Here is a 72,089-nt window from a genome sequence, read left to right as displayed (position 1 = left end):
TAATTGGCGATAATTTTGGGAGAGAGGTTGGTATGAACTTGACCATTCTTCAGGAAGAGTTAGCTCACTAAATCCAATCTGGAGTGGAGTTGCATTGCCAGGGGCGACTACAACTCCTTCTTTGAGTGCTCGTTTGTGTAGTTTAGAATTTATAGGGGGCATGCTTGATGTGACAAAACGGATACAGATTGTGGTATGAAGTTGAGCTATCTGGGTATTAGGAGCAAAGTTAAACCCATGGAATTGAATAAAGGCTTGTAGGAATTCATTAATGTAAGGGTATGTCAATGAGACCTGATAGCGAGGAATCACTAATGACCATGCATCATTCAAATCATTAGCTATAGAATCAAGGACAGAAGTTAAGCATGAAGTATTTAGTCTAAGTCACACCAGACGATTGGTTTCAAACTTTATAAGCCCAATATGAATGTATTTAAATCCATTTTCAAGACCCAACTCTACATCTTCCTTATGGATCAAAGGAACTTGGTATCAGAGCCAAACCAAGGTAGAGGTAGAAAGGGTTACCTGTTGTAGACGAAAGCTGAAGGTCGCACATCTTGATAAGTCCCTGTTGAAGACCAGTTGAGGTTGTGTTTTAGGCATGAAGGCTTTAGACCACAAATTGCAAAGTATTCTTGTGATTTTTCAGGTGTCTCTTACTTTCTCTCTTTGGATTATATGGATTCTAGGAAAAATTATTTGTTTTCTGAATCACGTAAAGAAGCACATGAGAAAAATATTTCAAAATCAACATAACTTTGTTGAGTTTAAAAGTTAATAATGTTGGTAGTGTCACACATATTTTGAAATTTAAATCCAATCTAAGTATGAGCTAGACCATCTAGGATAACTTAGTTCTTTTCATATTCAACCCTCTTAGTGTTACAAAGGTGATAGACATTTTCCTCCCATGGTGGTTTTGGAATTTACCAGTTATGCCTAGTTTAACTATGGAGATCAGGAGAGATTGTTCTTTTGTTGAAAATGTTCATTTTCTTTTTTACATTACTCAAAACAAAGTCTACATACTTCTAGTTTTCAATATTTAGGTTGATCAACTCCTTAATATAATATTTTAGTTTCCTTTTACCTTTTAATTCTTTATCACCACACTATTCAATAATAATTAAATTTTGATATAATAATATATTTACTCTACAAAATGATCTCCTATTATATCTCATAATGGTCTAGCCAAGGCTCCTCATCCTTATGCCATCCCCACTTCATTTGAAGATGGTTTTGGCTAGAGTGACAAGCAATTTTAGGAAACTTGTTGTCTACCATGTTATTTAACTTCTTCTTATACATATGATATTGATGCCATGCTTTCACTGAGAGAATCATATGCTTCTATGAAGAGGATATGATATTAAGGTGCATTTCCTTAGATCTCAACATAAACAAAATAACTTACTATAACAATAATTGAAAGTTTTGTAAATTGTAACAATCACAAAAATTGGTATTACACCATTTAATAGTTTTAGATACGAAGCTTTAGAATGGTGCCATCACCTAGACTTACTATTATAAATCAATCTAGATAGGATACTTGCCATAATATCTAGATATATTTAAAATGTAGGTTAATAAAAATATCAATCATTGATTATTATTAATGACATTATATAACTTTATATGTGATTTTTTTTTGTAAAATTTATTACTCTTTATGTAATCCTTGATCAACTTAACTTTAAATTAATATAAAACAATAAATAATACTAATAGACATAAACTTGTTTGCTATAATTTATATTTTACAAATTTAAATATAATATGAGTCTTATATAAAATTTTATCTTGTCCATTATAAAATGGTACCAACCTCCTGATATAATAAAATATGGTATGTAACATGAACACAATTACTAATAGTAGTACCAAAAATAAAAATAGTTATTGGTATAATTCTGTCATTAAATAAATTTTATGAACAATTTAAAATTGTGCCAACCTTCTACTAGAATAGTAACTCAACACATAATGTGGTATTTACTGTATCAAATTATAGTTAAATTGGTCAATGATGCTAACATATAGAATATATTTGTCATCAAATAATATTAATCAACTTTTAAATACGAACCATGAATAATATTAGAAGAAATAATCTAAGTCCAAGATTAAGACGATAAAAAATTATTTATAAAAGTTTATATAAATTTGTTTTATAACTTTATCATGATAATTTTATCACAACATATGGTGGAATTGTGGACCAAATGATAAATAATATTAATGGAGTCCCCAATAATAAGCAGATATTGAATATTCTCTCAGGGATATGCTTTACAGAAGGCCACATGCCTTTGCTTGATTAGTAGTTTATTTCCAAGGCCTTAAGAAAATTAGATTTCTAGTTGATCAATAGGGTGAAAAATCATCCCCTCCCCCCGTTTATTTAATTATTATATAATTAAATTAAATCAAACAATTAGTTGGTTAGTTATTTAGTAATAATTTGTTAATTTATAAATTAGTTATTATTAATAGTTAATAATAATTATTATTAGTAAATTACAAATATTACTAATTAATTTAATAATAAAAATTATTTTTAACAATAACTTATTTTATTCATTAAGGCATGATATGTTTTCTTTTGCAAGTTTATGTAAATTTATGTTATATAGTTTATTATGATAAATTTAAACACAAAAATAGTGAATATATCCATTCAAAGTAGAGAATTAAGATTTTTTATAGTTCCTCATTTTGGAAAAACTCAATCTAGTTAAAGTAAAAAAATTCTAGATCCACTATATACTTTCAATTTTAATGAAATATGTGTTAGAAAGTTTACTTAGAGTTTAGAAATACCTTATTAGAAGTTAGCTAGAGCTTAGAAGCTCTTCACATGTGTTGTGAAGAGATACATATGATAAATTTTGACTAAAGGAAATAAGGGGTATAATAAGATCAATGTATAGCACCTACTCAAATCACCAAGAACATACCCAAACCATCAAGATGACACACTTCTATGAGCAAAATTATGAAACACCATGGAACAACTCATATTAAAACTTACAACCAAAGCATCAAGAGTTAGAACAAAGTGTTTAAGTGAACACAATAAAAATAGTACACATTAGACATAATATCATATACACATGGATCATACATATCCAACTAAATGTGGTAGCTAAAGGAATCTCTTCCTACACCTAGTGTCATAGATGGTTAAGGCAAGATGTGATCAAACCAATGATACATACATGAATTACATATAGATTTGTATACCTTAGATGGAAAATGATCAATGTGACAGGAATCGTAGGGGTTGTGATGACTATCTGTTAATTTTAGTTAACAATGGTATGTTTTATGCTTAGCACAATTACTTCAATGTTCCTTAAGCAGCCCAATAACAATTTCAATTTAGATTTTTAGTAACAATCACATAACAGTAAAAATAGATAGAACATAAAAAAATATGTAAAAGACAAGCCAAGACAAGAGGACACCAGATTTGGTGGATGCCAAGGAAAAACTCCAATGTTGGGAAAACCCTTTGATCAATTCTTTTTATTATTATATCAAAAGTTCAATAGAGAGAGAGTACAAAAGTCAAATTGACTTGCCCAATTCAAAGTCAAAACAACCCTGTCAAACTTCAGCCCTAACCAAAAAGTCAATGTTGGTCAAATTGGAAATAAATCATCCTCAAAATAGCTCGATCTTCACCAATCAAACTCGACCTGGTCAGGAGGTCAAAATCAGCCTAAAATAGCTCGGTCAAACTCGGTAAAAGGAGAGAGAAAAACGGTTATAAGTTTTTGCAAACAAATTGCAGTTAACCATGATAACAACCAATCCAAATGTTGATAAAGGCAATAGAACATCCCTTGAATCTCATAATAAATGGGGGCCTCTACACATGAGGTGATCCTTTAATTGCATCTCATGTATATGGAAAAGCTATTAGATGTTATTAAGAAGAGGAAGGTCATTATGATTAGTTTCAACTCGATGCAAATGTAGACCCCCTTTGAAAGCACCAAGGGGGATCTGAAGGACAACATCCGGTGCTCTTGTGCGTATGTGGTTAAACAAAAAGTCCCCCTTTCATTTGCATGAAGTGTTCTTGGTACAAATCCATATTAGAGTCGAGACCCTAAAAAGATGAAGTCTAAGTACATTGAATGTATTGTCTATAAATAACCTCTTTAAAAACCTAACACAAACATACATTAATGTCATTTACATTGGAGTTGGTGTAAATCACTTGAATTATGTTACAACTTTAATCACTCCCCCACAAAAATGTGTCATACTTCCTTGTTAATGATGCTTCAACCCTATTGGAGAAAAACCTCACAATGTAAAAGGAATTTAAAGATTATGTAACTTTAATAGTGCCCAACATTCACCCCCTAGCTCACCACTCATGGCTAATTTAAGGCTATTTCAAGCATTGTTGTGGATAATATCATTTTATTTTCTCTTATGTATATTATTCTACTTTAACACAAATGAGTTTAGCAGTTAAGGACTTAAGATTTAGGGGATTTCGGTGTCAGTGGTTAAGGGGTTAGCAGTTAAGGGTGTTTGGGTGGTGAAGGGTTAGGGGTTAAGGGTCTCAGGTTAAGATGATAAGGAGTTATGGCTTAGGAGCTAGTTCATGGATTATAGGTTCGGGGTTACTAGTGTCTTAAGATTTAATGAGTCAAGGAGTTTATGGGTTATGAGTTGTGAGTGTAGGGGTTAAGGGATTATGGATTGGGGGTTAAGGGGATAGGGAATTTAGTGGTTATGGGTTAAGGGCTTATGGTTTGTGATAATTGGACTCCTAATCCTCTTATCACCACTTTTGGGGGTTCCCCTATGAATTGCTCTTGCTACCTTCCCTCTAGGTCCCCTAGACCCTATGAAATTAAGTCCTAAGCCCCCTTCTCATTCTCTAATGCTAGGATTATAGATCTTAGTAAACCATGATTTTACCTCCGACTTCTACCCTCCATGCTACCCTTGTGTCCCCTTTCCCCGTTCAATACACCATAACATAACCCCCCGCCACAACCTTTTTGGTCATGCCATTCCACTTTCCCTAATGTTATGAATCCCCAAATTTGGTCCCAATGCTCCTAAAGCTACACGCTTGGGCCCCCTTGGCTAAGGGATTAAACACATTAGGGTTTATGGGATGTGATAAGGGAGCCCCTAATCCCCTTATCACAACTAGAAATAGGTTCATGAACACCATAGCCAAGAATAAGAAAATTGGCATTTGTATCACATGGTGTAAAGGAGAAGGACATAGGTGAAGAGTACTCCATTTAGAAAAATAAAAAAGCACGTTTATGTCCTCTTTCTAGAGAAGAGGAGATATCTTGTGACAAAAAGCCCAAATTGCCAACAAAGGAAGACTCGAGTAAGGGTTTACTTCTTTCACATGTTGAGAGACATTCATGTATTTTAAGGTTTTTTTTTATTGTTGAGTTCACATATTTGGAAGCACAGTTGCAGAAGTGAAAATATGATGGTATTAAGAAGAGGAAGGTCATTATTATTAGTTTCAACTCGACACGAATGTAAACTCACTTTGAATGCACCAAGGGGGATCTGAAGGGCAACATCCAGTGCTCTAGTTATGTGTATGTGGTTAAACAAAAAGTCCCCCTTTCATTTGCATGAAGTGTTCCTGGTACAAATCCATGTTAGAGTCGAGACCTTAAAAAGATGAAGTCTAAGTTCATTGAATGTATTGTCTATAAATAACCTCTCTAACAACCTGACACAAACATACATTGATGTCATTTACATTGGAGTTGGTGTAAATCACTTGAATTGTGTTACAACTTGAATCGCTCCCCCACAAAAATGTGTTATACTTCCTCGTTAATGATGTTTCAACCCTATTGGAGAAAAACCTCACAATGTAAAAGGAATTTATAGATGATGTTACTTTAATAGTGCCCCATATTCACCCCCTAGCTCACCACTCATGGCTAATTTAAGTCTATTTCAAACATTGATGTGGATAATATCATTTTATTTTATGAGTTTAGCGGTTAAGGACTTAAGATTTAGGGGATTTCAGTAGTGGTTAATGGGTTAGTAGTTAAGGTGTTTAGGTGGTCAAGGGTTAGGGGTTAAGGGTCACAGGTTAAGATGATAAGGAGTTATGGCTTAGGAGTTGGTTCATGGATTATAAGTTAGGGGTTACTAGTGTCTTAAGATTTAATGAATCAAGGGGTTTATGGGTTACGAGTTGTGAGTGTAGGGGTTAAGGGATTATGGATTGGGGGTTAAGGGGATAGGGAATTTAGTGGTTATGGGTTAAGGGCTTATGGTTTGTGATAATTGGACTCCTAATGCTGTTATCACCACTTTTGGGGGTTCCCTTATCAATTTCTCTTGCTACCTTCCCTCTAGGTCCCCTAGACCCTATGAAATTAAGTCCTAAGCCCTTTCTCATTCTCCAATATAGGATTATAGATCTTCGTAAACCATGTTGTTGCCTCTGATGGACTTCTACCATCCACGATACCCTTGTGTCCCCTTGCCCTGTTCAATAGACCATAACATACCCCCCCACAACCCTTTTGGTCATGCCATTCCACTTTTCCTAATGTTATGAACCCCGAAATTTGGTCCCAATGCCCCTACAACTACACCCTTGGCCCCCCTTGGCTAAGGGATTAAACACATTAGGGGTTATGGGATGTGATAAGGGAGCCCCTAATCCCATTATCACAACTAGAAATAGGTTCATGAACACCATAGCCAAGAATAAGAAAATTGGCATTTGTATCACATGGTGTAAAGGAGAAGGACATAGGTGAAGAGTACTCCATTTATAAAGATAAAAAAGCTCGTTTATGTCCTCTCGCCAATCCACCTCTGCACAATCAAAACCAGTTAAAAGCACATGCATGATAATTCTAACAACTTATTCAAAAATACAAAAAGATGTTTTTTTCATATGTTAATGTAGAAATAGCTTAGACACATGCATTTTACCTTCCTAGGAGTCAATGGCATCTCTTTTAGTAGCTTGCATCCTCTTTCTTGCATCAGTAGGGCTAGCTGGTAAAATTAGGGTTTTCTAGGGTTTACATTTCCTTTCAGCTTGCCAGTTTCTTTCTGCAAGTAGATTAGCCTTCTTTGAGTTAGCTTTTGTCCATTAGTTAAAAAGCTTCTTCTAAGAGCTCATAGAAGTTGGCTTAAGCTCCTAGCGGACTTGTGCCAGCTGACCAAGTGACAGCTGCGGCAAGAGCTAGTACTTGTGCATACAGCACCGTCGCTTCCAAGTTTGTTACGAACTACCGGGTTGTTAAAATTAAAGAAGGGAGTCCTGGGGCCCACCACTCTTTTTCGCGCCGTTGTCAGGGAAGCGTCAGAGTATTGGTGATTGCTGCTTTTCTTCTATTTCCCACTACAACCTTCTGCTAAGTAGTTTATTTCATTTCCATTATGCAATTTCATTTCTGTAAAAGTAGATTAGCATTTCCCGCTTTCATAGATTAGCATTTCAATTCTGCAAGTGTAGATTAGCATTTCAATTCCGCAATTTCAATTCTCCAAGCGTAGATTAGCATTTCATTCCTGCAATTTCATTTGAGCAAAATATATTAGTCCTTTCCTGCTTTCATTTCAATTCCGCATTTTCATTTCAGCAAGATAGTTAGTTGCAATTCAATCTATTTTAGTTTTGTAGGTACAAGTAGAAAAAAGCAAAAATCAACCAAAAAGATTTCCTTTCATGCCTTGTAGAAGTAGAGATAATTCAGAAAAATGATTGCACAACACCCCCACTACTTCACACAGCCAACCTTCTCTCTTCTTCGATGGCTGTGATTAAAGAACCCTTAGGTGGATAGCAATACATATTTGAATAACCTCAAGGGAAGAAGAAGAAGAAAACATTCCTCTGGAGCAAATGGCTGCAAACAAAAATGTTGGGAGCAGTACCTTATCCAAAAACGAATTTGCAAATCAGATGGAAGATTTCAAGAGTGATATGAGGCAGTTTCTTGCCATGCAACTAGATACCTTACATATCCAAAGGAAGCAAGAGGAATCCAAGAGGGCTTTGGTCATCTTTTGTCCTAGGTGCACTAGAAAGCATCCTAGGAACGAATATCCAATGCACTCCCTAGAAGTGTGTTTCGTTTGTGAAGAATACCATCCTACGAATCAGTGCCCTTCCTTGCCTGGACTTAAAGCTGCATATCAGAGAGCCAAAGGAGCCACTGAATCACTCTATTAGATGAACCAAAGGAGGCCACATGGACCCATACCCTACCAGGAGGGAATGCAAGGGACATCCCAGACCTATTACGACCTCTATCCAGCCACTTCCATGCCTTCTTGGGGTCCCCCTGCTCATCCTTCCTAGTCCACACCCCCTCCTTGGTCAGATCCATCTCCATATTATGCCCAACCAGATGCTCATTCATTTCACTCTTATGCTCAGCCACAGCCTCAGTGGAATGCACCTCATCAAAGGTGGAGGCCCCAGTACAACTCTCCTCCCACTCCTTTGCCTCCATCACCTACTCAACCGCAACCATCGGCTCCTCCTCCACCAAGGCAGCCCCAAATTCATGCCCAACCACAACCCCATCCACATCCATCTCAAATATACGCCCCCACTCAGCTACCCATACCACCATTTCCAAACCTGTCCATTGGAGTAGCTCAACACAATTGCAATGCTGAGACACAACATGTCCAAATGACTCCTCTTGAGCTCAATGATCTTCAACATAGCTCAGGAAGAGTGTTGCAAAGCAGAGATTATATTGACAACATTGAAGGACCAAAGGCAAAAGAAGATTCAAAAGAGGAGATAAAAGCACCATGGGCTGCACTTGATGAAGAGAAAACATCAAAAGCAGAAATCAAGAAAGCTCCCTCATGGTTACCATCAAACCCTCCATGTAGTCAAGAGAAAAATCAGCACAAAGAGGAAGATGTGAAGGTCATGATAGAAGAAGATATGGAGAATGATCCAGATCAGCAAAAGGACCAAGGATATCAAAGCTATATTGAGACATGGTTCCAGACGGTCACTAAGTTGCAGCAGTACTCTCTTCTTCAACTATGTTTGATCCCTTCAAAGTCAAATTGTTTGGTCTTTGAAATCTGGATAGCTGTCAAAGCATGCATTTCAAGCCTCCACGTCATCTTGTCTCTAATCTCGATGTGCACATGGCTCCATTGAAAGTATTCTTATACTTGAAAAGAATTTTGTTTTTCAAGTAGGGTAGAGTAGAAAAAAGAGAAAAAAATGGAAAAAAGAAAAAAGAAAAAATGGAAAAATGGAAATAAGAGGAAAAATCTAAGGTGAAAACCTCCTCGGAGGCACCTTAGATTGGCTCATTGATTGAAAACCTCCATGAGGCGGTCAATGGGTTGGAAGAAAGAAGAAAAAAGAGAAAAGAAAAAGAGAATAAGATCCCTGGGTGAAAACCTCCCTTGGAGGCACCCAAGGTAGGCAATTAGGGTGAAAACCTCCATGAGGCGCCCTAGTTGTTTTCAAAAAAAAAAGAAAAAAGAAAGCAGGACTAATATTTGTGAAAAATTGCAGGTTGCAGTGAATGATTTGCAGGAAAAGAGGGGCGCGCAAAATGGGGACAGGAGTCCGTACCAGGCTCCAGGACATCCCTTCAGACACTCCCTCCATGGCCACTCACCTCTCCTAGGATTTGGTCACATTCAGGTCAAGATTTGGCTTTCTACAGGAAGTTTCAGGCTTTTCTACAGGAAGTTCCAGGCGTTTCTACAGGAAGTTCTGAAACATCCTGTAGAACCTTCAAACGAACTAAATTCAATTTTAAAAGGGAATCTGATGGTTGGAATCTGTTGGTTAGGCCTGCAAGCACCCCTGTTTCCATGCCTCACCTTTCTCCATCATTTTTTCCACCTCATTGTGCTTCTACAGGAAGTTCTTGTAGAAATTAAAGGAAGCTAGAAATGGATTTCAAAAAGGTAGTCTGGCGAACATGATAGCTTCCTCAAGGGTTCAGAAGTCCTCCTGCAATCTTCAAACTCCTCCTCCATCATCTCCATGCCTGCATCACAGCCTAAGCTCATTTTTTTTACCATGCAAAAACTTGCAGAATGCTTTGAAGAAAAAATACACATAACAGAATTTGTTTTTTCCCTGGCTTGAAAACCATGCATCCATTTGCAAAACTGTTACAGGGGGAGTTGTATACAGACAATGGCAACATGCCTGAGCAATTTCAGCCAATTCTGGTGCACGGTTTCCAAGAAATCAGCCTCCATCACCTTCAGCCATTTTTGCATTTTCTCTATATCCGTGCATCCGTTTCAAAACCTATTTCATGGGGAGATGCACATGGGTGATAGTAGCCTACCCAAGTAGTTTTAGCCGATTCCGATGCACGGTTTCTAAGAAATTGATCTTTGTAATCTTCAGACATTTTCCATTTTTCTCGAAATCTGTGCATCCATTGATCGCAATTTTGCTATGGGAGGTGCATCATGATGATAGGAACATGCTCAGCAAGTTTTAGATCGATCCGATCTATCGTTTGGGAGAAATGGCGAAAACAAGTTTTTGTCCTATGGAAAATCAACATTAGCAGCTTGAGGGTGCAGATCTGAACGTGGAAGCCAGCTCCTGCAGTGTGGATGATCCAGGTGGATATTGGTGGCCACCTGCCAAGTCCACCTGGACCCCCACCATTGTCTTTCTCAGCATTTTCAGTTTCCTTAATTGTAGCACAACTTACTATTTTTAGCAGTTTTTCGGGTCCTGAACTTCCGGAGCCGTTTTGAGGCCCTAAACGACGTTTTTTGGGGAATCCGGGGGCAACACGAGTCCATGGAATGGACTGGTGTTGCCCATTCCAACAATGATAGTGCTCAGATAGATCTTTCTAATGAGCTATTGTACGCGTCAAACGGAGATCATATGCCAAAGTTACGACCCCGGGAAGTTGATGTACCAACTTACCCCCAAACAGAGCCCACAGTTTGGCGTTTCATCTCCTAGGGTTAGGTTTTGGAATGTTAAGGGTTTTTCCATTGTTTCTCAACAATAAATAGGCCTTCGAGCCTCATTGTAACACAGTTCAGAGGCATGTAGCCATCACATCTCTTCTCAGAGATAAGCTACCATCGCCCTAGCTAGTTTATTGCCATTTCTGTTTGTAAGCATATTTCAGTATTTTCCATTAATGAAATGAAGTATTATTTCCGCTGCATCTTTGTGTATATGGTTATCTCTGTAATTTGTTGCGTTCCTGTTTAAATCTGGATCAGTGGTATCAGAGCGGTCTGCTTTTTCTCTGTTTTTCTTTGCATGTCCCCAACAAGGTCGGGATATAAGGAGTTAGGGCTTGAACTGGTTGAACCTTTGCAAGACCAGCCTCGCAAATCCCGACGGCCTCCCATGGCGGACGAGAAGAAAGACGAGGGGGCAGGAGATCCCATCAAAATCTTGCTCGAAGAAGCGCTCGAGCGACAACGGAACGCGATGATGGACAGCTTTGCGCAGATCCTTCAGCGGCTACCCAGAAGCGGCGCATCGGCTTCCAGCAGCTCCTCTGGAAACGCCACACCCTTTAAGGTACAAGTTAATTTTGAAATCCCCATATTCGAGGGTCAGATAGACGCCGATGCCGTAGATAAATGGTTAAATCTGCTAGAGGGTTATTTTTCTGTTCATGAATTTTCGAGTCGGGAAAAGATTGTTTTTGCTCTTCTCAAAGCAGCCCCCCACGTCAAGGACTGGTGGGAAACCTACTGCGAGCAGAAGGATGAAAGTACTGGCTCACTATTTTCAGCCGCACCCACCTGGGATTCGTTCCGGGATGCCATCAAGGAGCAGTACTACCCTGTCGGAAGCTATGAGGATGAATACATAAAGTGGACCACGCTGCGGCAGGGAAGGGACCAAGACGTGCCGGAGTTCACCAATCTTTTCCATACCCTTCGCACAAAGTTGGGTATCAAGGATTCGGAGCAACATTTGATACTCAAATACCGTGGCTGCCTGCACAAGTACATCCAGGAAGAAATACAGTTCCTAAACATCCCCTCGCTCGGCGCAGCATACCGGTATGCCGTCAAGGTCGAGCAGAAGTTTAAACAAAAGAAGCGAGACTTTGGATCTGCGAATCCAAAGCAGGGGAAAGGTGCCCCTAAACCACAGAACAAAGGACAAAGCCAAGGCGGGACAGCCCAAGACAACCAGCCGAAGCTGCAAGCAAAGAGCAACGCCGCGAAGCCGAGAAAGGACACTGGAAAATGGTGCGAGTTCCATAAGAGCTCCACTCACAACACAAGTGAGTGTCGGGCCAAGCAGTCACTGGTGGCTGAGCTAAAGGTTTCAGAATCAGATGCATGTTCCGACTCTGAGTCAGAACCCGATAAGGGGTATGAAAAAGGGAAGCAGATCATTGATGCGGATCCCAGCGCCACTGTTGCTACCGCAAAGATCCAGAAAAATGAACCCGAAGATCCAGAGGAGGAGGAGCGTCTCTTCCACTCCCAGATGTGGGTAAAGGGCTCCCCGATACAGTTCATTGTTGATAGCGGGAGTCAAAAGAACCTCATTTCGGCAGAGGTCGTGAAGCGGTTGGGCTTACCGACCACAGCACATCCACAACCATACACCATTGGGTGGCTTCACCAAGGGCGAGATCTTCGCGTGAGCCAGCAGTGTCGCCTTCCATACAACATCAAGCCCTTCACGGATGAGGTATTGTGTGACATTGCTCCCCTTGAAGTTTGTGATGTATTACTAGGACAACCATACTTGTGGAAGCGACATGCTGTGTATGAATCAAGGCCCCGTGCTGTTATTATTACATTGGGAAATAAGTTGTTCAGGATACCAGAGGTAGCACCACCTGCCGCCATCTCTTTGATTACTGCAAAACAATGCAGTAAGATCATTTCCAAAACCAGGAAATTTGTTTTCCTGATGATACGCCCTCAAGGGAAGAAGAAGACAGTGGCCGCGGCCTCCAAACGGGGTCCCTCTGCACGGCAGCTACAGATGGACAAGATTGTGGAGGAGTACGAAGACATCTTCACCTCCCCGGCAGGGGTTCCTCTGCACTGTCAAGTCAAGCACTCCATCGATCTGACCCCAGGTGCGCCGCTACCCAATGGACCAATTTATCGGCGCTCCGTTCTGGAGAACAATGAAATCAAGAGGCAGATTCAGGAGCTCCTGCAGAAAGGTCACATCCGTCCGAGTTCTTCGCCCTGTGGGAGCCCGATAGTGTTGGTACAGAAGAAGGATGGGACGTGGAGACTCTGTATTGACTATCGGGCGCTGAACAAGATCACTGTCCGTAATAGGTACCCGATCCCGCGGATTGATGACCTCCTAGACCAACTAAAGGGGGCGAAATATTTCAGCAAGATCGATCTGAAGTCAGGATATCACCAGGTACCAATTGAACCCTCAGATGTGTGGAAGACTGCCTTCAAATCCAAGGAGGGCCTCTTCGAATGGTTGGTCATGCCTTTCGGATTGACGAATGCTCCTGCAACCTTTATGAGGCTAATGGATGACATCTTGCGGCCATTCACCAACTCCTTTGTAGTAGTATACTTGGATGACATTCTGATCTTCAGCCAGAGTTGGGAAGAGCACCTCCACCACATCCGACAGGTTCTCCAAACACTGCGGCAACACAAGCTATGTGCCAATTTGGAGAAATGCACTTTTGGCATGACCGAGGTTCAGTATCTGGGATACATCATTGATGAACAGGGGGTGCATGTCGATCCAGCCAAGGTCCAAGTCATTCGGGATTGGCCCTCTCCAACCACTCTAACAGAGCTCCGCAGCTTTCTAGGTCTTGCCAACTTCTACCGCAGGTTTGTGTTGGGATTTTCTCATATTTCTTGGCCCTTGAGTCAAGTCACCAAGGGCGGGGCGAAAGCAAAATTCTTTTGGTCTGAATCTCAACAGAAGGCATTCAGGGAGTTGAAGGATCGCCTCTGCACGGCACCAGTGCTCGCGTTACCAGATTTACAACAACCATTTGAGGTCGAGACAGATGCCTCTGACTATGCTATTGGGGCAGTCCTTACTCAACATGGACATCCAGTGGCATATCACAGTGAAACACTTTCAGACACAGTCCGGAAGTACCCCACTTATGATAAAGAGATGTATTCCATTGTACAGGCCTGCCGACAATGGAAGCATTACATTTTGGGGAAGGAAACGGTCATCCACACAGACCACCGACCTCTGCAGTTCATACAGACCCAAGGGAAATTGCAGAATGATCGCCATCAGAAGTGGTCTACATACCTGCAACAGTTTCACTTGAATATCAAGTATAAAAAGGGCAGCACCAATAATGTTGCAGATTGCCTCAGTCGACCACCGATCATGGCGCTAACCACCGTGCTCAACTCTTGCGGGCACGAGACTTCTGATTGGCCACTTCTCTACAAAAGCGACCCAGAATTCGGCCACACATACCAGACACTCTTGGAGGGTCGGCAGGTTGCAGATTTTCACCTCCAGGATGCCCTATTATGCCACCTCGGTCACCTCTGTGTTCCTTCAAGCGAGCGTGCCAAGATGATTTTGGAAGCACACTACAGTCGGGCTGCTGGGCATTTCGGGGTCGAGAAAACAGTGGCAGTACTGCAAAACTATTTCTATTGGCCGAATCTTCGACAGGATGTTGGGAAGTACATCCGATCATGTACTGCCTGTGCCATTGCCAAACCGACCATTAAGAAGCAAGGCCTCTATACCCCGTTGCCTACCCCTAGTCGACCTTGGGAATCCATCTCCATGGATTACATGTCAGGCCTTCCTTCCACTAAGCATGGAAATGACTGTGTTTTTGTGGTCGTCGACAGGTTCTCAAAGATGGCCATTATGATGGCCTGCAAGAAGAATATCACAGCAGAAGCCACTGCTAAACTCTTCTTTGAACGAGTGTGGGTGCACTTTGGGATCCCACAGTCTATCATCTCAGATCGGGACAGTCGGTTTCTCAGCACCTTTTGGTCCAGTCTCTGGTCAATGCTGGACACCAAACTCACGAAGTCCACAGCCTTCCATCCTCAAACTGATGGCCAGACAGAGGTTGTCAATAGGATGATTGTGCACATTCTGCGCATGTATAACTCAAAGCATCCACGCACATGGGACGAGAGCCTCCCCTACGTTCAGCACAGCTACAACCGAGCTCTTCACAGCTCCACTGGCCATAGCCCTTTTCAGGTGGGTTTGGGATTCCAGCCACTATGCCCCATTGATGTGGCCATGCCACTTGCAGCTACTCACATGAATTCAGCTCATGTCCAGTCCGAAACAGATAAGGCCACCAGCTTCATTGAGCGCATCCAACATATTCGCCAGCAGGTCCATGACATTCTTGAGAAATCAAATGCCAAGTACAAGCAGCGACATGATCAACATCGGGTGCCACACAAGTTTCAGGTGGGCGACAAAGTCTGGTTGCATTTGCAAAAGGAACGCCTTACTGGAGCCTATCGAAAATTGAGACCACTCCGATATGGTCCTTACACCATTACTAAGGCTATGGGAGACAATGCATTTGAGCTCAGCATTCCCCCATTCCTTGGCCTGCACCCAGTATTTAATGTGGACCGCCTTCGGCCATACTTTCCACCATTGCTAGACACATCCGACATTGCAGAACAACTCAAACCCACAGAATTAAATCCAGATTGCATGGAACAAGCTGCAACTGATCGGATCATGGACACACAGATCAAGAACACTCGCCAACAGAATATCCAACTGTATCGAGTTGTCAAAGCGGGCCAACTCCTTCAGCAGGGCAAGTGGCTCACCAGGGAACAAGTTCAGCAGAAGTTTCCTCATCTCATGGAGGAGCTCAACGCAATGGGGACCATTGCTTCCTAAGGGGGGAGGAATGATCCAGGTGGATATTGGTGGCCACCTGCCAAGTCCACCTGGACCCCCACCATTGTCTTTCTCAGCATTTTCAGTTTCCTTAATTGTAGCACAACTTACTATTTTTAGCAGTTTTTCGGGTCCTGAACTTCCGGAGCCGTTTTGAGGCCCTAAACGACGTTTTTTGGGGAATCCGGGGGCAACACGAGTCCATGGAATGGACTGGTGTTGCCCATTCCAACAATGATAGTGCTCGGATAGATCTTTCTAATGAGCTATTGTACGCGTCAAACGGAGATCATATGCCAAAGTTACGACCCCGGGAAGTTGATGTACCAACTTACCCCCAAACGGGGCCCACAGTTTGGCGTTTCATCTCCTAGGGTTAGGTTTTGGAATGTTAAGGGTTTTTCCATTGTTTCTCAACAATAAATAGGCCTTCGAGCCTCATTGTAACACAGTTCAGAGGCATGTAGCCATCACATCTCTTCTCAGAGATAAGCTACCATCGCCCTAGCTAGTTTATTGCCATTTCTGTTTGTAAGCATATTTCAGTATTTTCCATTAATGAAATGAAGTATTATTTCCGCTGCATCTTTGTGTATATGGTTATCTCTGTAATTGGTTGCGTTCCTGTTTAAATCCGGATCAGTGGATCTAACCAGAGGATACCTGCACAAGAAAACAACCATGAATCAGCAGCCAAGCCATCATGCAACCACCGAAACAAATGCATGCAGCAGCAAAAAGCACCTCACAGCAACCATTCGACTTCCAGGTATGTGACTAAAACTTGTTCCTCTATTGCATGAATCTAATTGAAGAACTGCATGAACGAATGGAATGGTGGGATTAAGCCTCGAATCTAGCAAGGTTAACCTAACATTGCCTTCTCTAGCGCTGAGCCGGAAGTCATGCAGTACACGTGGACAGTCGACTCACATGAAAATTAAAACAATCGGGAGTGTTGGCCGTTTAAACCTCAGTGCAATTGATGGAATTGATTACAGGGGGAAAACATACAGTTCATGAAAAACACTACCATCTGCATGTGGCCACGTACACCTGACCGCTTCACTCCCTCACCACAAATCACGAAGCAATTACAAAAATGCTCGGCTGACTCTCACCACCCTCTGTTCAACTGCGGTCACAACTGGAGCACGCATCCACCACGTCCAGATCAGTTAACCAGTGGTCCTCTGCAAGATTCCTGCCTGATTTCTCGATATTTCTGCCATTTTTTTTTTAAATTCCCGCCTATCGGGCTCTACAGGAAGCGCAGTTTAATTCTACAGGAAGTCTTCTATAGGAAACACAAAAAACAACCATGCAGAAAGAAAACCCGGGATTTTCGACGAATTTCAAGTTCCAAACGAGGTAGGATCAGGGAAACTTCATTGTGCATGATTTTTTGGTGCAAAATGGTGAATTGAACACGGAATTAAATTTAAAAAATGAGAGGAAAAGTCTGCCCGCACATTGAAAAAAGGTGAAAAGTCTGCTTGCATATTTTCTGAGTTCTACACAGTCCTTTTTTCCCTTTGCATTCGAAGTTTGGATTCTTCTTTCTCACCTTCTTCTGAAAAGAGAGATGCAACCATAGGAAGTAAGCCTATGTGAAAGAATGAATTTGCAAGACTGTCCACTTTCTAGAAAAAAAACTATGTTATTTGTTCTCTGATCTTTCAAAAAATTTGATTTCTTTTCAAAAACTAAGAAGCAAATTCAAGTTGGAAAAGTTTGAAGAGAGGAAAAATTGGAAGTTGTTGTTGTGAAAAACACAAAAATTCCAGGAGCAATAATAAGTTTACAAGAGGGGCAATGAGCTATCTTTTTAGAAGAAAACACGAGTTTTTGCAAAATTTCTGGCTTCAAGAGAAGAAGAAAACAAACAGTTTTATTTGTTGCATGTTTATGCAAAAGAAGCGATGCAATTCTAGGAAAGAACCAAGCCTGAAGAATGTGAAAAAAACCAATGATGAGGGAGCACAAATCATTCAAGCAGAGGGCAAAACAAAGGAAGAACAGAAAAGAAAAAGACTACAGCAGAGAAGGCAGAAGCTAAACAAGATGAGAAGAAAGCTAAAACAGAGCGTGGGGAAGCAAGCTAATAGAGGCAGAGAAGACAAAAGAAGAGGGAAAAAGGAGGAAGAGCCACATCTAGCCAAGCAGACCAAAATAGTTAAAACAGTTTCTACAGGAAGCATGGAAACCATTTCTATAGGAAGCCAGAAAACAGTCAGCACAGGACTTTCTATAGGAAGCCAGAAAACAGTCAGCACAGGACTTTCTACAGGAAGTCTAGAAACAGAGGAACAAAAAGGGAAAATTGCCTGAGATTTTAGCCAGGGAGGCAGCATCTGTGCTGGCCACCCTAAGCACAACTCCAAAGCAGAAAGGGAAGCGAAAGAGGGAGCCTTCCCTATATATTAAGGCAAGAAGGAGCTTGAGGATAAAGACTGGCAGACCCCAGCCACCGTCAAAAGAACCAATCACGATTGCAGACACCCCAACTACACAAAAGGAGAGGTCTCCCTCCAAGAAATCCATCACCTATGAACGGGGAAGCCCGAAGACATCCACCTGGAGAGAAAGAATGAAAATGTTGGACACAACAATCTCTCTACAGGATGCTGAGACAGTTCTACAAGAAGCTGAGAATTCTCTAGGAAAAGGAGCAGGCACTGGGAAGAAGCAGAGAGAAAATCATGGTTTCATGACTGAGAAGAGGACATCACTTCAGAAGCTTGGCATGACAGGGAAGCCACCAAGGCCATCAAAGATGAGGAGATAGATTGGTTGCTCAGAGGATGAGCAACACTTTCAGTAGGGGGGTGATGATGAGCCCCAAAAATGGATAATTATATGGGTTCATTCAACCTCCTAATTTGACTTAATCCACCATTCTCATTAGTTTATTGCATGTTTTTTATTATATTTATGCTAATAGAGTGAATTGGGTTAGTCATTATGCCAACAAGTCTAATGGGTGCTTTGTGCAGATTTTTAGTCAATTTTGAGACAAAATCAAAGGTTTTAATGAGCACTTGGCAACCAAATTCGTGGGAGAACAAGGGAGAGGATTTGTAGGAAGGTGTCCCCTTCATTTATTGGCCCTTACCTCGAATTCTCCACCATCAGCTCGGATTTCAAGGGCCACCAAATCAATTATCACAAGGGTAGCCGAGTAAGTGCTAGTAAAAGTGTTGTTAACTACAAGTTTTGGCAGTCGAGTTCCTAAAGTTTAGGAGGGCTGTTGGGGTCCTCAATTTGTATAAATAAGAGAGCTTAGGGCCTCATTTCACTTAGTCACTTTGTAGGCAGAAGTTAGCTAGTTTGTACTTAGATTTTTGGTCATTTTTTAGGCACTAGTTTAGCTCTGCATTTCAGCACATTTTCAAGTTTTCCTTGTGGACAGTTTTTGGAATGTAGCTATTATTTTGATCAATAAAGTTGAATCCAGCTTTTCACCAGCTCTAAATCTCTCTTAGGAGGCTGTAGCTCTTGGGGTTGGGCCCATCTCAAGTACCTAGTACCTCCTTTGTTTATCTTTATGTGTTTTTGCTGCATTCTTAGAATAAAATATGCTATTTAGATTTAAATCTTGTTTTGCTGTTTAGGTTTCTTTTGATGATTAAAATGGATTTTCATGTTCAGATTGATTTGATAGGTTAATAACATAGAAGATCCTCAAAAAAGGGCCATCAAGCACCTCTGATTTCACCTCTCCCTCAGTGGGATCAGGAGCTGGGATCAAGGTGACCTTACTGCCACCAAAAACACTATCTTTGCTTCGCCATGCAACCATTAATGTTCGATTTTTATTTGCAGAAGTTGGTTACATGTTTAGATTCTTGATTGATTCATTGCATAGTTAGTATACATGGTTTCAGTGAAAATAAACTTCTGTTCCATTTCTTTGCTGTTATCTAGGTCAGATTAGGTCAAAGTAATTAGCTTCTTGATTTCCCAAGTCTTCGTTTGTCTAATTTGAAAAACAACTTGCAGAGCACCTGTTATCCTTCTTTATCTGCCCATTCTCCATCAATCCCACCTGCTTCATCCTCTGACTTGGATTCTTGCTTCACGTTCGCCATTTGCTCACTTTTCCCTAATTCCCATATTTTCGTGAAACATTGCTTTTCTTATCTTTGAACCAACCCAATCGCCTTAGCCACTCTTCAGCCTCATTCACCAAGTCTTGGACATCCTCACACCCCTAGCTCACCTCCATACCCACTACTTCATCTTTCTTCCTCCATCCATCCTCCAAAATCCCATTTCTAAACACCCTGTAGAAAAATTACAGACATTCTGTAGAAATTCCAGAACATCCTGTAGAACCCCTGCAGACTTCCTATAGAAGCTCACGAATTAGGTTTCTTGATAGCCAAACTCTGTGAAACTCTCTGGAAGGGTGTTAGGAACCCCTTAGGCCCTCTCTGAACCTTCCCGACCTCCTCCAAGCATTTCCGCTCGCAAATCCACCTCTGCACAGTCAAAACCAGTTAAAAGCACATGCATGATAATTCTAACAACTTATTCAAAAATACAAAAAGATGTTTTTTCAGATGTTAATGTAGAAATAGCTTAGACACATGCATTTTACCTTCCTAGAAGTCAATGGCATCTCTTTCAGTAGCTTGCATCCTATTTCTTTCATCAGTAGGACTAGATGGTAAAATTAGGGTTTGCTAGGGTTTACATTTCCTTTCAGCTTGCCAGTTTCTTTCTGCAAGTAGATTAGCCTTGTTTGAGTTAGCTTTCGTCCATCAGTTAAAAAGCTTCTTCTAAGATCTCATAGAAGTTGGCTTAAGCTCTTAGCGGACTTGTGCCAGCTGACCAAGTGACAGCCGCAGCAAGACCTAGTACTTGTGCATACAGCACTGTCACTTCCAAGTTTGTTACGAACTACCGAGTTGATAAAATTAAAGAAGGGAGTCCCAGGAGTTGCAGCATTATTGCTACAATACTAGGGCCCACCAGGCTTCTCAAAAAAATCTATCAAAATCTTCCTCAACCATACAACCTCCTTTCCTACTTCACATGAAACCACATACTCTACTTCAACACTACTCAAAGCAACGTGATCTTGCTTTGTACTCATCCATGAGATCATGGTAGATCCCAAATTAAAGCATCCACTAGTAGTGCTTCTTGCATCGGTCTAGCTGCCGCCCCAATCAGAATTTGTGAAGACAACCGGCTTGACTTCCTTGTTATTTTACTTTAGGCAGTGATGTATTGTGCCACGAAGATATCTCAATATATGCTTGGCAGCTATCCCATGATCATGATGAGTCTCCAACTAAAATTGATTCAGGATATTCACAATAAATCATATGTCCACCCTAGTATTTACTAAATACATCAGAGAACCCACTAAATGAAAATCTGAGGTAGGATCCACAGGACTTGGGCAAGATCCCCTCAACTTCTTGAGATTAGTGATCATAGGAGTAGTCATGGGATTAGAATCGATCATCCTAAATTTTTGTAACAACTTGATGATATAATTTCTTTTCCCAAAATTATATCCCCAAGATTTTGCCAGACTTCCAGACCTAGGTAATAGTGCATCAGCCCTATATCCTTCTTCTCAAATTCATCTACCAACATCTTCTTACATTCTTGTATTCTTCTTTCCACACTAGAAATGAATAGCACACCCACATACAATAGAATAACAACTAGCTTATTATTCACAACCTTGATGTAGAGATTTGGATCAACGAAACTCTTCATGAACCCAATTCTTAGAAGGTATGCATCCATTATTTCATGACATGCCCTAGGATCTTGGTTCAAAACTATAGGTGTTATCGAGAAAACTAGTGTCCATTCAGAGCTGCTAGTCCCACTAAGACGGACAGCTATCTTAGAAACAAACAAGCTAAAGTTACTTGCGTTTTCCTTTATGAGAGATAGATGAGAGAGAAGCAGAGAGTACCAACCTCAGTCTTTCGCTTGGCTCCTTGCTTGTTTCCTCCCTCCTTTGACAGAGCTTCGCCACTCCTTCTTTACTTGTCCCACTTCAAAGAACACCTGTAGAGTTAAAGCAGCATAATACCATCAAAGCATAGAGATCTATAATCATAAACAATATAAGATTAGACATATATTAACCATACAAATGCATATATCAATTCAAGATTCAAAGATATACAAGAATATGGAGGAAAACTCAAATAGCTTTATTGATAGAATTAGTAGAAGAGAGGATTACAACCCATTGGTCTGACTTAGCGCCATCCTCCCAGCATGAAAGCCCTATTCACCTCATGAAAAGCTAGATCACCCAATACTATGATGTTCCACAGAGAAACCAACAGCACTTCCTTACAAGATACAAAATTCCAGCCTCTGGATCTCTAGGATGAGGGATCCATATATAGATGTTTGTAGGTGGGTGAGTCAGCTTCTGGGATTTTGATTAGTGTCATCTCTCTGATAGTTCTTGGTTCCACTTGGAGATTTCATGATCTCTTACTCATCCCTGGGCGAATTCAAAGAGGCAAGTGTCAAATGGGAAGTTTCTAGAAGATTCTCTAGGTTTCCACCTAGCCAACTGCCTCTGCCATTTGTCTGCTCTCTCTCATCGCACCGTACAGAAGGGCTTTTCAGTATGCATCACACTTTTTGCATGTGGCAAGTGAGATGCATCACACCCTTAGCACTGAGCAGTCTGTATGATCCTGTTTTGACCAGTTCTAAGTAGTTTTTTAGGGAGAACTTCTGGGAGATGATGTAATCAGCTGACCTTGCTCCTTTAGGGTATTAAACAACAATTTAGGGGCTTAGAAGCCCTTGGTTTATGGACATATGAGATTGGGGTTGCAGTGCCCAAATATGTCTATAACAATAGGGCCTTCTTGAGTCTACACATGATTATATTTTCAATTTACCTCAAAGCCTTCGAGTTTCTCATTGTATACTTCCTCATCGATGGTCCCATTTAGAAATGTTGTCATCACATCCATTTGATGGATATTCCATCCCATTTTAGCATCCAATGACACCCAATTTCTAATGGTAGTATACCTTGTAGTGCATGCAAAGGTTTCTTGATAATATATGTCTTCCTTTTGAAAGAAACCACTTGCAACAAATTTGGCCTTGTATTTATCTATACTTCCATCAACAACATGTTTGATATTGTAGATCCATTTTGAGGTGACAACCAATTTTTCTTTAGGTCTAGGAATGATTTCCCAAACCTCATTCTTCATGATGGATTGATATTCTTCTTGCACAAATTTCTTCCATACTTGTTGATGATAAAATTCTTCAAATGTAGATGGTCCTTCTTCAATTAGTCTTCTCATATATGAAACATATGCAGAATATCTCTTCGGCCTTTTTCTTTCTCTAAAGGTTCCTTTCGTAGCTCCATGTCCTTCATCATCTACAAGAGTAGATTTTAACAAATTTAGCCTCTTTCTAGCATTCGGTATGACCACAGGTTGAATAGGCTCATTTAGTCCTTCTTCTTCTTCTTCTTCTTCTTCTTGAATTATAGAGGGCTTGTCAGGTTGTACTTCTTCTTCTTCAAATATAGGTAGATATTCATCATCATAATCAATAGGAATATACTTTGATCTTTTGTAGGCTTGATTTTCATCAAATATAATGTCCTTGCTTACTTCAATGTGTCTCCCTTCCTTGATGTAGATTCTATATGATCTTGAGTAGAGACTATAGCCAACGAAGATCCCTTTGATGCTTGTAGAATCCAACTTATTTTCTTTTTCCTTTGGAATGTGGGTGTAGGTTAGACTCCAAAATATTTGGAGATAGTCCACACTTGGCTTCTTCCCTGTGAATTCTTCCTCGGGTGTCATATTTTCAAGAATTCTATGAGGACTTCTATTTTGAATATATATGGTTGTCATTGTTTCTTTTCCCCATAGAAATTTTGGTAAGCCTTGATCAAGGAGCATTGTTCATACACCTTCTTCAATAGTACTATTATTTCTTTCAACCACTCCATTTTGTTCGGGATAGTAGTGAACAATAATATCCCTCTTAATTCCTGCTTCTTTACAAAATTCAATCAATTCTTTAGAAGTGTATTCCACACCATTGTCAGATCTCAAAGTCTTTATTTTCCTTTCGATTAGGGTTTCCACTTCACATCTAAACTCCTTGAATTTTTCAAATATTTCATCATTTTTCTTGAGAAGGTAGAGCCATGTCTTTCTAGAGTGATCATCAATAAATGTTACATAGTAAAGATGACTCCAAGTTATTTTTCAGACATGGGCCCACACACATCATAATGTATAAGGTCTAATATTTATTTATACCTTGTTTCACTATTTTAAAATCATTTTCTTGTATGTTTTCCCAAAGAGCATCCCTTGCAAACTCCTTCATGATATTATTTGATATCAGGGATGACATGAATTGGATGTTTAAGAGTGGGAAATAACTTGTAGTGAAGATGACTATATCTTCTATTCCATAGCTCAACGGCATTGATTTCCATATGAACCAGAGATTGAGTAGGTGGTGCAATGACTCTATACAAGCTTCCTTCATGAACTCCAATAACCCTAGCTTTATCAATACTTGAATATTTTCCCCAAACCAACACCTTTCCATCAAAAAAAGAAACTATATCCCCTTTATCTTCTAAGCAAGAAATTGAAAGCAAATTCTTTTTCAAACCTGGAACATATAGTATGTTATTGAGATGAAATTTTTCTCCATTTGCCATCTTCAAAGATATTGATCCCATGCATCTAAAAACGTAGCTTTTGTTGTCTCCCAATTCCACCACATGAGAAGATGGTTCCTTTGATAAATTTTGTATTTGTTTACTTTCCCCTGTCACTGATCCATTCATTATCATCATTAAGTGATCTTGTAAGTGTAGCTAAGAACCCTTGACTTTTGACCTTGTTGAATAAGTAGTAGACAATATTCTTGATCCATATTCCTATAGAATTGAATCCCATTGTTATCATAGAGGGAGTAATCATCTCCTTCAAGCCAATGAAGTGATATTCAATCTTCTTTGACCTTAGCTCTAATACCATGTTGAGAAATCAATGCTAGTATACCTAGGGTTAGATTTCTCTTTCTTGATAATTACTTGTAAATTATGTTGGCTCCTTTTACTTATTTGTTATATTATCTTTCATGAAGCAATTACCAAATTATGTGTGCATGAACATCACAAAAACATAAGACACAAGAAGTAGGCACTCTGCTAGGGAAACCCCTATCTAAGGGAAAACCCAATCAAAATATCTTCCTTCAATAGTTTTTCTTGAGACTCTTCAACCTAGACACCCACCCAATAAGCAAACCCAAACTGGCAACGGGGCTCGACCTTAAGCCCCCCCACCCAATAAGTAAATTGAAACTTTAGTTGCTTGACCTTAAGGGAGAGGTGTAAGCAGGCTCGACCAACGCCCCCCCACCCAATAAGTAAATTGAACCTTTAGGGTGCGTAAGCATGCTCGACTAATAAGGACCTTTAGGTACTCGTCCAAGAGGGAGAGGAGAGGTTCTCGACCATAAGGTCCATCAGGGGCTCAACTGTTAAGGACCTTTAGGTGCTCGACTGTTAAGGAGAGGAGAGGGAGAGGAGAGGATGCAGAAGCAGGCTCCACCAATGGCCCCCCACCCAATAAGTAAATTGAACCTTTAGGGTGCGTAAGCACGCTCGACTAATAAGGACCTTTAGGTACTCGACCAAGAGGGAGAGGATAGGTGCTCGACCATAAGGACCTTTAGGTGCTCGACCATAAGGGAGAGGGAGAGCAGAGGAAAGACATTGAGGAAAGAGAACTACCATGATGGGTCGTGTGAACCCGGCATCCCAGGCACTATACGTGAGTTCTTTCGGGAACCTTTAGGGCCCTGGACATAGCTGTTAGTAAAACTTCTCATTATGGTATAGCGCTCCTTTCCATACCACATTAGCTAGGACCTGTGCTTAGTAATTCTCTTTATGCTAATCCTGATCATTATTTTATGCTTCATTGGATTGGTGGGTTCTTCATGCTTCATACTTGGGTCTTGCAAGCAAGAAATTCCTCTCCTTATCAGTCGAGCCCCCTGTCGGGTCCTTGCACTACGAAGCGCAAGCCCCTCCGGGACCTTGGCCTTACCTGAGTAGAGCGAAAAAATAAGGGTGAGGAGCGAGAAGCCCACTCACCCGACCATAGAGAGGGTGAGGATCGCCTTTGGGAAAGTTCCGGGCTGGGGTACGGCCGGTGAGTATGCGAACATGAATTTGTAGGTGGAATCCGTAGCGGCATTCTTCTATGTTGGGATACACCTGTCCCTGTCGATCAACCCTTCCCTTTCCTCCGGCACCATATGTTACACCCCGGTCAGTAGCATAAGGCTGAGATACCTCTTCCATACCAGGTCATCCTTTCCTTCTTCGATCCAACCTTCGACCTAGTAGCAACAACATTTCGACTCTAGCAACTTTGACTTGGTATCTTCCGGCATCAACAAACAACAACATCAACTTCGATTTTGACAAAGATACTTCAAGCTCCTAAATTAAACCACACAAGAGAGAGAGAGATCCCAAAGCTTCGATTTTGTCTTTCCCTTCCTTTTTTACCAAACTTGCACTCCTTTTAGCCTCCTTCTTCACCTTCGCACTTTTCTCAGCTTCCAACTTCATATATGAACTATGTGTGAGATGCTCCAAATGAATTCGAACTACCTTGTATATATATCCTCCCAATGAGGTCGAATTACCTTTCTTGAGGATGACTAGGTGTGGAGGTTAGATAATTCATATTTGATTCAAAAATAATTCTTTTTACATCATTTGAAAGCCCAAGAAGGGTCTCATAAAATACACGACGACTCTAATAACTCTTTATTAATCCTAGGAGTACACAATGGGGACTTCGACTAATAAAATGTTGACCCAGGCATGAAACCCTTGCTTTAATAAGTGATTGTAACAATAATAAAAATTATTTTGACAACTACATTTTATGAAGACCGGACCTAGTTACATTTTTCAAGAGTCTTAGGGGTTTTACTCGTGAAAATCACAACTCAAATACAAATTTAAAATGTCATATTTCTTACCCAACCTGAATTGAGACACAAGCATTTGAATATATTTGAGATCCATCATGTGGAACCCATATTCATATGATGAAATTATCACCAAATTCTTCCACCAAATGAAACTATTGACTAATTCACCTCATCCAATTATCAATAGAGTACACAAACAATTTCATCAATGATAACCCACTGGGCCAACCAACCAAACATGCAATCTTCATGAAGCACATTAGAGCAAGGAAAGTTCCCTCACACACCCTCAACCTATGACAATTCATGTCTTTAGGCTCACCTAAACTAAGTGTAAGTCCACTCATCAAACCACCAAACTATTTAATCCCTAGAATATGAGAGTTTTTACCCAAAATGCAAGCAATTCAGCACAATTTGCATCAAGCATTAGGAATAAATATTTGCAGTAAAAAAAAAAGGAAAACAAAAACAAACATTTTCTCCTTTGTATATAGGTGTTGGGATTCCTATTACATGTTAGCATTGTAGTATCCTTATATTATCTTGATTTAGTGACTAAGTTCGTTAGAAATCAACCACCCATTTTTTGCATATGGACATTCGAATCTTAGGAATTCACTTATTTGGAATGTTTCCAATAGCTCACCTAGTTGATATAGGGTAAGATCTAGGGAGTATATAACCCTCCCCATGATGATCAAGGGCCTAAGCTAACCCCCATACTATAATTGTGAGGAAAATGAATATACTGGGGAATATCTTACATCACATTGTTAGATGTTCTATGAAGGCTATACCCCACGTAGTCTTCTTATAAAACCTAATATTCGAGTTGTGAATTCAATCACGAACCCAATATCTAGGATTCCAGTGGCATTTTTCAAAAACTCTCTTCTATAACCTAGTTTATTCAACCATGATATAAGAATCATTATCAAATAACCAAACACATGTAACATCATAATAGACAATATACAACATACATTTAAAACTAAAAAACAATAAATTAAAAACAACTCTGCTTGTCCCCGCTATTGAAGTAGGTAAAGAACACTTTAAGTAGGAAAACAAAAACAAACATTTTCTCCTTTGTATATAGGTGTTGGGATTCCTATTACATGTTAGCATTGTAGTATCCTTATATTATCTTGATTTAGTGACTAAGTTAGTTAGAAATCAACCACCCATTTTCTGCATATGGACTTTCAAATCTTAGGAATTCACTTATTTGGAATATTTCCAATAGCTCACCTAGTTGATACAGGGTGAGATCTAGGGAGTGTATAACATGCATATAACCCTCCCCGTGATGATCAAGGGACTAAGCTAACCCCCATACTATAATTGTGAGGAAAATGAATATACTGGGGAATATCTTACATCACATTGTTAGATGTTCTATGAAGACTATACCCCACGTAGTCTTCTTATAAAACCTAAGATTCGAGTTGTGAATCCAATCACGAACCCAATATCTAGGATTCCAGTGGCATCTTTCAAAAACTCTCTTCTATAATCTAGTTTATTCAACCATGATATTAGAATCATTATCAAATAACCAAACATGTAACATTATAGTAGACAATATACAACATACATTTAAAACTAAAAAACAATAAATTAAAAACAACTCAGCTTGTCCCCGCTATTGAAGCAGGTAAAGAACACTTTAATTCTCTTTCTATTAATGAAATACTTGTAATAATAATAAACAAAAATATCAATTCAACATTTCTTTCTTGTTGCAATTGATGATTTTCCCATCTTGCAACAACCTCAATGATGTCATGAGTACATGATCGGGTCATCAATGAGAGCTACAAAGGCCATAAGAACAAAGGGGAAGAGAAACATTTGATGAAATCATTTCTGAATTCTATTCAAAAGTGAAGAAAAAGAAAAATAAATGATTTACTAGTTATATAACTAGAAACATCACATACCATGTTATGAAAACATATTTTTGATGATAAAATTGATTGAAATAAGTGTTTTATGTTTATGAATAATGAATGAATGGATGGATGAATGGATGTTATAGTTTAATGAAAGATTGCTATATGTTTCTTTATGTAAAAAGCATGTATGTTTCTTTATGAATTTTTTGTTTTGCTAGTGTTTATGCACAAATCCTAATTTGTTGATTTCAACTATTTCCTAGTAGATAGATTGGATACTAGGGAATTGAGAGTGATGTGAGAAGGGGGTGGCGGGGGAGGGAGAAGGTAGGTGGGGTGTAGGAGGGGCCATAAGAGCTTCCACCTTCATGTGGTTAGCCCTATTCATTAGATAACAAATTAGGATTTGATAATATTGCAGAAAACTTCCCTCAATACAACAGAGCAAGAACAAAGTTAATGTTGAGTTCGTGTGTGGCTTCGTCAAATCGAGGGACATTTGCTCCAGGATTTGACTACTCCGATAAATTATTCTAAAAATAAGAGAGGATCTCACTCGGGTATTCATGCACTCGATTCTTTTTAATTAAGATTAATTCATAAAAATGTTTGTTGATTGATTATATTATTTTGATGATTATTTTTCTACCTTTGATCCAGGTGGATGTTGGTGGCCACCCACCTATCCCATTTGGACCCCCACAACTGTCTCTTTCAGTATTTTTAGTTTCCTAAATTGTAGCACAGTTTACTATTTTTAGTAGTTTTTCGGGTCCTGAACTTCCGGAGCCGTTTTGAGGCCCTAAACGACATTTTTTTGGGATTCTGGGGCAACATGGGTCCATGGACCCATGTTGACTCCCAAAGTGGTAGTACTCGGATAGATCTTTCTAACGAGCTATCGTACGCGTCAAACGGAGATCGTATGCCAAAGTTACAACCCCGGGAAATTGATGTACCAATTTACCCAAACGGGGCCCACAATTTGACGTTTCATCTTCTGGGGCTAGGTTTCGGGATGTGAAGGGTTTTCCATTGTTTCTCAACAATAAATAGGCCTTCGAGCCTCATTGTAACACAGTTCGGAACAGTTCAGAGGCATGTAGCCGCACATCTCTTCTCAGAGATAAGCTACCATCGCCCTAGCTGGTTTATTTCCATTTCTGGTTGTAAGCATATTTCGGTATTTTCCATTAATGAAATGAAGCATTATTTCCGCTGCATCTTTGTGTTTATGGTTATTGCATCTCTGTATTTATGGTTATCTCTGTAATCTATTGCGTTCCTGTTTAAATCCGGATCAGTGGTATCAGAGCGGTCTGCTTTTTCTCTGTTTTTCTTTGCATGTCCCCAATGAGGTCAGGATATAAGGAGTTAGGGCTTGAACTGGTCGAACCTTTGCAAGACCAGCCTCGCAAATCCCGACGGCCTCCCATGGCGGATGAGAAGAAAGATGAGGGGGCAGGAGATCCTATCACAATCTTGCTCGAAGAAGCGCTCGAGCGGCAAAGGAACACGATGATGGATAGCTTTGCGCAGATTCTTCAGCGGCTACCCAGAGGCGACGCATCGGCTTCCAACGACGACTCTGGAAATGCCACACCCTTCAAGGTACAAGTTAATTTTGAAATCCCCATATTCGAGGGTCAAATAGACGCAGATGCCGTAGATAAATGGTTAAATCTGCTAGATGGGTATTTTTCTGTTCATGAATTTTCAAGTCGGGAAAAGATTATTTTTGCTCTTCTCAAAGCAGCCCCCCACGTCAAGGACTGGTGGGAAACCTACTGCGAGCAGAAGGATGAAAGTACAGGCTCACTATTTTCAGCCGCACCCACTTGGAATGACTTCCGGGACGCCATCAAGGGGCAGTACTACCCTGTCGGAACCTATGAGGACAAATACATCAAATGGACCACACTGCGGCAGGGACGAGACCAAGATGTGTCGGAGTTCACAAATATTTTTCATACCCTTCGCACACAGTTGGGTATCAAAGATTCTGAGCTGCATCTGGTACTCAAATACCGTGGCTGCCTACACAGATACATCCAGGAAGAGATGGGGTTCTTGAACATCCCCTCACTCAGCACAGCATACCGATACGCTGTCAAAATCGAGCAAAAGTTCAAACAGAAGATGCGAGACTTTGGATCTGCAAATCCGAAGCCCAAAGGACAAAGCCAAGGCAGGGTGACCCAAGACAACCCGTCGAAGTCGCAAGAAAAGAACAACACCATGAAGCCGAAGAAGGACACAGGGAAGTGGTGTGAGTCCCACAAGAGTCCCACTCATAACACAAGTGAGTGTCGGACCAAGCAGTCGCTGGTGGCTGAATTGAAGGCTTCCGAATCAGATGCATGTTCCGATCCTGAGCCAAAACCCGACAAGGGGAATGGCAAAGGGAAGCAGATCATTGATGCGGATCCCAGCGCCACTGTTGCCACCGCCAAGATCCAGAAAGATGAGCCCGAAAATCCAGAGGAAGGGGAGCGTCTTTTCCACTCACAGATGTGGGTGAAGGGTTCGCTGCTACAATTCATTGTCGACAGTGGCAGCCAAAGAACCTCATTTTAGCAGAGGTTGTGAAGCGGTTGGGCCTACCAACTACACCGCACCCGCAGCCGTACAGTATTGGGTGGCTTCACGAAGGACGAGATCTCAAAGTTCGCCAGCAGTGCCGCCTTCCCTACAGCATCAAGCCCTTCACAGATGAGGTATTGTGTGATGTTACACCTCTGGATGTTTGTGATGTATTATTAGGCCAGCCATACTTGTGGAGGCGACATGCTGTGTATGAGTCAAGGCCTCGTGCTGTCATTATTTCTTTGAGTAATTCATTATACAGGATACCGGAGGTAGCCCCACCTACTGCCACATCTTTGATCACTACCAAGAAAGGCAGCAAGCTCATATCACAGACCAGGAAATTCATCTGTCTGGTTCACTCCCAAAGTAAGGGGAAGATCGTTGCTACATCCATGACCCCTACAAAAGGTTCCTCCACACAGTAGCAGCAGAAAAGGGATACGGTCATGACAAAACACAGGAACAACTTCTCCTCACCCACATGGGTACCACACAAGTTTCAGGTGGGCCACGAAGTCTGGTTGCATCGACAGAAAGAACGCATTACCAGAAACCATCAGAAGCTCAGACCACTCCGACATGGTCCTTACAGCAGTACCAAGGCTATGGGGAGCAATGCTTTGGAGCACATCATTCCTCCATTCCTTCGCCTGCACCAAATGTTCAATGTGGACCATCGTCGACCATGCTTCCCACCATCACTGGACACATCAGATATTGCAGGACAAGTTCAGCAGATGGAGGAACTCAACGCAATGGGGACCATTGCTTCCTAAGGGGGGAGGAATGATCCAGGTGGATGTTGGTGGCCACCCACCTATCCCATTTGGACCCCCACAACTGTCTCTTTCAGTCTTTTTAGTTTCCTAAATTGTAGCACAGTTTACTATTTTTAGCAGTTTTTCGGGTCCTAAACTTCCGGAGCCGTTTTGAGGCCCTAAACGACGTTTTTTTGGGATTCTAGGGCAACATGGGTCCATGGACCGATGTTGCCTCCCAAAGTGGTAGTACTCGGATAGATCTTTCTAACGAGCTATCGTACGCGTCAAACGGAGATCGTATGCCAAAGTTACGACCCCGGGAAATTGATGTACCAATTTACCCAAACGGGGCCCACAATTTGGCGTTTCATCTTCTAGGGCTAGGTTTTGGGATGTGAAGGGTTTTCCATTGTTTCTCAACAATAAATAGGCCTTCGAGCCTCATTGTAACACAGTTCGGAACAGTTCAGAGGCATGTAGCCGCACATCTCTTCTCAGAGATAAGCTACCATCGCCCTAGCTGGTTTATTTCCATTTCTGGTTGTAAGCATATTTCGGTATTTTCCATTAATGAAATGAAGCATTATTTCCGCTGCATCTTTGTGTTTATGGTTATTGCATCTCTGTATTTATGGTTATCTTTGTAATCTATTGCGTTCCTGTTTAAATCCGGATCAACCTTCAACTCAATTTATGTGAGTTTTGGGTAGTTTATTCTCAATTTATTTGTTTTCATCCCAAATTCAACATCAAATCAGTTGAAATGGATCTTTACTAGTAAATTTCATGTATGTTATACAAATCAAGTCAAAATTTTATTATTTTTTCATCTAACTTGTTCATATGAGTCTTCTACCTCGATTACCTTCTCTTGTTTGATAGACCTAGTACTTTTTTCTACATTGATATTTCCAGTCATGCTCCTTGTAAAATTACATTTAGGAGACAAACTCACATTGAGAGAATTCCTTCTTTTCTTTAATCTTGGTGTTTTTATTCTTGGCATGACAAATTGACTTTTTATATCTAGAACTTCTTATTGAACATGTGTTCTAGGTTCAACCATAACTACTACAGTTACATGTTCTTGAATTAACATGATGTTATTCCTTCTTTGTATAAGCTATATTTTTCTTCTTTTAGAAGAAAAACATATTTAGGTCTAACTCTAGGGTTTTGGGATTTCTTATCAATCCTTCTAGGCTGCTAGGGTTTATAAACCCTAGACTTCCAATTTTTATCGAACCTTTGTCATATGCAAGTTTTCTTTCTAAAATTGAAATGCCAAAAACCATAAAATCCATATGTGATAAAATTAATCAAGGCATATTAGGGTTTATAGTCCATTATAACTTTTGTGAGGCAACATATCTCAACTAGTTTCATATGCAAGGCATCTTTCAAGGTCCACTTCATCAATACAATGCCCTGCTTCTGAGCAAATTGTAAAGTGCAATGTAACATTTCCAAAAGAAACATAGGTCCCCAAAACTTCAATCCAATGTATAACACTTCAGTTTTCCAAATAATTTTGGCAAAAGTATGAGAATTTCACATAGTTAATCCCTGACATGCTTGATTAGATTTCATGTGCAGTTACCCAAGATACATTTTGATAAAGAGGCTTCTTTTAAGCCTTATCGAGCTATGGATTAGCTACCGCAACAATGAATATTGGTTCAGGCTAGGGTCATTAAATGCCATGCACTTGACATTTTGATATATCACGACAACCATTGATTTGCATTTCTCACTGCCATTGGATCATATCGCTCAATAGAAAGGCATGCATTATAAAAGTCCCATCTTCTCACCCGACATTACAAATTGAACATTGGATGTAATCAGTGTGGGTCTTCAAATCGCATCAGGGGTTAAAATCACATTGAAATGCACGCAAGTTCAAGGGGGATGCACCTTATCAACCATAGGATCGATGGATTTACAACCGCTTGATGATATCAGATTCAAATATGAAAGTGGGTAAATGATGATTAAATGATATGATGGGAGGGGCTAGCCCCACTACTAGGTCGACGTGGTGTCATGCTATTGGGTATCAGGTGCAAAATAATTCCTAAAAAATCACCCCTCGATCGGTCTGATACTTCTTATCAAAACAAGGGATCATGGTTCTATGAATATCAATTTGTTTTATAATACACCATTAACCGTCAAACTTCCAATGAAAAACCCGTCGGATACACAGAGGGGTCTTTGGATTCACCTGTGTATTCTATTAGATATAATGTTGGCCTGTTGGATAAACCGTCATATTTACAACACATTAAGGTCAGAAGGGGTTGTTGGATGTACAATGCGGTCGTCAGATGTATAATAGCAGTGTCGAATTACTACATCAAATTTATGACATAGACATGTTAGAAACCCCTAGTTGAATGCATACCTTGGCCTTTGATTCATTCTCAGATATCCTGTCAGCTATCTGACACCCATTGTAAGATTCTTATCGTTGAATTTGTGTACTTTATAGTAGAAATTTATCTTACATTCGACAAGGAAGAAGTTGGATACTTGACGGAATATTCATCTCATGGTTGTCGTTTATCTAACTAGAGGTTTGTGGATTTCCCATTGACTATCCAATGCCAATTTGTTGGATTCTTATCATCAAATTTGTGGACTATCCGACGAGATGCCGTGGGCTATCCAATGGACTATGTGTTGAATACTCGACAGAATATTTATATCTTGTTCATCGTTTATCCAACTAAAGGAGGTTTTCGGATATCTGATGGCCATTTGTCCAATCAATTATTTGGTCGAGTTGCACTGATGGCCTTGGAAAAAGAGGCCTGTCGAAGTGATTATAGAATTCTATCAAACATATGACATTAGGCCATAAGATTTTAGTGCACTATAGAGTAGTGCTCGGGGATGCATCCTCATGGAACACTAAATTTAAGATGGATTTAAACTATTTGTTTTAGATGTTACCATGAATATATGTACATATATAGTTATTTATTTTTCTTATTACAAACTAAGTACATGTTTACTTTTTTATCTCCATGATCACTTCATAATCAAAACTATATGTTTTTTTTTAGTTCAAGTAGCTTGTTTCCTCTAGAGATGGCTATAGGTTTAATATTTGGCTTGATAAACTGCGACCTAGGGGCATCTAAGCTGTAAAAATAACTCGAGTATCGCACCTGGCCTGGGCCACACCAACCCTTAACATGAATGGATTTTTTCCATGGAGTTTTGAATCAGTGACCTTCACATCACGAAGTGACTTAACCATACACCCCATCACTGTTTATTATATGCCCCGTGGGCCAAAAGTATATGCATCTAATAAATTATCAATATTTTTTTATTTCTATTCAGAAACACAAATTTAAATTTCCCCTAAAGCCCTTTTGTTTATTTTTAACTTTAATATAGGTATTTTTCATTACTTTTTTACTTCCTTTAGAGCACCTCACAATTCGTGCAATAAATATTCTAAGAAATGTTAGAAATTTGTCACACAATAACATCTTTGATATTATCTTTAACTCTACTAACACAACAAAGAGTATCACTCATATTTAACAAGCATGAGAAGAATACTAAGGAAGCTCATCCTAGAGAAACAAGTAGTATAAGGGGTAGAAACTTGTTCCAAGATGATGGAACTTCCCTAAGCAAAGTGAAGTAGAGAGGACAAAAAGGAAAACCCACACATCATAATGGTCTCTCTAGTAAGGGTAAGAAAACCAAGTGAAATCTAGTAAGGGATTCAAAAAATGTGATTAAAATGACCAGAAATAAGCCTAAGGAAGATCAACATATATAAGTAAATAAGGCAATGTATAGAAAAAATCACAAGGTAGATTTTTTTGGGAATCCTCCCAAGGTATGGCTAGAATACAACAAAGGAGAGAAAATGAGGCTCATATTTAGATTCATGGTAGGTATAAAGGAGGTATTCCAAGATTATAAAAATATCCAATATGAACACCAAAAAGGAAAATAGGTGCTAAATTAGGGCATCCATGTAAAGGAATGCTCTACCCTGTAAGTCATGAAATGAAAATAAAGAAGGGTTATTGTCACAACCTAATGGGATCAAACCTAAGGCATAATGAAGAGGGAAACGATGGTCAATAATGCATTAGAAATGGCATGGAAAGATCTACCTCTATATGCCAGGGTCAATAAAATTCACCTAATATCCAGTGGATATAGCAATAAAAATGCCTACCTTTCCTATGAAATCCATCTAGAAAGACTAGACCCATGGTCAAATCCATGTTTTGTATACGTGTGTCCTTGTATAAATCCTCAATGATTGTGAAAAATGTCAACATAGATAGATGAATTACGTAAGTAACATCGCGCTCTCACCATGGGTGTGCCTATGACAAGCCTAGAACATGTGACTAACAAATGCAAATAAATCAATAAGCATGATAAGCATTGAACTAAAACAACCCATTCAAGATAAAAAGCACTCATGTCACATACCAAACCAAAAATAAAATACATATGTATAAGGTACAACATAATCTAATAGGTTATGTTATTTAGTACCCAACCCCAGGCATAAGCCAAGGATCCCTATTAATGTTTATGAACTCATGGGTTGTTGTCAGCATCATATGGCACACCATTTCGAGGCCACACTAAACAAAGTTGAATTGTCACATTCCTAAAGGTTGATGATTCCAGAGGAAAGCCTAGAAATGTATCATTATTAGGAACTGCCCAAGGACATAGAGAGTAAGTAATATGATGAACTATTATAGCTCATTGATGATGCCTATTAATACACAAAGTAGTTACAAGACACTCGCCAATGGGGGGGGGGGTGTTGGATTGGAAAATTCATTGTAAAGTTTTATAAAATCCAAGACTTGACTCGATCCAAGGGTGGAACTTCATTGGATGACTGAGGAAATGGCCCCTGGCTTCATTCAAAATTTTGTTTACCAAGCTCCACCATTTATAATTCAAGAAAAATAGAGGCATTATGACACATATCCTCCCTTGGATTATTAATCAAATAGATGACCTCCACGATGGTTCATTGTGAAGGGAACTTATCATCAAGGAGTCATATGGAATAGTTGGAGTGATGAATTTTGTGGGAAAAATTTTTATAGCTAAAAATTTCATCCTTAAGGTACAACATAGTTCAAAATGACACCCCTTTGGGTCTACTACAGAAGCACCTCAAAATGAGAGCTAGAATGTAAGAGAAAAGCTAGGGATAGTGATATTACATCAAAGTTGAAACTCACTTCTCTTTGTAATAAGCTACAAAACACATTGAGCCTATTTATGAGTTGTGGTGAGAGGAGGAGCCAAGGGAAAGTACCATAGAGGGAACAACATTGTAAGTATTGATTGGTATAATAAAAAGATCATACATTTCCCTAATGCAACATATTTTTTCTATTTTATTGATAATGTATGTATCTATTTTATTATGATGACAATGCCAACTTCATCTGTAAGGATATATATATCGTGGTTGTTTGTTGTTTGTGTGCATGTTACAGGTGCAAGTAGTGAAAATACCAAGACCTTTAGGAGCTTCATCACTGCAAGCACCAACCATCCACCTTCCATGATAAGGTGTACTTATTTCTTCTTCTCCATTTAATTTCATTATTCATTCCTATGCCATATTTTTTATGGGTTGAGTAGATATCAAAAATATTGTATTTCATAGGCCTTGGGTAGGTCTGTGGGTCAAAATTACCCTATTACTATAGAGGAAATTCCATATAAATAGGACTAGCGCTTACAATAGAGAGTCCTAGTGTATCCTTTTTGTGGTATTTTTTTCTCATTTAATTTCTTTTGTTTACTTTTCCTGCTTTTGAGTCATCATTAGGGGTCTTAGAATAATTCATTATGAAAAGTTGTGCTTGAAAAAAACTTCAAAACTAGGTCTAAAACCCTTCAACTCCCCTCTGCAGTCTTGAAAGAGTGTTGTTCGCTTGTTCAACACTATGTATGAGTTGTGACAAAGGATTAAAACTCTCTATTTCCTCTGTTATAAAGCATTAAAACACTCAAAAAGGCGTTTTGCATGGGTTTTCTCTAAAATTTCTCAATTTTTCTTGCACCAGTATTAGCCCAAGGTTAGGCCAACTTTAGATCTAATTCTTTAGTCCTTGTCTCATTCAAAAATTTCTTAAATCCACTTCAAATAAGTGAGTTTGCAATCTTGTATAAAAGTTTTGAATCCTCTTGGGTTTTATTCCCAATGGTGACATTGGAGGTTGGGTGTTTCTGTCAGTCACCATTTTCATGTATCCATGTTTCATTTTTGCCTTATGTTGTGAGTATGTTCTAACATTTGAATCCTTTTCTTTGATGCATTCTTTCTTGTTGTTAGGGTCTTAGGTTTTTGGTGCGTTCCTTTTTTATTCCTTTGGATTTCTCTTTGATTTCCTGCATATTACGATTCTAATATATTAATGTACATAAGAGTGATAATGAGAGAGTTTTGAGGATTGTATTCATATTGCATTGAAAATATATAACTCTTCTATAGATAGTTTTCATTGAAATAAAATATTACTTTTGCATATTTTGCATCTCTTTCCTTGAAGCAATTCAAAAAACCATTGAGTTTCATGCCATATACTCATGACATAAAAAAATAGCCACTAAGAAGCAATTTAATTAAATTTATCAAACAATTTTCATTTCTTTGGCAGCGCACCAACATTAGCTTAGGATTATAGGGCCTTCGAATAGGTTGGTGGGGATGCTCTCCAAGGCCATAAAAACAAAAACTAGAATCTTCAGTTAGTTAGTGTAAATCTAGATACAATTAGACATTGTCTAGGAATCCCTTTTGACACAAGGGTCAAGCATTCTTGGGGATGGTGGAGTGACCGCCCCACTTCATTTGGTCTTGTTGGTGTGGTCTACATACATACCAAGATATTTCTGATGTCCAAAATAAAAGTACTATTTGCCCAAATTTTTTTGAATCCTTGGTAGGCTAGAACAAAAAATATGGGAATGTAGCCTTTAATTTATAACCTTCTTTATCTATATTACAATTTCAAAGTAACTACTCAATAAATAAATACCAATAACATTAATATGATTGTTATATTTACATGCATGGACCAACCATAAGTAGTGCCATAAGTCACATAAGAAAAGAATTAAAACATCTATTAACGATGTATTTACAACTATAAAAGATAAGACATACATGGTAGATTGTTATAGCAAGTAGTTGCAACCATGTCAAACAAAATTCAACAATATTTACTGCTTCTATTTCATATAGAAACTCATCAACAAGAGAGGCGTTGTGTACAAAACAAATGAAACTACAATTAAAAATGTGAAGAAAATAAATAATAACAATAAGACATAGGATGGAAAGATAAGAAATAAATCCTTCATTGAGTATATTTGAAAAATCATTTGGATATAATGATCCCAACTTAACAAATTATAAGTAATATATGACAAGAATATTCTTTGGAAATGACAACGCTTATAACCTTATGAGTCAAATGTAAGTAGTAAAGAACAAAATATAGCCTCAGCCTTGTTGCAGCTAACTCAATAAGATCTTTTGGATGTTGGTATGACTTGCAAAAAATGTTAATTATTAGAGATGACAAATAAACAATAGAGATAATTAAAGTCAAAAGTTAAAGTATACCTTAATAAAAAACACAAAACTTTTAAACCTCCTTTCATTGCTACTATTTAAAAGAAGTCTTATAACAAAATTTTGATGTGTCTCAAAATATCTAAAACAACTTAACAAATTATCCCAAAACTAAAGAAATTAGGCTCATTCATACGATACTCTATGTGAATATTTATCTAGTTTTCCTTCTCCATTTAGATATTTGTAATCAAGTTTTACTTAATAGGGTTATGCAATTGTTTCATGTTTTATTTTCACTGAGATTCATCAATAAAAATGACTCACAAATAGGTGAGAAGGAAAATCATTTTAAAATGGTGGACTCTTAATAAATAGGGGACACATATGACTCAAGAGGGAGGGAGGACCCACTTCCGTAACATTAGCATGCCATCATATTTACATAAAAAAAAAAGATCTTTTAAAGAAACGAAAATCCACATTATTCATGACAACACCTTGTATCTTGTACAAAGTCATGCATCACATTATGGTCACTCATCACAAGATCGACTTTCCCTCAAAGATTCCAAATATATATATATATCAAAATTAGTGAATAGGAACTTTCCATATGAGTTTGATTGTCAAAACAAAACCATCATCAAAACTAACCAAACAACTGTAATTAATACTTAATAGAAGTCCAAAACCTAATCTACAATCCTATAAATTAAAATATGTATGAGAAAATAGTTGAGTTATATGTTGTTTCATAAAAAATATTATAAGTTGCGGCCATTGGTTTCCCTGTAGATGACTCAACAAGGTTTGCATTAGACACAACCTCCTTTTATTTTCCTCCTTCTTCATGAGGTGAAGCTCTGAAAACATCGCCTATGTTTAAGTGTTCAAGATTAGAAGTAGGATTTTCAACATTAGGGCTAATAGAATTTACTGGTAGAGGACAGGGATTAGTTGAATAAAAATGTTTGGGAATTGGATCATCAACAACAACTTTAGTAGCAACAACATCAATATGACTAGGATCAAAAACTGTAATGACAATAGTCACAATATATTTGGTGTTAGGGTTATAGATGCTTCAAATGGGGAATACTGAGCATGGATTTTTGAGGAATGAGAGTGATTAGACATATGGCGAGCAAACTTTGTAACAATTTGTCCCCAACCTTTATCTTCAACCTTTATCCACCCTTTATCACTAAATTTATAGTAATTGAGTGCAATTCTTCAAATTTTACAGCTGAAACAACTCAATCAATATAATTGAGTATGGAAAGATAAGCAAGTTATCATGGCTAGGTTTTTTACGAGGCTTGAGGATTTAAGATCATGAACAAGGGTAATATGTCCAGAAATAGAAGTTGTATCAAAATAAATGAATAAATGAATTGACTGTCGAGCATAAATACCCAAGGAAGAATTGAACCTTAACTTATATGAGGGCTTTCACATTTTGCAGTAAGAGAGAATTACTTTAAAAATGCCCATTCAGAGCTCATTTCCAAAGTCTATTTCATGAAACCTTAAGTCAAAATTAGGGCCTTTTAGTTTACTAAGCTCGATAGCTAATCTTGTGAGGTTTCCAACAAAAAGTTGTTAAAATATGTTGCAGTAAAAAGGGGTTTTATAGATCCAAATAATGTCAATGTAATGGAGAACGAGAAAATATACAATAAACACTAATAGTATAAAAAATGGTTTCGGAATTGATGATGAATCTACAGAGTAACGAATTAAAAAAGAAAAAATAAATAAATAAACAATAAAAATAAAAAATTGATTAATCAACATCCAAGACACATGTTAACTGCGTAATTAACCATAACATATATCAACTTACCTGTACCTTTCATTTCCAAAATTGACACACGACCTTTAGAAACATTCTAGTGGTTTTTCCACAACTTTAACTCAATGATCTCTTTTGGTTATAACTACTGCAATGATGCTTTGGTGAGACAAATAATTGTCGTTTAAAGTTATGGTTTGGTATGGTTATTTATTGTGAACTTGTGTCATGAAAATCATTTGATTCATAATAAAACATTGCAACATGATTAGTTATAGATTAGATTGTTGAGGCTTGATTTGGTTGCAAGTCATCTAGTCATAATTTGCTTGGAATACACTTTGATCCCACTGTTACATAGCTCTGGCCCTGGTTCAGTATACAACATCATATGATTCACATTATGACATGCAAAAGGCACAATATATGGTCGAGGTTTTATTGGTTCAGTATTTCCACGACATATTCCACGACGACATCCCTTGATAGGATTTCGTGGTATATGTTGTATTGGTTGGCACATGACATGAATTTTCAAGCCTGACACATCAGACCAAGGTGGTTTGTATAAGGACTGACACGATGTAACACATATTTGAGCATAAGGTAGGCATGTTATCTTGCCCCTATTTAAAGTTAACTTTATTATAATGCTAGGAGAATAACATTACAAGGTTTAACATATATATCAGTTGGTGGTGCACCAATAGTGTATGGATTGAGACCCTGGTTCGAGTTCTGACGATAGTTAGGCTATATTAATTGTATTTTATATAACATCATTTAATCAAACGTTTAACAAACCAACAACATACATTTAGTAGCGTCGACACCAAAATTTGACCATAATATGGCCATTATGTCTAATGTGCCATAAATAAGGAAAATTGTATAATGGTTATTTTATTATATGGTTTTAAATGTTTGTTTTGATTTTTTGAGTTCATTCATGAGCCAAATTGAAATATAGAAGATGCAAGTGATCAATGTTCAGAGGTGGATGAAAGCCTTGTTGACATATATTTGTTGACCATAATCTATATTGCATGGTTTTGAGGATTTATGAGTAGGTTGTAGTGGTTTTGGATATATGTTGAGAGAAAATTTTGATAAGGAGTTTGTGTGACGAGATCAATGAACTAGTTGGAGAAGGGTATGGACAACAATATGACAGCCAGTGACAGTAATTGATATGATAGTTTGTGGTAATGATTGCAATGAAAAATTGTGGTAGTGATTGGAGTGACAATGTTTGCAGGTTGTGGCAGTGTTTGCAGTGGCAATGTATGCAGGTATTAATAATGGTGAAAGTGTGTGCAGGTTGTGACAATAGTAACAATGATTTCGAGTTTTGACAAATTCATTGAAAAATAATTATTTAAGATGATAGTGGATCCAGTTTGATTTTTCTTTAAAGAGGTCCATAAAAGGTTGAAGTAGGAGGTGGGTGCCTCCTTTAAGTTTGGAGCCTAGAGCAAGTCTAAGCTTTATCATCATTGAGATTGGTGCCTCAATCATGTTATAGCCTAGAGCAGGTTGAAGCTTGCTCATCATCTAAGTTGGTCCTCAATTATGTTTGTATCCTATAGTGAGTTATTGCTTGCATATTTTCGAGGTTGGTGCCTCAATAAGGTTGTATCCTATCGCAAGTAGTAGATTACATATTTTTTTGGATGGGTGCCTCGAGTAGGTTAGTGCCTAATCTATGTAATAAATTGAAGCATAAGAAGAAGAAGAATTTATGGTTTTCTCCTATATGGGTTTCCACGTAAAATCTTGTGTATCTTTGTGATTGATGCGATAGCTTCTTGATGTGTTATTGATGTGATGGTAGCTTCATGATGCATTTTTATTCTAACAACCCTTGGTTGATTTACTATGTAAATAAATAAAAATAATGACCAAGGTCATGGGACATGTATTCCAAGCTGAATATTGGGCACAAAAACATAGTGATGGGGATCACTGGTGATTAATAAATGGCTATGGAAATTAGCAAAGGCATTGGCAAAGTAAAAGTGGAATTTATTGACATTTTTTATGAAAATAATGGAAAATAGGAGAAAACGAAGGTGAAAGGTCACAAAATTGCATGTGAGGAAAAATGAAGGAAAATTAGAGGAAAATGAAGAAAATATAGGCCTTAATGATAAAAAGGCTTATGAGGATCAGTTCATAGTTTTTCACAGTACAAGATTTTATCAGTTTAGTTTTGGAGCTCTCTCTTTATTCTCTCTCTCTTGTACCCTTGCACACTTAAAGAAATCTTAGAGCATTGTTGGAGCATGCTTGGAGCACTCTAGTTTTCATTCAATTTGGTGAAAGAAGGCAAAGGAAAGAAGGAAATCGCAAGAGGACAATGGGATAAACAACTACAACATGATTGCTTTGAACGTATTGAGTTGCATATATGATTTCCTTGCTAGTATCGGCATGCATGGTATATGCATGTGGTTATTTGGTTATGATATATCTTTGGCATAGAGGATTGCCTAGATTGACAATGGATTTTCCTAGCTTTGCCATTTCCTAGATAGCCATGGTGTTGTGGGTTTTTCCACTTGTTCTAGACAAATTGGGTTGAGTTACTAGCCTTGGAGCCTTGGTTGGACAAACGTTTTGGAGCCATGGAAGGTTGTAGGTTGAGTTATTAGTTCCTGGAGCTGTGGTTGGGACAAATGCTCTAGAGCCTTGGACAACTTGGGTAGAGACTGATCTGGTTGGTGTTAGTGATGTCCGACCGTGAGGTGGAATCAAGTTGAGGGTTGAGGTGGTTGGCCTCTGGAAGCCCTAGTTTGGTTTTGTTTGGTTTTGTTTGGTTTATTCCATGAGATCCCACATATACACTTGGGATATGGCATCGAGGTGATTGGCTAAAAGAGAGATTTGGTTCATCCCAATCTATGGTTTGGTGGTATGTGGAAGTCCATGACTTGGTTTGATTTCTCATATGTTAATAAGAGCTCTTTCCTCTTGTATTTTCATAAGTAGTTGTACTTGTTAATATGTGGCTTTGATGGTTGTTTTATCATGATGTACATGATATTCATTTGTTGGTTATATAATGGTTGTATGATGTATATTGGCTATGGATCTTGATGTGTTTTGATTGTTGATGAATGGGTAATGAATGTATGAACTAATAGATGTTATTTCATCTATTATGAGAGGGTACTAGACCTTCTTTATGATTATCAGATAAGTATCAAACCCCTATGTTTAAATATGCATTCATGACCTGTACATTACATGTTTTCCATATGTTTTACGAAATGACTATCATGGTTAGGCTTGGTTAGGTCAAGTTTTTGGTTTATGTTTGGTTGAATGTATTTTTCATCATGAAAGAAATGATTTTGGAAAGTTCACTGAGTTCTAAGTAGTGGTCTGGAGGCTGACCTAGAAATTAGGCTCAGAATTAGGACCGCATTCTCTGAATTGAAATTTTTGGGTTGCAATCGTTGAGATGCAGGCTTATGCATGTGGTTGGAGGCTCCCAATTGTATGAATGCCTTTCTATGGGATTAGTTGAGGGCTCATATCATAAAAAAGGGTGTCCAACTCATATTTTGGGCACCTGGGGTGGTTACTCAGCCTCTGAGTGACCTATAGCCCCTGTATGTGTTGAGTTGTTAGTTTTTCGTGGTTGGCCCCACTCCTTAATGGGACTTAGGATTTCAGGTCATGTCATAGTAGCTCCTCCTCTCATGATTACCTCAGCAGGCCAGTGAAAATGGATAGACATGGGATGGGGGGTTATAGTTATATATGTTGATATGTTGCATATGGTTATGGTTCATTGAAATATGATTGTTTGTTGAAGAAAATTTATGAAATGGTAAAATTGTTCTCACATTGATTCACCGCTTCCCCCCCCCCCCCCCCTGCACCTTCTTAGTGTGATATTTGATCAAACAATATAGACCTCATGAACGTACTATGCAGAACCCAAATTCCATGTTGCAATATTGTATTTGTATCTTGACCTTGTGACTGGTGAATCCCTGTTATTGCACCAAGAATGTTGCAACTCCCAAGGGCTCCTAACTGAGGTTCATATAAACTTTAAGGTGACAACATTATATGCATAGCAGAAAGGATTCCACTCATGCCGCCCTAGTTTATGACATTATATCAAAAAGTTCTCAGAGACCCTTCCTCCTACTGAATTAGAATGAAAACTTGATAAAAGGACAACTCGAAATTTCTTCTAGCTATGAAAATAGAAATTCCATTGACTCAACTTGTAAAAACTTAACTAATCAATTCATGAAAGGACAAAGGCTAACCTACTTGCAAAAATAAAGCTATGTTATCTTGCAGAATTCAACAAATTACCTCATCTACATGCAGAATGGAAACTAACTTATCTTGCATAATTCATCAAGCTACCAATCAGAATTTCATGTACCATCTACCTAGTTCATACTTGCTCATAAATCAATAACCTATTTGTATTATAAAGAAACAAACTCTACTATGTTTTTGCAGTGAAGAAAAGGAAGGTTTGGAGTGGCCTAGGAGCTTTCCCTGATCATAATATCACAGTTGGGGGTCATTATGCATTTATGTTAAGTCAAAATTGCATGGGGATCAAAACTGAAGAAGGAAAATGCTGTTACAGGTTTTCTACAGGCGATTGCTACAAGAGACCTATAATGCTACATGAGGGAATCGAAGTGGTTTTGGAAGGTGAAAACATTGTATTGAGGGTATGCAGAGGTGGATAGTAGTTGAAGAAATTGAAAGGAGGTTGCTTTGTTTGATATTAGGGGAAGGTATGTCTTCTTTATGAGTGAACAAGAAGGAAAAGTAAAGGGGGAAGGCACCATTTGCATACTTTGTTCATGAGATTTGAAGAGGAGGAGGTTGAGAGGACAAATACAACAAAGGAAGGAGAGTACAATAGGTACAATAATAAGGCTATAGGAATGAATTCCAAGGCATATGCAGAGTAGGCTTGCTTGAATTTCGAGTAGAAAATTTAGTGCATTTATTTTTGTAGACATATAAAAGGATTTGAGGGAGTTTGGGTTGCATTTATTGTTGTCTTATGGGATAAAAAATCGAGGAGACTGATAAGAATTTATTATTGTAAGAAATGGCATGAAATTTGAGGTTCCGAGATACATTTTATGTAGGCTAACAGACATGGAAATCAAGGAACAATGTTGCATGAATTTTGACACAATCAGCATGAATTTCTGAGTGAGTTGGGAATGAAAATCAAGGGAATCAAATCAGATTTATTGTAGCATGTTAGAAATGTAGACCAATGTTATTTTTCGAGGGGTGTAACGCATTTTTTCCTTCGAGGATTTTCCAAGGTCATTAGACCAAAATATCTTTATTCAAAAATTATGTGATTGCTAATGTTATTCTCAACAAAAATGAAAGAGTAGAGTAGGCTCATGCATTTCTTGTTTGAAAAATATCCATGTTTATGAAAAAAACATAAAACATGTGGGTTGTGCACTAAACTTGATGTGATTTTAGAAAACTTGAAACCTGGTTTGACTTACAACAAAATTTCTACACCATGTAATGACAAGTGGAACGTTTGGCCATTTAGATTTGAAATGACCCCTCTTGGCCTCATCCATGTAGAATTTTTGCTCCTTTGGGGTTTACTCAATGTAAATTTGAAAATTTCAATTTTTTAACTTATCCTGCAAGCATTTTGTGGGTGACAAGTTACTTATTTTGTGGAAGAGCAAGGAGGAATTTTTTAAGAGCCTTGTCTATAAATATAGGCCTTCTCCTCCTTGGAAAATCATTGTGAACTTGTTGAGATCTATCAAAATGTGGATTTTTTCATGAAGCAAAAGGCTTTACATGTGAATTTCCTTCTTTTCTTGGTTGATCAAATATTTTTCAAAGGAAATTTTTGGAGAAACAAAACTTACTAAAAGGCCAATCTAATTGATCCAAGAAATCTTGGAAGAGGAGGTATAGGGTTCATCTCACACATTCTCTTAATTCATTCTCTTTTGGAACATGATTCACTTTCACCTCTTGAGGTAGATAACCTTATCTTCAATAATTGTTGATTGCTTGGTTGGAGGAGTATCTTCTTGGAAGGCCCTCGTAGTAGAATTTTGGTTCTATTACTTCTTATTTTGGATTCTAGGGTTGTATCCTTGGTGTTCCACCTAATATTCCAAAACCTCAAGCATTGAGATACCAAATCAACAGAGGACATAATTCCATGTCTTTAACTCCCGTGGAAGAAAGATCATATCCTTATTCCAACAATTTGCAATCATTTTATTTACAAAATTATATATCAAAATCTCTTATCTTTTTTGTAAATTTGTAGTTAGTCTTAAATACAAAAACCCTACAAGAATTATATATTTCAAAAAATCAATTTGTTTCTTATAAGAAATCCAAAAAATATTTAGATAGCGAATATATTCACTCAACTGTGATTTACATTGTATTTATTGGTTATATCATTGGTAAAACCACCACAAAATTTGCAATTTTGGGAAGCCCTAAGCCATAAGGTTGTACAACCCCCATTGATTTGCCTTGTATTTTTGTACTAATTGTATTTTCAAATGTTTTAAAGCTAATTACAGGTCTTAACAATTCGCTTACAATAATTGGAAGTGATTGGAGGCCAACGCTTTCCTCAGGATATGTGAAAAATAAGATACAATATTTTGTACCCATTGAAAATGATATAAAGAGGTTTTTCATTTACCAATTATTACTATATTTTTCAAGTTTTTGTAGTTGGAGTTTCTTATTGATAAAGGAATATCCACAGATGTGAAATTTACTGTCGACATTTCAGAGCCACATGTAGAGCAATTGAAAAATAGAGAGTGAGAAGTACGAGTACTCTTGGGCTTTAATCTAAATGAGTAATTTTGAGTGAAAATATTGGGTATTGTGTTTTACATATGTTTATTTTTTTAATTAAATGTGACAATGAATGGATAGGTTGTCCCACCTCCCTTATATACTATTTGGAATTTTGCATGAAATCAAGTCAAAGTAGTTAAGGTGTATAGGGATGGGTATGGATATAGAATAGTCTGAATAGTCTGCGGACGAGTTTTACGCCTCTTCAGATCTCGGTTGAGCTGCGGCGGGCTCTGCGGTTTGAGCTGCGGCTTGAGCTGTGTATGGTCAAAGAGATACTCTCGCAGATCTCTTCAGATAACCGAGAGTATAACCGAGTGTATAACCGTTCGTATCTCTTCAGATCTCGGTTGAGCTGCGGCGGGCTCTGCGGTTTGAGCTGCGGCTTGAGCTGCGTATGGTCTCGGTTATATACAAAGAGATACTCTCGCAGATCTCGCATATAGTCTCGGTTAGATACAGACAGATCTCGCATATATACAAACAGATCTCGCATATATAGTCTCGGTTATATACAAACAGATCTCGCATATACTCCCGGTTTCGGTTTGAGACATATATAGTCTCGGTTATATACAAACAGATCTCGCATATACATACAAACAGATCTCCGAGAGTATAACAGTTCGTATCTCTTCAGATCTGCGGCTTGAGCTGCTTATCTCTTCAGATCTGCGGTTTGAGCTGCGGCTCGTATCTCTTCAGTATCTGCGGCTGAGTGGGACGTTCGTATCTCTTCAGATCTGCGGCTTGAGCTGCGTATCTCTTCAGGTCTGCGGTTTGAGCTGCGGCTCGTATCTCTTCAGTATCTGCAGTTGAGTGGGACGTTCGTATCTGCGGTTTGGCTTTCGATCTGGTGCAGATCTGCGTAAAATATGGCTCCGAGCTTCGCAAAAATAACTGGTGGCTCATCCGCCTCTGGAGGGCAATCTCCTGCCCATATCGTGAGTGAAGCCCCAGCTCCCACTATCCAAGTGGTCCAGGACTCACTCGATGAAGCTTTGAAGTTCTCCGAAAGTGCCCTAATTTGCCGGTTCAATGGTTTTTGGCCGCGGCTGATAGCACTCCACAATTGGATCTCGGAGGTATGGAAGCCTATCATTTCTGATGAAATTAATATCTACCCCTGTGCTAGAGGTTTCTTTATAGTAGATTTTGAAAATCCTGAAAGCAGACAATGTATTCTAGATTCCGGCCCTTGGTTTTGGGAAAAATCAAGCCTATTCATGAAGCCATGGAACCCATCATTCGATCCCTCTACAGCAGTGATAACCTCAACACCAGTTTGGGTGAGATTGCCAAGCCTACCCTTGCATCTCTGGAATCTCTCCTCGCTAAAAGCCATCGGAAATGCAATTGGGAAATTTTACTGCAGGTGCCCAGAAACAGAGGAATATGCCAGAACCACCTACGCACGCATCTGTGTGGAAATGGATTTCAGCGCCGGATTCCCAGCTGAAATAAACCTAACAAGTAAAGACTATGTGTGGAATCATAAGCTTGATTATGAAAGTGTCCTCTTCAGATGTCGATCGTGCTTTGAGACGGGGCATCTAGCCAAAAATTGCCCAAAAGCCTCTGAGAAAAATTTTGCTAGAAAAAACCACCACAGATCTACATGGTGGGAAGGAGCACAAAAATAACACTACACTGTCATCAAAGAAGAATATTCTAGAGAAAACTCTGAGTCACAAGAAATCAAGGAAGAAGGAAACAACTCTCAAAGCAAGCAAGGAGAAAGCCCGCCCCAACAAATCAACAGTTATGAGGATTTGAATACCGCAGAAAATAAATCTTCATTTAACAGCAAAGCAGATCTCCTAAACCAAACTTCTCCGACTATAGATCGCGAAGCTAAGACACCAATGTCCCAAGAACCAGAAGAGATGAAGGAGATGCAAGACAAAGGAAGTTGGAAGACCGTAGAGAAAAGAAAGAAAGCTACAACACCAATCTCGCCAAGAAAGACGAGGAGCCAGACAAGTAAAAATTAAGAAAATTGTAGGTCCGATAGACCAATTTGGTCTCAGTGGACGTTAACCATCATCATCATCATCATCATCATCATCAAATGAACCAATTTCAAACTTATATGTAAAAAGGGTGTATGCATACTAGTCAATTCAATTAAGTTTTATAAATTATGGAGAGAAAAATAATAGAATTTTTTTAAATAAGTTTTATCACATCAAATATTATGGGTTAGTTAATACTATGGATCTATAATCACCAATGGTAAACTCATGATCAACAAAATCAAGGTGATTTTAATTAATATAAATTTCTTGTTTTAATTTTTTTGGGATAAACAACTACCCCTTTGAAGTTTATTAACAATGTATTTTAGAATATACCTAGCTTGTCTCCTTAAAGCAGGACAAACATAAGTAAATGGTATTAATTGACAGAAAAGTATCCCATGAACCCCTCCTTCAAGTACATGTTTTAATGTCTAATGTTATAAGGCCAAATCATTTTCCCTCAGTCTTATCCAAACTTTAGGAAAATGGGTAAAAATTGGGGGACCATGTGACAGGGTTTGTGGCTCCCATTGATGCAACACTTGATGCAACTCATTTAATCTCAATCTCTTCACAACCTCTAAGTACAAGGAAATGTCGATGTTTTGATCTCTTCTCAGATCTGGAAATCCTGCTATTGATTGTTCCAATTGCTACAATAAATTTTTTAAGGTTAATGGAATATGGATTATAATCAGATGTGGGATTAACTCCAGGCATGTTAAATTTACAGTATCATATCGATCTCCTACTCTCAACATGTTAATTCCCTGCCACTTTTTGTTTTTTGGCCTTCAAAGGTACTCTAAGTAGTTTCGATTGAGAACGATCAACATCTCTAGGCATATCTTTGTGGTGGCGAATATAACTTTTTGGTTTGTTGCTTCATCATTTTTTGAGTGGACTTTGGCAGTAGTGATTCCCTCTAGACTTGTCTAGGTTTTAGGTTCGTTCGGGTGTACCCATTTCAATTAGTATTTGTTGATTGTATTTTCATCTCTAAGTTTATATTTTTATGTTGGAGCTCCTCAAATTTGGTTTTCTTTATCCATCTATCTAGTACTCCCTTCTTTTGGCTCATATTTTGTGTCTTTGAATTCAACAAAGCCTCTTCCATTTCTGGAGTTAGATTTATACTTTGGTGTCTTTGTTATCTTTACCCCTTCGTCAATGGCATTAGTTTGTCTCACTCCTACTTGGGCCCAAATGTCACAATATTAGGATTTCTTTAAGCGTGCTTGATCTGCTTTAGTGAATTATGGTTGTTTCCTCTCTGCCTGGACCATGTTGTCTACTATAAGGTCGCTCTTGTCCTCCTTTGAGAAAATTGTTCCCTAGCACCTTTCTCCTATATCCCTCCTATTATTCTCTAGCACCTATTATGCATCATGCGAGAAGGAAAAGGTGTCTCTCGTGCCATCAATCTGAGGATGTGGGAAAAAAGAGATAAAACTCCTCAAACTATGGATAACCTAAATTGTATAAATTGTTCCAAGAAAATTGAATCTCTACAACTGGAAACAATGGAAATTAACTGGAAGCTGCATAAGCAAATGCCAATGTCTATCAACCTCCTTGAAGAAATAAAATCCTTGAAAGGAAAATTAGCTTGATAGAAGGCCACAATCGATGCTTCCCAACAACAAAAAGAAGGTTTAAAGGTGCAACACCCAGTCGATGATAATCAAACTACCAACAACAATGCTTCCAATCAGTGTGTGGGCATACTACTGCCTGATCCCAACTAGCTTCCCAAAGATGACCCCCACCAATTCTTTGAAATATTCCCTCTATAAATGTGTTTTGATTCTCGATCAGTTTTGAAAATTTTATGCATGTAGCTCATTAGTAATAGTCGGATTACAATATAGCTAATTTGTAATTCTAGAAAGATCCTCTCTAGAGGACCCACTACTAGATGAATTATTGTTACTACTTCTCAAGTAATTGTTGCATTAGAGCACATATTTTAATATAAAATATTCTCGTTTTTGTTAAAAAAAAATGTATTCTATAATATAAAATGTTCCTTATCACTAGATCTACATCCGCATTTTACACTACTTACTAACCGAATCAAAAGAAGACATGCCTATATAGATCTTATAGCCATATACCCATTTAAATATATGAATACATACAACTCCATACATAAACTTGCAATTGTGTGCTCAAATATGCAATGCTTAAAGCATCTATTTTCTTCATTACTCAAATCCTCCAAATACACTTACTAAGTACTTATTAATTCATATATCCTATCACTGTATGACTAAGAAAATGATTTTTGAAGCATCTACCTTTACTTCAAATACAATAAGCTAAATGAAACACTTCGTAATTAAAAAAACTTCTTCATTAGCTATAGTAATGTGTTGTCACCAATGTTCCAAATTGGTTCTTGTAATCTATTTCCTGTTGCTTTCCACCATTGAGACAACTCGGGAAAAATATATCATGCAACAATGTTGACATATCCTCTCTATTGATGGAATTGTGACATATTTTTTCTATTGATGGAATTGTGACATATGCTCTCTGTTGATGGAATTATGACTTATTATCTCTATTGATATATATTAATATTAGACCACTATAGTGAGAAAGGATAAGGATACTAAGATTTGATTCACCATCTAGGAAATGACTAGGTTAGTCTCACTAGATAGTCCAAGCCTAAGGTTTTATACTAAATTTTAAAAATAAGAGATGTAAATGTCATTATAAGATAGGAACAAAAAACACAAATAAGTTCGTAGAGCCAATATTTATCTTGAAAACTCTTACTTGAGAAATGAACACCCAAACAAATACATAGTATTTCTTTGGCAAAGGTGGACAAATACCAAGTGAATTAAAAACATTATATAATGGTGTTCTTCAAACATTTTAATAGGTTTCATCACTTCAAATACCATGGTTTTACCAATACCATAGGGCCCTATACCACCAATTGAAATCTTGTTGTTGACATATCAAAATTTTCTCATAGGGTTAGTCAAGATTAACCCATCAATAACTACCAAACCCTTAGAACTTGGAATTTTTATCTTTTTGAGAAATGAGTGATCAGACGACACCCTTCTTCCTTATTATTATCTAATATAATATTCACAATTTCTCCAGTTAGTGATGTTCCTAAGCTAGACCAAACCAAAATGGGAAGGTAATAAAAGAAACATGGTGCATGCAAACCAAATGACAACTACATGCAATCTACGGCATAACATTTCATTAACATCCATATCTAAAAAATCATATAATGCATAGTGGGTATGTAGAAAGTCAAAACTGACATCCCATTCCATCCTTTAAACACATGTCTAATGAGCCCAAATTTATATACACTCCCGAGACACAAATTTATATACAATTTACATGGATATGCACATTATAATTGTGTTTATGTAAATTTGTTGAGAATGTGTATTAAACTTTTAATGCATTTAAATTGTTGTGTGATATTAAGAATAATATTGAATGTTACTCTTCATGATGAAATCACTAGTGCCTCAATAGGCATTTAGGAAAGTGAAGGTGGACAATGCGCAACTCATTAAGGGCATGTCTGTGTGGATTGTAGTGTTTGCCATCCATCACAATGAGGAATTATGTGGATAATATGCCAATGAATTCAACCCATAGTGATTTTTTTACAATTCATGTAAGCTTGAGATTGATTTCTTATCTTTCTCCTTCATACTTCAAGTGATGATCACGATTTCCAATTGTGAAAATAAATTATATTATTGTTGAATTATGTGATTTACGCTGAAAAATTATATTATTGTCTATATATATATATAGGGAATTTAAAAATTTATAAGAAAAACAATTAGTTTTTAAGGATATAATCCATTACAAATTTGTTTTGAAGTATAAATAAGTTATATTTAAATTTATTTTCAAAAGTCATAAAATTATTTAACTTAAATTTTCTTAGGTTAAAAATATAGATAAATTATATTTATATTTATTTTCAAAATCATAAGTCCACGGGTCTTGGATAGACGGTAATATGCTACAACGTTAATGAACTCCTTAATGTAAAGTCACATGTTCAATTCCCAACTTAATCATAGTAATATATTGGACACTATGAAGATGTAATCCTGCCAAACTTTAAAAAAAATCATAATTCTTTTTTTAATTATAATAATAATTTTTATTTCTCGATCTAGAAAAAAAACGATAAGATAAGAAAAATTTATTTAAATATAAATATAAAAATACATTTATTATTAAAACTATATATGCACATAAACTTTTAATGCGTTATGCATTTTATTTCAAGTAATTTTTTTTAAATATTGAAACATCATTTGTCACCATAATACACCATTTACATATTATTAGATATTTTATTTTAACATTTTATTTTTTTGTTTTTATACAAGGAGCTCAATAAATGTGGGACATGAATTATGAAATGGAGTAATCTAACAAGGCAGAGAAATTGCCCAGTTTCCGTCACCGCCTGGAAAAACATCTAGCTCCGGCCAGCAGAAATTCCTCTGCCCTCAGCCACCTTTCGCAAGCTCCGCCACCCTCTGCCATCGTTCCACCCTCCTTGATGGAATAGTCTAACAAGGCGGAGGAATTGCCCGGTTTTCGTCACCGCCCAGAAAAACGTCCAGCTCCGACCACCAGCAATTCCTCCACCCTCAGCCACCTTTCGCGAGCTCCGCCACCGTTCCACCCACCACCGTGGAACATTAATTCATCTTACAGAATTCTGAGTGTGGGTATGGCAACTCGAATTTGCCCCAAACCAATTCCCATTTCGCTCATTTGCATTCGAATTTTCCCCGTGGGCTCTGCAGCTCCCCTAACCAATTTGACTCACCAGCTCTCGCGCTCTGCAGCTCACCACCCAGGCGACAGACAGGCAACAAAGCAAGGCGGACATCACCAGCCAGACAGGATGGTTCATTTTTCCACTTTGCAATTCCTCTGCCTTGTTAGACAACTCCATTCAGTTAGCGACACCCAATTCCCAATTTGCCGAGAATTTTGGGTTTTGACACAGCAAATTTCAGTCGATTATATACAGTGCCACCATTAAAGTTGCATATTGACCTTTAGAGCTTTTTGGAATAGCGGTGACATCTCGAATTGATTCATAGTGAGATCAATTGACCAATCATGTCGGATCCTAAGTACGCTTATCCATACCCAGCCCAAGGTATGTTTGGCGTTTCTAAAACTCAAATTTCTTTGAAATTCATAGTATTTTGAAGTCTGAATTGCATTTTAATGGATTCGATGAGTAGATCAGGTCTAATATGTTGTTGTAGGTTACCCTCAGGGTTATTACCAGCAACCCCACCCGTCGTTGCCCTGCCGGTGTACTTTTAGGCGCCTCCGAGGAGGAATGCAGGGTTTCTAGAGGGATGGTATGTTGTTTTTTCCAGAGCTTTTGGTTGTTGTTTTTGTTGATGTTTGGGTATTATGTAAGGGTTTGATAGGAATTCTGAAGTTTTTTATATGAATTGTAAGGGTTTTTTATTTTAATTAGGGTTTAATACGAATTATTGTCAGGTATTGTTAGGGTTTTGATATGAGGTTTTATTGTGCAACTTGGCTGCTCTCTATTGTTGTTGTCTTCTAGATGAGTGTTGTTGCGATCTGTCTATTATCTTCATGAATTAATCGGTCATTGAAACTTCTCCATGTGTACATATTTAAAAATAATCCCGCTGGTGTTGACAAAAATTGATTACTAGGAAAATCATGGTGTTGTATATTAACATATATGGATTTAGTCCATCCTGCTTCACTGAACATTTCATGGAATTCAATATAGGTTTCATGGTCTGTTATATTTCTTCTGATTATTTTCCATGTTTACACTTCATATAGATTTTGTTGGAACTTTGGCATTTATACAGATAAATTAAGTGTTGTTTATGCATTCATTTTTAACGAGGCAAGAGTTCAAAGCTTCTAAACCTGACAGCATATGTAAAGAAGAGACTTATAAAATACTACATCCTTCAAGCAATGAATTATGAACTGGAGAATAGCTAAAGGCCAATAAATCGTCCAACTAGCAGCATCCATATCAATTTAAGGACTGGATACAACATGGACAGAGAATTTTGAGCTGGTACGAGCTTTTTTGCATTAATCCTAAGAAGATTTCCCTTACCACCAACACGTGCCATGCACAGAGTTTGAATATATTTTCAAATTCAATTTATAGTTCAAACATTATTACCATGTCGTATCAAATTTGATTCCCTCAAGTTACAGACTTCTCATCAAGGGAAAAAACAACAATTTGAAAAACAATTTAAATTTTATAGAGACTAATTCAAATTGCAGTTCAGAATCCTCTCTCTTTCCATCTTCAGTGGAAGTTTGACACCGAGAGACACAAAATGTTACCCACTTTCCAGCATACATTGACAATCACTAGACCAAACAAGTTTTGTAAAAATTACACAAGTAAAATTGATTCTGCTCCTTAACCTTGCATTGATTGTCAATCCCACTACCTTAGATCAACTTGCCACTTGCCATCAAAGTTAAGTGGGCAGTTAATGGTAAATCAACAAGGGATACAATCCATTGTTGCATAGGGACGGATTCATGGAAGTCATACCCGAATAAGTGCCAGGCTGACAGCATACCTTAACAATCATTAAAGCACACAACTTTTGCAAGAATCACACATCAGCTAAATTGATTTTGTTCCATCAGCTTGTGTCTACTGCCAATCCCACTACCTCATATCAACTTCCAATCAAAGTTCAATTAGGTACTAAATGGTAAACCAACAACAGATATGATCCATTTGTTTCATAGGGACAGAATCATGGATTGTAATCGAACATAATTGTTTGCTCTTCACTAAAATTACAAGTTTCAAAACCATTGGTCATAATAGAACACACAGTATGCACAATATCCTATGGTCCACCAAGTTTCCAGGGCAGCAGAGTGCGTGAGTGGAAGTCAAACAAGATGGGTAAATGATGGAATTCATCCTCATTCATCTTCAAGGCTTACAACAGGAAATTGTGGATTCAGAACTTATCAGTTGTGGCTAACATTTTGCTTCAGAATTCATGGTTCTGTCAATTCCAACTCCAAACATCAAATCTATTGCACTTTGACACTGATCAATCTATGGCTCACCTTGAGTCTCAACAACTGTTGTGGCCTCCTCATCCTACATTAACTTCCCCATCAGTTGGAAACTTTTAATCATTGTTACAGGGGGCATTGAATAGTTTCTTAATGGTCGTAGAACTTTGCTTAAGGCAGAAAATCAGAGCTCTTATTTTAAACCCTATTTGCACAGTATAACTTGCGAATAATTTATCCTCTTTGGTAGAAAACAATGATCTTACAGTGATATGGAATTTCCCTAATCCGAGGGGAAATATTAGGAGAGTGGATAATACATGAGTTTTTCAATATGAAAATTTAGTAATGCTCGTAGCACTAAAGCCTTGACAATGTTCGTTACACTAAAACCTCAGCAACAATCATTGCCCCAACTTTTTTCTATGCAAGCCTCTTGGTGCCAGAATTCCTACCATTATGCCAAGCATCTTAGAAATCAGTTTAGTAATCCACAACTTGTGCGCATTATGCCAACTCACAACCAAGAGGGATCACATAGAAGACACATTAACCATGAAAGTGGACTTGGGTTCTCGCCATGAAGACCAAATGTAATTAACTATTTACTATTAGTAGCATTATTTTATGAAATATAATAGCAGCAAGAGATCTCCAAAGTCAAAAGAATAAATAGATACAATATTGAGTTGGTCCAATGAATTCACTTCTATTGTTGCATTCTTAATAAAGGACTCTGATCCAAATGCAATGGTCCATAAGTCAAACAAGACTAGATTTGTATTGTTTTGCAACTGGCATGGAAATACATACTCTAAAATCTTTTCTCTCTAAACAAAGTGCACCAAGGTCAAGAGGACGCAATTTTCAGATTTTTTTCATACTCTATAATACCTTTCAACCATGGCCTAAAGAACCTATGTTTTATGTTAATATGACTTCAAGGACTGTACTTAGTTATATCAGAAAATTGAGAGAAGGGTTACAAATTGGTGCACTAGGTGGTTGTTTATAGGAGAAAGGCTTAGTTTTTTTAAATCGATATTGGAAACAGTACCTGTTTACCAGCATTCATTAGCTTACATTCATGTGGAGATGTTGGAAAAGATTAGAATGACCTGCTTCCATTTCGCAAGGAGAGCTAAAAAGGAAAGAGATAGCATTGCCTTAGTATAGTGGAAAAGAATAGCTAAACCCAAGGGTGCTGGTGGGTGGGGTTTGTAAGATAACAAGCAATTGGCAAGGCACTAGCAGTGAAAACTTAGCAGAGGCTTATTTCTGAGGGGTGGCTATGGTAGGTTGTTATACAACATAAATATATGGATCTGGAATGAACGAGATTACCAGTAAGGTATATTTCTAATGTTTCTCCAGTTTTGAAAGCACTTGTTTTAACTTCTATCATTTCCCTTGGTGGGTAAATTAGCTGGCCTAGAGAAGAGGGGATGGCAAAAGAGTTAGATTGTGAACAGACCCTTGGGTGGGTTGTGGAAAACATCAAACTCGACAACAGATGGTTCAAAATATACTTCAAGAGCAAAGCTTTACTCTTCAATGTTGATAATGCAGAGATATTAACCACTAATATTTTGGAGAAAGGCTGGAAGAAAACTGAGCATGTAAATCTGGTGGCACCAGATGCAGTTTCATGGAAGCTATACACTCACCAGCTGATTTTATCCTTTGTTAGACTGGGGGATAGATATGATTCCTTTAAATGGTCTAAAAATATTGCTACAAATTATTTCACTGCCAGACCAGGTTATAGAGAAATGTTTGGTGATGAAATTGGTGAGAAATGTTTAGTCGTGAAAGCCCATTTGGAAGGTCAGATGAAAACACATGTTTACATGTGGCTTTCTTTAGCCAACAAAGTGTTTCTGAGAGGTACTGCAGAAATGAGCATGGCAAGGTCATAGCCTCTTTTCACTTTGCAAGTGTAATAGAGATACTATTTATCTCCTACTCATACATTGTGCATATATAAGGAGGTGTGGAGATACTGTGGCGGGAAAATATTTTAATCAAATGTATGAACTGGTTCCCTAACAAAGCTTTGAAGAAGTTTAAAATGGTTCCCCTGTTTGTCTCCTGGGACATTTCGATTTCCAGGAACATTTTCTATTTCAAGGTCAGGAAGCTCCCCCTTCTCAGGTAAAGCACCAAATCATGTATGTTTATGATGGCATCAAGCGTACTCCTTTGGTTAAAGTTCCTAGGAAGCTTGGCACTGGAAGTGGACAAAGCTTCTCCATGGGTTGTTTTCAAAGGACATACCAGGGTAATCATGCATCTCATGGAGCTGGAGATGTAATTTGCTTTAGTGATTCTTGGAAAGAAATATTACTAGCTTGCAGGGCCCTGATTCAAAACTGGTTACAAATGGCATTTCTAGGCATTTTGGTAATATGCAATCTGGTTCTTAGACCCCACTGTCAGCAGGGTAAACTTCTGGTCAGCACTTTCATGGTCTGCACTACTGCTCATATCTATAGGGAGTTGAAAACAGAAGTAGAAGACTTACCAAGGAAAGCTTTGGACCAGAATTATAGTGTTTGGGAAATGTCTGAATTAGAAGGAGAAGGTGCACAACCTCCTTGCATTAAAGCCATATCTGACTAGTTTATCTCGCAGCGCTAGGTGGACTATCCAGAATAGACTTTATGCATTTCTAGGAAGTTCTTCAGTTCTATTTTTGAACTTTTGAAGCTCAGTTTGAGCTCGCCTCTGAATTTGATTAGAGACTGTTATGTGTACACCATATGGACAGATCTGCGGATACTTGGGGCTTAGTTTCTGAATATATTTTGTGGTCTTTTCAAGCATCTAAACCATTTTAATGGTTTCCCTTTGTAGCCGCTAATAGAGAGTCGGTTATACTGAGGGATGTACCCAAGTCAGAATGTAAACTTTTTTCCTCCTGAATATAAATTACAATTTTTTCTTTAGATTAATAATTAAAAAAAAAAAGATAAGTACACACACATAATAGAGAGAGTATATTAATTAGGGTAAATGATATTGACATATTATCCAATGGATTTGTCACCAATATAGATCATACTGAACCATAAACTACATATACTCAACTATACATATTACAGACCATAGTCAATTATAAAATCATGCATTTAGAAAAGAATATAACACATCATAAGTTGAGAATATCATCATCCATATGACCACAGCGAACCATAAAAACGATAGAGTAAACAATAGAGATCATATAATAATCAACTGGTCTAGTTCTTCGTGTACCAGGGTTGTGTAGGAATTTGTTTTCCATAGAACAAATTGCAATTGCAAATCACCACGTTATACAATTCAAAGATGGCAAATGTCATGTGAAAAATAAGAATAATGATATCCTTTGAATAAAAGATCTATAAAAAAACCCATGGAAAGTTTGTGTAAAACTCTAATTCTGCAAATGAATCTCAGATATCTCGTAAACTAAAGATATGTCATGAATGTATTGGAAATTTGGGTTATGACTTATGAGGTCTCAAAAGTTGAGTGGATTATGTTGGTTTACCTGTTTTTACTTCAAACAACTTCTTCTGTGAAGCATGTGTCTATGGTAAAAAAACATAAATAGAAACTTGACAAAATTCAAGCACATAGAACTAATATGACTCTGGTTTATTCAACATTTTTATAGAAGCAGCATAGATCCATCTTAAATACGGATCTAACATGAGCCCAGAGGAATCCAATTTCTTCACATTCAATTTTTTTTTAAGTTGACATACAACGTTACACATCATACTGGGCTATAGAATGAACCTCTCCTCAATAAAAAACCAGCATATATCCATCTCTGCTCAATAAAAAGAACCAACATAAATACATCTTGGCTCAGTAAAAATAATCAACATAGATCCATCTTAAATAAGGATCTAACATGAGCTAAGAGGATCCATCTTAAATCAGGATCTAACATAAGCCGAGAGGAATCTAATTTCTTCACATGCATTCTAGGGATGTAGAATAAACTTTTCACATCGAGCTATAGAATGAACTTTTTGGCTAAAAAAATAAAAACATTTTTATAGAATAAAAAAAAATTAAAAAGATGGCTAATTTCTTACTTGTTTGGTTTGAATTGATTTGATTTTCGCATCATAATTTGTAACTTTTGTTGTTATGTAAAGATTAAATATATGGCTAGTTTCTTACATGTTTGGTTTGAATTGATTTGATTTTCGCATCATAATTTGTAACTTTTGTTGTTATGTTTAAGTATTATTTAGTAAGAATATGATATACAACATACATATTTAAAATCAATTACCAGTTGATTGAACATTCTATGATAACAAAGACTCTCATACTGTTGAAATGCAACATTACTGTATGATTCACAAAATTCAACACAGTGGATTGAGAATTCTATTGATAAAACATACTCTTCAGGTTGAAATTCAACATAATTGTATCGCATACATAAATCAACACAAAGTTGATTGAGATTTCTATGATAAAACATATTCTTCCAATTGAAATGCAGCCTAACTGTATCACATTCCCACCTGAATAGCGAGAGGATACTACCCTTAATGTGAGCCCCTGTGATAGCTGACATTTAGTAAGGCCCATGTGTGCTGCTTTTGAATTGAAGAAAATGCAAGGACCTAATAATTTACAATTTGCAGCTTATCATCAGTCACAAACAAGCAAAAGCTGACCTTCACCTTCAGGGCCTCAGGAGTACAGAACCAAAAATGAAGCTCACTAGTGATCGGAAAAAGTTGCTTTCAACGACATGGAGATGTCTGACAAAGGCATATTGGTGACAAAAAGGAACCAGATATATACAATACTAACCAATTTTGCACATAAAGCATCACATATCTAGTTTTCTTTGAAGATCGATTAAAGTGCTTTGTGAGATCTGTGGCAACACTTTTGCAGTGAGTTAATGATGAGCTTCCAGCAATAACCTTTCTATCATCTTCCATTAGATCCTTCGTAAGATTTGGCCTAACATCCAGAATTCGAACAGGTAACGGTATCTGCAATCAGAGGCATTGAGAAGCTTTTAGTCCAGAGATAATGGAGTATAATTTAGGGATTTCAGTGTCAGACAGAAATTGCAGTTAGTTAACTGTATCTGCAATCAGAGACAATGAGAAGCTTTTAGCCCAGAGATAATGGAGTGGAATTTTGGGATTTATCTATGGTTAAAGCAAACATTATGAATTTTAGAAAAGGCCTAGTTTGTATCAGGGAACGCAATGCAGATTAATGCAACACGAATTAATAAAAAAGCCTATTCCTAATCTATACATTTTCATGAAGCTCTTGCTGGGGTTTTAAGATTTTATTTATTTATGGAAAAGGTCAAGACTTGGCAGCACATTGTTTATTTATATGGAGTCCCACACAGGACCGCTTACTACTATGAATAATGAGAAACAATGTCTTTGCACAAAGTATCATCAAATCACACAGCTCCTGGGCACCCCTAACCACTTGACTGATTGTTATCTACTCAAGTGGTAGAACACCATAAATAATTACAGGAGTAAAATATATTCTTACAAGGTCTAAGATGAATGCCCATCAATATTATTAATTATAACTGCAAAAACAATCAGAGGAAGGTTGATAAGAGAATAATGCTTATGGCAATGAGGAATGTCAGTGAGAACTTGGGTGGCTAATAAGTTTGAAGTTATGTTTGAGCCCTAAGACTGAGCCAACACAAAATAGAAATCAATTAGGTAAACAATAAGAAGAACACCTACAAGGATCTGCAGGGACTTCTAGAAAAACAATAGAAGTATGCCTATCAAGATCTACAGGAACCCTTGTTAATGCTGAAAACATAAGAGGAATGCCCATTGGGATCAACAGACTAGCCTGAGCAAGCACTATTGCAAAACAATAAGAGGAATGAGTATATGAACAGAGTAGGGCTGCTACCACGCTACTTACCACACTACAAGAAAAAAGGACATTGGTGAGGGGCGAAAAATATCACCATAAGCTCATTGGTGACGGTCAAAAAAGTGTTCGTCACCAAAAACTGAACGTCACCAAAAGTGGTGTCGCCAGAAGTATAGGTGTTTTGGTGACATTCAAAATCTGTCACCAATAATGATTTATAATGACGGATAGCCACTATCACCGTTTCATATGAGCAATGGTGACAGACCATAGCCTCAGTCACCAAAAACTGAACGTCACCAAAGGTGGCGTCACCAAAAGTATAGGTGTTTTGGTGACATTCAAAGTCCATCACCAATAATAATTTATAATGACGGATAGTGACCATCACGTTTCATATGAGCAATGGTGACGGACCATAGCCTCAGTCACCAAAAACTGAACGTCACCAAAGGTGGCGTCGCCTAAAGTATAAGTGTTATGGTGACATTCAAGGTTCGTCACGAATATTGATTATAATGACGGCTAATGACCATCACCATTTCATATGAACTACAACGATTTCTTGTGATGGATATTTCACTATTGGTGCATATATATGGTGACGTTTTTTTACTGTCACCAAACGCCGCATTGTCAAAAGTATAGGTGTTGTGGTTACATTCAAGGTTCGTCACGAATAATGACTATAATGACGGACAGTGACTATAATGACGGACAGTGGTTACATTCTAGTGGTTTTTCCACAACTTTAACTCAATGATCTCTTTTGGTTATAACTACTGCAATGATGCTTTGGTGAGACAAATAATTGTCGTTTAAAGTTATGGTTTGGTATGGTTATTTATTGTGAACTTGTGTCATGAAAATCATTTGATTCATAATAAAACATTGCAACATGATCAGTTATAGATTCGATTATTGAGGCTTGATTTGGTTGCAAGTCATCTAGTCATAATTTGCTTGGAATACACTTTGATCCCACTGTTACATAGCTCTGGCCCTGGTTCAGTATACAACATCATATGATTCACATTATGACATGCAAAAGGCACAATATATGGTCGAGGTTTTATTTGTTCAGTATTTCCACGACATATTCCACGACGACATCCCTTGATAGGATTTCGTGGTATATGTTGTATTGGTTGGCACATGACATGAATTTTCAAGCCTGACACATCAAACCAAGGTGGTTTGTATAAGGACTGACACGATGTAACACATATTTGAGCATAAGGTAGGCATGTTATCTTGCCCCAATTTAAAGTTAACTTTATTATAATGCCAGGAGAATAACATTACAAGGTTTAACATATAGATCAGTTGGTGGTGCACCAATAGTGTATGGATTGAGACCCTGGTTCGAGTTCTGACGATAGTTAGGCTATATTAATTGTCTTTTATATAACGTCATTTAATCAAACATTTAACAAACCAACAACATACATTTAGTAGCGTCGTCACCAAAATTTGACCATAATATGGCCATTATGTCTAATGTGCCATAAATAAGGAAAATTGTATAATGGTTATTTTATTATATGGTTTTAAATGGTTGTTTTGATTTTTTGAGTTCATTCATGAGCCAAATTGAAATATAGAAGATGCAAGTGATCAATGTTCAGAGGTGGATGAAAGCCTTGTTGACATATATTTGATGACCATAATCTATATTGCATGGTTTTGAGGATTTATGAGTAGGTTGTAGTGGTTTTGGATATATGTTGAGAGAAAATTTTGATAAGGAGTTTGTGTGACGAGATCAATGAACTAGTTGGAGAAGGGTATGGACAACAATATGACAGCCAGTGACAGTAATTGATATGATAGTTTGTGGTAATGATTGCAATGAAAAATTGTGGTAGTGATTGGAGTGACAATGTTTGCAGGTTGTGGCAGTGTTTGCAGTGGCAATGTATGCAGGTATTAATAATGGTGAAAGTGTGTGCAGGTTGTGACAATAGTAACAATGATTTCGAGTTTTGACAAATTCATTGAAAAATAATTATTTAAGATGATAGTGGATCCAGTTTGATTTTTCTTTAAAGAGGTCCATAAAAGGTTGAAGTAGGAGGTGGGTGCCTCCTTTAAGTTTGGAGCCTAGAGCAAGTCTAAGCTTTATCATCATTGAGATTGGTTCCTCAATCATGTTATAGCCTAGAGCAGGTTGAAGCTTTCTCATCATCTAAGTTGGTCCTCAATTAAGTTTGTATCCTATAGTGAGTTATTGCTTGCATATTTTCGAGGTTGGTGCCTCAATAAGGTTGTATCCTATCGCAAGTAGTAGATTACATATTTTTTTAGATGGGTGCCTCGAGTAGGTTAGTGCCTAATCTATGTAATAAATTGAAGCATAAGAAGAAGAAGAATTTATGGTTTTCTCCTATATGGGTTTCCACGTAAAATCTTGTGTATCTTTGTGATTGATGCGATAGCTTCTTGATGTGTTATTGATGTGATGGTAGCTTCATGATGCATTGTTATTCTAACAACCCTTGGTTGATTTACTATGTAAATAAATAAAAATAATGACCAAGGTCATGGGACACGTATTCCAAGCTGAATATTGGGCACAAAAACATAGTGATGGGGATCACTGGTGATTAATAAATGGCTATGGAAATTAGCAAAGGCATTGGCAAAGTAAAAGTGGAATTTATTGACATTTTTTATGAAAATAATAGAAAATAGGAGAAAACGAAGGTGAAAGGTCACAAAATTGCATGTGAGGAAAAATGAAGGAAAATTAGAGGAAAATGAAGAAAATATAGGCCTTAATGATAAAAAGGCTTATGAGGATCAGTTCATAGTTTTTCACAGTACAAGATTTTATCAGTTTAGTTTTGGAGCTCTCTCTTTATTCTCTCTCTCTTGTACCCTTGCACACTTAAAGAAATCTTAGAGCATTGTTGGAGCATGCTTGGAGCACTCTAGTTTTCATTCAATTTGGTGAAAGAAGGCAAAGGAAAGAAGGAAATCGCAAGAGGACAATGGGATCAACAACTACAACATGATTGCTTTGAACGTATTGAGTTGCATGTATGATTTCCTTGCTAGTATCGGCATGCATGGTATATGCATGTGGTTATTTGGTTATGATCTATCTTTGGCATAGAGGATTGCCTAGATTGACAATGGATTTTCCTAGCTTTTCCATTTCCTAGATAGCCATGGTGTTGTGGGTTTTTCCACTTGATCTAGACAAATTGGGTTGAGTTACTAGCCTTAGAGCCTTGGTTGGACAAACGTTTTGGAGCCATGGAAGGTTGTGGGTTGAGTTATTAGTTCCTGGAGCTGTGGTTGGGACAAATGCTCTAGAGCCTTGGACAACTTGGGTAGAGACTGATCTGGTTGGTGTTAGTGATGTCCGACCATGAGGTGGAATCAAGTTGAGGGTTGAGGTGGTTGGCCTCTGGAAGCCCTAGTTTGGTTTTGTTTGGTTTATTCCATGAGATCCCACATATACACTTGGGATATGGCATCGAGGTGATTGGCTAAAAGAGAGATTTGGTTCGTCCCAATCTATGGTTGGGTGGTATGTGGAAGTCCATGACTTGGTTTGATTTCTCATATGTTAATAAGAGCTCTTTCCTCTTGTATTTTCATAAGTAGTTGTACTTGGTAATATGTGGCTTTTGTGGTTGTTTTATCATGATGTACATCATATTCATTTGTTGGTTATATAATGGTTGTATGATGTATATTGGCTATGGATCTTGATGTGTTTTGACTGTTGATGAATGTTAGGATATTCCGACACATAGGATATAGTTAAGTTCAACTTGGTCTAGCATAGAGTTAGGTAAAGTGTGTTTCTTTACCGTTGTACATTTTGTAACTTACAATCCGACGGTCACGATATGTAGTGATCCGACGGTTCACTCTCACCTCGGTATTACCGACACTTGATCCGTGGCTTGACACCCGATTGGTCCATGAGTTCTATTTAAAGCGCATGGAGGGTCATTGTTCGGGTAATCCGTGCATGAGAGAAGCTTATGTAAATTTTCATTCTTTGATTAATAAATTGTCTGTACCCACGTTGGGACAGGCCGTGGACTGTTTCCCTCCTTGCACTCTGAGGGTTTTAACCACGTCAAAAATACTGGTGTATTGATTTGAGATCTGGTTGTGAGCGGTGTCTTTTTGGTATTCTTTCTGAGGAACTTACCCTGTAAATTCCTACATGGTATCAGAGCTATTTGAGGGCCGCGTCCGTTGGTGATCCAAATCTGAAGCCGGTAGAACTGCATGCGGCTGTCGTTTCCTAGATCTGCTGTTTCTGACTGCTTTCGGGCCGAGAGGACTGCTCTGTTGCGTTCGGAGCATCTGTTTCAGTGAGGAACCCCTTTCGTTTCACGCGAAAAGGTTTCCGGTAGCCCTAGCTGCGTCATTTTTCAGATCGGGAGGTATACAGTGTTTTTTTTGCAGTTTACTGTCATTTTCTCTCTGCTTATTTCGGTTTCGGTTTATTTAGCCTTTTTTTTCCCGGATCTATACCTTTCATTTCTGCGTATGCTCTTTGCCCTGCGACTCTGTGCGATCTGGGCAAATCAGAAACAGAAAGAAAGGATTTTTCTCATGCGTATGCTCTTTTCCCTGCACCTTAGTGTGATCTTGGAAAATCAGAAACATTGAGAAAAATATTTAGTTTTTCGGCTAAAGCTAACTTTGAGATTTTTTTTTTAAATTCTAGTTTTTTGGCTAAAGCTAACTTCGAGCCGTAAGGTTCGTTTTTCTTTGCATATTCGTGTTGGGTTTTGTGTTTTGTGTTTTGTAGGGGAAAAGAGCCTTCCCAAGGCAAGCACGCAAATCGAGGCCCCCCCCCCCCCCCCCCCCCCTCTCTCTCTCTCTCTCTCTCTCTCAAATATTTTGTATAGATCAATTGGTTCAAAGACTTTTTAAGAGAGTAGAGGTCTTGGGTTCAAGTCTCCATTTTGTGGGGGCGGATTTTTTCATTCCCGCACATTCGCGCACTTTGCCGGCAACGTCAACAATTTTTTTTCAAAAAGCCATAACTTCTTCATCCGGAAGCCTTTTTCAGAGCCGTTTTTTTTAAAACCGCCTATTTTTTCGAGATCTATCCATTGGACCACTTACTTTCAGCATCTTCAGCTTCAGTTTTTTTCAAAAAATGGAAAGTCCATGCCAAGTCATTCTTGACAGCACTAACTACTTCCAATGGGTAGCCTACATGGGAGATTTACTTAGAAGTAAAGGTCTCTTCAGAATAGCCACAGACCAAGAGAAGAAACCCAAAGATGAAGACAAGGCCGAAAAATGGGAAAATAGACAAGATCAAGCACGTGGTTTGATAGGAATGTCTGTTTCTCCTGATCTTAGATTCCACATTGCAGAAATTGAAACTCCTCATGAAGCATTAGAAAAACTTGCTAAAGTTTTTGGGATTAAAAATGAAATTAGAGCCCATCAACTTGAGAATGAGTTGCTTACTTTGGATCCTAATAATTTTTCTTGCATTGAAGATTTCTTGTCCAAATTCAAGACCCTTAGATATCTCTTGGAAGGTGTTAAAGTTAAGAAAGAAGATGGTAACCTTATTTATTCCATCCTTACTAAGTTGGGACCAGCCTACTCTGTATTTGTTTCCACTTTCCATTCTACAAGGGAAGCTTTCATTTGTCAAGGCAAAGACTACAAACCCCCTTCCTTTGACTCCTTTTGTGATTCCTTAATAAGAGAACAAGAAAAACTCTTACACCTTGGTCTTCTTAATCTTGGAAACTCTTCCACGAAAGCGTTAGCCGCCCAGCAGCAACCAAATTCAAAGAATCCTAAGAAGTCTTATCCTCAAAGGAATGGTCCTAAACCAACTCAGCCTCAAGATGAAAGATCATTTCAGCAAAATGATAAGACCAATAAAAACAAATGGAAGAAGACTGATAGACATTGTAACTTTTGTAATCGAGATGGCCACTTAGAATCTAAATGCTTTAAGAAGATGGAAGCCTTGGAAGCCGCAATGAAGAAACATAACATCCATCTGGAGCCTACTTCAACTTCAACTTCCGGAACGGCACTTTCTGCATGTCATCGTCAATCATCTCAGTCTGGTTATGCATTAAATGTATCTTCTTCTTCTTCTCATTCTCATGAGTGGCTCATTGATTCTGGAGCCTCTTGTCACATGGCCAAAAACCAAGCCATGTTTTCTTCTTTAAATGATTGTAACACCAAAAATATATATGTTGGTGATGATAGATCTCTTAATGTTGTAGGGACTGGAACTGTTCATCTAGACAATGGTCAGTTCAATGATGTATTATGTGTTCCAAACTTATCCTGCAACCTTCTATCTGTCTATCAGATAACTCATTCAGGTGAAGGTAAAATTGTTGAATTTTCACCTCATGATGTTGTAATCAAGGATCTAAAAGATCCTAAACAGATTCTAGCTACTGGTCTTGCTGATGATTCCAAAAGGTTGTATAAGTTTCACAACTTTGGGTCATCCCATCTTCCCTCAGTATTTGTTGCTCATAATGATGAAGTGAGCAAACTTTGGCATGAGCGGTTTGGTCACTTAAACTATCGCTCCCTTCAGCATCTATGTAAAGAAAATATGGTGACAGGTCTTCCTATGGTATCTTGCAAAGATGGTGTTTGTTCCGGATGTGTACTCGGAAAACATCATCGGGACAGTTTTGACAAACGTGCCTCTTGGCACGCCTCAGCCCCTTTACAGCTTGTGCACAGTGATTTATGTGGTCCTCTTCCTGTTGCTTCATTCTCTGGCTGCAAGTACTTCTTAACTTTCATTGATGATTTCTCCAGACGCACTTGGGTATACTTCTTAAAACTCAAGAGCGAAGTATTTAACACTTTTTTGGCCTTCAAAGCATTTGTTGAAAAACAATCTGGACATCAAATTCTTAAGCTAAGAACTGATAATGGTGGAGAATATGTTAAAAACACATTCATCAACTTTTGCACCGAAAATGGAATTCAAATGCAACATACTGTTCCATACACTCCACAACAAAATGGTGTAGCTGAAAGGAAAAATCGCACCTTAAAGGAAATGGCTAATTGTATGCTGCAATCTAAAGGACTCAGTCTTAGTTTTTGGGCCGAAGCAATTAATTGTGCAAATTATATAATCAATCGCACTCCTACTAAGGTTCTAGAGAATATCACTCCAGAAGAAGCTTGGAGTTCCATTAAACCAGATGTAAGTCACTTTCGTGTGTTTGGAAGTGAAGCATGGGCCCATATTCCAGATGAAAAGCATAAAGCTTTAGAACCTAAGAGTGAGAAATGTACTTTTGTTGGATATTCTGAAGATGTAAAAGGTTATAGACTTATTCCATTTAAGTCCAAAAATGTTATCATTAGAAGAGATGTAAAATTTGATGAAAATAAATCGGCCTGCGAGCCTAGTCCGGCGGATGTGCCACCTCTTCCTATCTCTTCTATCTTTGAAAACATTTCTTCTTCTGATGATGAAAGCGAGGATGATAATCCTCCCCCACCTTCTCAGGATCCTCAACTTCCAAGATGGGTCCGTGCTACTCGGGATGCAGCAGGTGATCTTGCCGGTGATCCTACAGATCAGCGACGTACACGTTCTCAGTTTGAAAGAGCCTCTTCTTTACTGGCTCAAGCTCCAGTAAATCATGATCCTGACACTTTTGCAGAAGCTTCAGGCCATCCACATTGGGAAGCAGCTATGAATGAAGAATATCATTCATTGATGACAAATGATACATGGGATCTTGTTCCTCTACCAAAGGGACGCAAACTTGTTAGATGCAAATGGGTTTACAGAACCAAGTATGGACCAGATGGGAAAGTTGATAAACATAAAGCTCGTCTAGTTGCTAAGGGCTTTTCACAGGTTGAAGGCATTGACTACACTGAAACCTTCTCTCCAGTTGCCAAAATGAACTCTATCCGCCTTGTTCTTTCCCTTGCTGCCTCTTTAAAATGGGAAGTCCATCAAATGGATGTTAAATCTGCCTTCTTGCATGGGGACTTGCAGGAAGAAATCTATATGGAACAACCCATTGGCTTCATACAAACAGACTCCAGCCTCGTTTGTCGACTTAAGAAATCCCTTTATGGCCTCAAGCAAGCTCCTCGGGCTTGGTATGCCAAAATGGATAGCTTTCTTTTAGAATCTGGCTTTTCTAGGTGTCATTCTGACAATACTGTCTACACCAAGAAAGTGGGCAACTCTCTTATCATCCTTGTTCTTTATGTTGATGATCTTATTCTTACTGGTAGTGATCCCAACCTTATAAACCATGTGAAGTCCAGCCTTAAAAAGAAATTTGAAATGACAGACTTAGGACACTTACACTATTTTCTCGGTCTTCAAGTCTTGCAATCCCAAGAAGGTATTTTCCTTTCCCAGTCCAAGTATGCTTGTGATATTCTTCGTCATTTTCACATGGAAGACTGTAAGCCAGCCCCTTCTCCCTTTCAGTCTGGAGTCAAACTTTCAGTCTCTTGTACTTCTCCTGAAGTTGATGCTACCTTATACCGTCAACTTGTCGGAAAACTCTTGTATTTAACCCATACTCGTCCTGATCTTTCCTTTGCTGTTGGCCTTGTTGCTCGTTTTATGCAAAACCCCCGTGAAAGTCATTGGAAAGCAGCTAAAAGAATACTTCGTTATGTTCGAGGTACAGTACAGTTTGGGATTCATT

This window comes from Pinus tabuliformis, chromosome 2_2, assembly GCF_031772625.1.
Source record: "Pinus tabuliformis cultivar Carrire ecotype Pingquan chromosome 2_2, CPIR1, whole genome shotgun sequence".
Classification (NCBI taxonomy): domain Eukaryota; kingdom Viridiplantae; phylum Streptophyta; class Pinopsida; order Pinales; family Pinaceae; genus Pinus; species Pinus tabuliformis.
This window is presented reverse-complemented; position numbering follows the sequence as displayed.